The 72,089-nt window shown below is 36.2% G+C and overlaps 1 protein-coding gene across 1 annotated transcript; it reads left to right on the top strand.

The window, feature by feature from the left end:
• The first annotated feature begins 22,261 nt into the window (after window positions 1-22,261).
• On the top strand, window positions 22,262-48,767 carry LOC121417727. The gene is made up of 4 exons (XM_041611459.1): window positions 22,262-22,370; window positions 24,924-25,217; window positions 48,431-48,490; window positions 48,751-48,767. Exons 1-4 carry the CDS (start codon window positions 22,262-22,264, stop codon window positions 48,765-48,767), a joined length of 480 nt encoding a protein of 159 aa, XP_041467393.1.
• Window positions 48,768-72,089: the final 23,322 nt, after the last annotated feature.

Below are 72,089 nucleotides of genomic sequence, written 5' to 3'. Positions count from 1 at the left end.
ACAATAAAAGCTTTATTATTATTATTATTATTACTTATTATTTGTACTGCGCTTTTCCCATTAGGCCCAAATCGCTTACAATGAATTGATAAGATGTAATATATATAAAATTACAAAGTATGAACGAGATGAGTTTGTAATGACTTACATTAGTCAAAAAGAAAAGTAAACAAAAATGCAGAAAACCTTACTTTAATTTTGAATTATTAAAATTAATTCAAAATAAGAATAAGCTATATAAAATATATTGTAAAGTTAGGTTATTTTAAAATGAAACAAAATATCATGAAGCTCGTAATAAGGTGAATAAATTAAGGAAGCAAGCACGAAGAAATTATTTTGCTCATAAATTCAAAAAGACAAAAGGTGAGGAAAATGATTTTTTATAAATTCTTGCCTCGATTGAATAAATCATCACTATTTTTTACTCCTGTTAATGAATCTGAAATTTGTAAAATTGTACAATCGCTTAAAAGCACTAATAGCTGTGGTATCGATAATTTTAATCCATGTGTTTTAAAAAAGATATCTGCCTTGAATTTGAAACCTCTCGTACATATGTTTAATCTTTCTTTATGTACTGGAAAAATTCCATCGGAATTGAAAATTGCTAGAATTACACCAATACATACAAAAGGATGATATGCATACTATAGGAAATTCTAGACAAATATCTGTACTGCCATTTTCTTCTAAGATTCTTGAGAAAGTTGTTTATAATCGTCTAGAAATGTTTTTAACGAAACATGCAATATTGAATTCTTGCCAGTATGGTTTTAGAAAAAAAACGTATCTACTGAAATGGCTCTCTTTGACTTTCATAATTATTTAACATGTTCATTAAATAACGAACTGCATACTGTTGGTTTATTTCTAGATCTAAGCAAAGCATTTGATTCTATTGATCATGCAATTATATTAAAAAAACTAAAAATATATGGTATACGAGGTACGGTATTAGAATGGTTTAAAGATTATTCAAAAGATAGAACTCAAATAACTTTTTACAGTGGTGTTTTGTCAGACCCAAAGAAAGTCAAGTGTGATGTGCCTCAGGGCTCAATTTTGGCACAATCCTTGGATTGTTCAAATTATAAAAGAAGATTGATCAACATTTTAAATGGAACGAACATAATTGCATGTCTAATTTTAATGCTCCCTCAAAGCCATATTTCAAAAAAATAATTTCCTAAATGTATATCAGTTGAATGAATATTGTGTAGCATTAATTGTTTTTAAACATAAACAAAATAAAGTGCCGCATAATCTTGCCTCTATGATCAAAAGTAAAATATTGATGCACTGTTATAACACAAGAAATCCTGAAAATTATTATGTTCAAGAATGTAAAAATGCAGCATCTTCTTTTTCTTTTAAATTAAAAGGACCTTGCATTTGGAATTCTCTTCCCCGTAACATCAAACAGATCTCATATTATGATATTTGATTTCCTTTAAATCCAAGTGGAAAAACATTCTTTTCAACCATCCAACATCTTAACTTAATTCATCCCATTATATTTTCTAATTATTATATGTTTATTTTATCAGTACAAGTCTTGAATTTTATATTTTACTGTCCATAGGGACTGCCTCGACAGAACATTGCTTTGTTCTTTGCAGCTTCCCATTTTATGTTCATTTCTTATGCATGTACTGTAATTATCCTTATACAATCTTAGCCTGCTCAATCGAATCGCGCAATACATGTGAGACTTTCAATGCTTTATTTCCTTCCATTTTCGTTCTTTCTTTTTGTTTGGGCAGAAATTCAATACCAAATTTTAACTGTGTTAAAATTGTCATTGTTATTTTATTGTTATGTTGATAATATTAATTCCATTTGGCAAGCCAGCTTATTAGCGACTTAAAAAATACATAAAGAAGGACACATTTCTTTCAGTACCAGTAGGTATTGAATCATATTGCCGTTGGTGGTATAAGCGTGTCCGTGGAAAACGTTAATAACCTGGATAGGAAAAAAGAAACAGGTGCGTGAGTTTTTTTCGGAAAAGGGGGAGGTATCGTGGAATACTGCTGAACGTGCAGAAAATTCGTTTGGTTACTTTACCCACACTCAGATGTAGTCTGAATTCAGATAACGGTCTGAATTTGAATGATCGAAGGGCACCTGAGTGTCGGGATGATTGGGTACTGCATTACTCAATTATAATGTAAATATTCATTTTTAATTTGTTGTAATTCCTGTTTTCTTTTTTCTTAAGGTTGGTAGGGCATGAAAGCATCCTGTTACATGTACATATACTGCGCCCATATTGAGCCTGACACACTGCAACAAGCAACAAATCTGAGTAACCTTACACTCGCTCAGCTGAATAAAATTAACATCGCCATACTGTTTTGATGTTGGCTGTCCGACATCTGTCGTTTAAACTCGTCCCCGAATCCTCCCCTGACGTAATGCCATGTTTACATTATGCCTAAGAAAATATTTATTCAATATTTGACCCCTAGACTTATTTTCATCTCCTATCTTATCTTTGCCATTGCGCGCCTCGGTTCTAGTTCCGGTCTATGCAATTTACGTGTTTCGGAATTATGAGCCTTCAGAATAACGAGTTTTCAGAATTACGAACCTCAGTTGCTACAAGTCCTGGTGTGTGTTTCATAACTCTGTTCGTAAAAGGGCTTTCACAATTACTCGTACGATCATTTGCGATCATTTGGTCACAATATATGTTGCACAGAATCGCAACGGTTGTAAGGAGTCGCACCACCTATTGTGAAAGGGGCTTAAGATACGGATGGCTTTACGCACGACTGGTGATCCTTTCTTGTGCTAAATGATTTCCCTGTATAATCAGGGTGAGCAGATTTCACAAAATGAAATACGGGACAATCGGCTACACACTGTTACACCTGTGAAAAATTATAAAGAATTGGAAGGGAGGGTGAACGAAAGAATGAAGGAGATAAAGAAAAGACGAAAGAAAAAGATGAATTGAGAAGAAAGAAATTAAAATATTAAGGGGAAAATGAAGGAAAACAAATTAAAAAAATAATAAAAGAAAGCTAGAATAAAAGGATGAAAGAAAGAATAAAAGAGTGAACAAAATTCTGTCATTCTTTGAATTGAATACAGAAAGAAAGAAAAATAAATTAATGGAAAAAGAATACATGTGTTAAGGGTGGGAGGAAGACAAAGAATAAGGGAAAGAATTAGAAGGAAAAATAACATAAAGAATGAAAGAAAGGAGGAAAGGGAGGGAGAAAGAATGAGGTGAGGAGAGAATGAAATCATAATAGAAGAAGAGAAAGAATTAAAAGAAAAAGGAGAGGAAGGGAGGGGGAGAAAAAAGTTTAAAGAAAGAAAGAATGAAGGAGGTAAGAAAAGGGAAGAAAGAAAGAAAAAATAAACACACAGAGTAAGAAAGGGTCAGGAAATACAAATAGGAAATAAAGATAGATGGAACAAAAACGGGGAAGCAGGAAGGGTAGAAAGATAAACAAAGAAGAATAGAAAAGAAAGAAAGAGGAAGAAAGTTAAGATTTCAAGCAAACAAAAAAATCCAATCATCTAACAAAAATCACAATGATATTTTGTGTTTTTGAAATATATTTTTAAAACTAAAAAAAAGTTTTAAAAATGAATAACATTTCAAGAGGATTTTTTTTTACTTAAAAAATAAATAAAACATTGCGGCATCATACACAACAAGACTCAAAACGAAAGCTGAAACAACGAGATCTGGTTATGAAAACTCAATAACTTGTCCCTCCGATCACATTTCCCAATCAGTAATCTGAGAACCCATAATATCACTAGAACTTTAATTCGTCATGAGGACGAATTAGGTGATCTGTCTCTGATTTTATGAACACGAAGACAATCAGCATGTTTATTGAGATAAATATGATCATCATGATGAAAACTGAACTTTTCTTACGAAAAGAATATGTTGAATACTCTTGAAAAAGAGGGAAATGAGAATATGTGAAATACATGTAGGTGTAGGCGATGCACATTGTACATGTAATAGGCTTACTAAAAACGATTTTAATATCATTTCATTTCATTTCATTTATTTTCCATTTCCAACTATCATTTACATTTACAATAGTTTTGTTACATACATCTTGATATAATTATAATCAATAAAACAAAGAAATTTATTATGTATAATAATCAAGATAACAGGTCGGAAACGGAGGAGGCTGCTAAAAAGCGAAGCTTGTAGGATGCAGCCTCCTATAACACACGTATGAAGAATATAAACAAAACACAAACCCAACATAGTAGACATTTGAACTTAACTCTATCTGAATGAATAATTTAAAAGAAATAAAAAGAAAGAAATAGAAAATGAGAGAAAATAGCAAGATCAGTGGTCTCCAGATTCTTGCCCCAACACTCAAAGCGAATTTACAGAACAGGAAAACGAAAACATATTTCACAGCTCGTAGTGCTGAGTATATATGAAAAATATAATGTATGAGTGATGAAGAGTTAAAAAAACTAACGAGTATCTTGGAGAAACTTTTTCAACTTAATTCTACTTAATTGTGCGATATTTGAACTTATATACCTTGTAATGGTGATTAAGGAACATTTGCTAAATGTTGAAAAGAAAAAAAAGGTAAAAAAAATTATGTCCACTTTTGGGTTCGAACCGGGGACCCTAAGGACGCAAGTCTGATGCCTTACCCATTGAGCTACACGCTTCCCATAGACTTAACACATAAGCAAAACGAGAAGATCTTAAATCCAATTTTGCAAGTGAAATACGGGCATGATCCAGGCATTTGATCGGAAAATGGAGACCACTATGCGATAGCTTACAATGTCAGCTACACATACTCAAAGCTCAGAGAAAACCAACAAACAGAAATGGAGATATAGCTCGCGAAATAGAGGAATGCAAAATCCAGTTTTGAGAAAAAGTTATTTCCCATAGAGATTGCACACAAAATGAGCGAAAATGACATGCCTCTATAACTTGCCATATTTCAGGATGATCCATTCCTTTAAAAGTGAATTAAGCCATCAAATTAAGAAGAACATCTTCTCAACTACAAAATATTGAAAATTGAGCGAAAATTGACAAATATTTATAGAGTTAGAGTCAAATTTGCATAATTATGATGATGTCATAAGTAGCAAAATGGGAATTTTGAGTTCCGACGCCATTTTGATGACGTCATGATAACATTTCGGGTCAAATGAGACATGAAATCACATCTCCCATCCATACTCTATTTGAATATGAAAAAAATGGGGGTCAATGGACTACCTTAAGAGCTATAATGAATTTTGTACAGGCATGTTTTTGCACATATATTGTCTATGGTTAGTGCGCGCGCGCGCGCGTGCTGTAAAATTTGATGGAGGCTAATTCCTTTATTACTTGTCGTAGAAGGTTGATCAAGGTATCAAATTTTTCAGAATTATATTATCGGTGCATTGATATGAAAAAAATGGCGAACCTATGTTGTATAGTGCCATTACGCGCGGGAACGCACGCGTAACCGTGCGCGCGCAAATTTTTCAAATGCTTAAAATGACCTGATTCATACTCCTTTTTGGTCAAAAAATGATTTTGAGCATTTTAAAACTTTGACGCGCGCGTACGCGCACGTCGTGTTCTTTACATGACTTTTGATGACTTGGACAGTTGACCCTTGACCTGAAGTTAATGTGATGCAAATATGGTTAATTTTTGATAATTGATAATGAAGATATGATTGATTATGTGATTTTACAAAATGGCGTCTAGATGACGTCATGATGACCTTTTGACCTTGAACCTGTTTCGCACAGATGACATGATATGTCCCCATAACTGATGATATTTTGAAGAAAATTGAAAATGTAGATTTTTAGATTTTAGTGGAACAAGAAAAGGGTGGAAAAATAAAAATAAATAAATAATAAAGAAAAAGAAAATTCGTACGAAATTAATAGTTGATCTGTCGATTGACAGATCACCTAATTATACAAATTTCCCGCAAATTTTGTGATTATTTTCGCATGTTTGGTGGAGAGAATCTGCTCCGATCCTACATACCTAACTATAGCACTAGTGGCCTGCAACACAATGGCAGGAGGCCAGTAAGTGTTTTTCGTTTGCAATGTATTGGGGTTAGCAAGAAAATCACTGCATAACTTGCATAAGTTTATTTATCGATTTATTGTTGTCTCTGCTTCGTCATCTGTTGGTTATTTTGGTGATAATTCGTCACTTTTAAATATATTTTGTTCAAAATTCTGAAATACGGGACAAATAGGAGTTCCGGGAAGGGTTTGTCGGGACGCCGGGACAAAGAAGCAAAATATGGGACGTCTGGTTAGACATTAGAACTGGGTCCCAGCTTCTTCACTGGCATTGGAAATTTGCGTCGAGATTACAAAGTTTTATCATCATTATTATTATTATCATCGTCGTCATAATCAGTATCTGTAGTGTCACTCTTACTAATATCATTATTGCTAGTATTAATAGGATATTTTAATGTCAGTATCATTATTATTATGATAATGATGATGACTGGTATTTTCATTGTCTTGCTATGGGGACGTTTTTTTTTTTTGGGGGGGGAGGGGGGGGGGCGTTCCCGGTCTCTGCTTTACTCACCAAAATAGTATGCTTTAAGAACATGAATACAGAAAGAGATGTGAAGGGTGCAGTGTTATTTTCGGTTTTTCTTTAGAAATATGAAAATATCTACCCTGGGATTATTCACAAAGGAATTGTTATTTTGAAATTTCTGTCCCGCGGAAAACACAAATAAAATGCATTTTTAAAAATCGACAAAAAGAAAAAGCGCGCACACAATCAACCCAGTTATTCAACCATGTATTTCATTACTGGAGTTCCTTATTATCCCTCCACTTAAAGACCTTATTGTAAGAAAGAGAGAGAGAGAGAAAGAAATAAACTGACAAGTTATACACCAAATTTTGGCTTCCAATATGGTCTTTAACATGATATTATTACAAATTCTAACCCGGTTCTCCATTTTCATGCTTGATCTGGGACCAAAGAAATGCACTAAAAAAAGGAAAATACCCAGACTTTGAAAAAGATGAACAAACACGAATGACGTGCAAACCATAAATTGAATCATCCATGCGGAATTGACCGTGAAGCGATTATAGTTAGTATCATTGACATGAAAGTATGCCACAAATCTTATTGTTCATCGTCATATTGGATGATAGAATGATAAAGATTTATTACCAAACTAAACTGATATCAAAAGAAAACCCTGGATTTAATTGAGCAAAAAACGACTGGATTATGGGAAGCAGATTGATATTTCCGTTTAGTCTATCGTGTTTGTATGACATTACGAAAGAAATATATTCTTTGTGTCTAAACCGTGATTTTAAGTGTCACATAATACAGTGGGACAAGTTACGTGTACAATAACGGTCAGTGGTCAAGCATGTCAACAAAAATTCAAGATTGAGTGCAAAAATTGACTCTCAAGTATTTGGTGTGAGACAATTTGTTTCAATATCCGCCTGGGGAATGTGGTTTTGGCGTCGTTTAAACTATGGTTTAAAGGGTCAGGTAAGAAATTGGGACAAGAGAGGCCTGCAAGGAAAGTCAGTGGTCGCGTATGTCCAAATTTCCAAAATGGTTTCTCAAAATGGAATTTAAAATGACTGATGTTACTTACATATTGACATAGTTCATTTAATATCTGCATGGGACATACAATTTTAAGCATGGTCCGGAAATACACTTGGACAAGTAACAAGGACTGTCAGTGGTCCAATATGTCAAAAATCCAAGATTGCTTCCGAAAATATGACCTAAAAGTATTGTTGTTATTTGAAATATTACACAGTTCACTAGAATTAAACCAGGAGATTTTAATTTGTTGTCTGGAGTATTGTTTAAAATGTCAATAAATACAATGCCACTAGTTGAAAGGACAGTCTGGTAACCCAAAACCAAAGTGGCTTCCCAAAGTGGAATTTAGGATAACTGATGTTACTTGCAAATAAGAAAAGTTAATATAATATTCGCCTTGGAGATATGTCTTTAGTGTTTGCAACACTAAAAACATATCAGGATCAGGAATTATATGTACACTCGAACAAGTAACAAGGACAGAAAGTGGTCCATTATCGTAAAAAATCCAAGATAACTTCCGAAAATAGGGTCTAAATTGACTGCTTTTTCGATTTTTTTTTTTTTACAAAGTTCATAAATTACACATGGAAAATATGATTTTCTTGTCCGCACTAGGTTTCAATGGTGAAAGAATACTTGGGACTTGTTACAATGATATGTATTGCCCATTCTACCTAAAAATCCAAGAGAGTTTCTTTTTGGCGTCTTAAATGATTCCCATCACTTCAATACAATCATAGATCATAACAATATCCGCCTGTGAGAAATAATTTTGGTGCCTACACCAAAATAAGGGACGGTTAATTATATTGTTTTATGAGTCAGAAAGAACACACATTTTAACGCATTTTATTTTTACTTTTGGACAAAATAGAAAATTGACCACTTTTTTACGAGTTCGAAAGTATTGTATGACCCTTCAAACCACAATGTAGACATCTACGTTATACGTCACGATTGATATTTTATCAACTTTTTTCATATTTTGTTCCATTTTGTTTTAAACGCCATTTTAGAACCCCTCTTGGATTTTAAGCCAAACGGACTACCGCATATCATTGTGAATAATCAAAATATATTTTCACACATGAAACCGTACTTTAGATTGGAAACATCATATTCTCAAGTGGATATTGAACAAAATATGTCAATTTCTAATAAACGGCAATCATACTCTAGTTTCGGAAGCCATCTTAGATTTGTGGACACTCTTTGACCCTTGGCTGTCCTTGTAACTTGTCCCAATGTATTATTTACCCTTGATACCACGAGCTAGACATCAAAATCATATCTTCCAGGCAGATATGAAATGAGCAACGTTAGCTTTAAGTATCAGCAACCATTTTATAGTCCATTTTTGAAGCAATATTGGATTGTTGGACATAATCAAACCACAGACTGTCCTTGTAACTTGTATTATAAATGTTAATCTTGACCTTAAAAAACCATCGAAAAGATACTGAATTAGTCAAATAGATTTTTAGGCTACGGCAGGTATATTGGACGCCATCTTGGATTTGGAAGTACCCTTGATTGCTTATATTCACTTTATAACCTGTATCAACAGATCTCATGGAATATGCACCGAAATAGGATGTCTAGGGTAAGTTTCATCCATTTTCACTGACTGTCGGCCATCTTGGACGTCAACTTGAAAATAAACACTTTCCCGGATGCAGTATGGGTAGAATTTAGTATGTTTTTCCTGACGTCAGATAGTACCAGAAACAGTTGGAAAACAACATTTTGTTGCAATTTGTTTACCAGAAAAATAATTGACCTGAAGGCCGAACAAAAATCATACTTAACGCAGGTGTTAATTTAGGGTAAAAATGTAATCGACTTTCTAAAGAGTGTATCCACGGTATGAACAACATTTGGGGACGGTGCGATGTGTGTATTGCACTGAAATGGCACGCAGTTGCGGTGACACGACATTTGTTCCTGCGAGATTTCCACTGGTCTTGATTTATCAAACGGCACGGGGTTAGAGTTAGGGTGGTAGAATAGTTTTTGTTTGAGAATAACGTAAAGATAAGGATCGTGGTTTATAAGTGTTGGAGTATATACTTTATGTTTCGCTTTAATTGCAGACTTTCCATTGGTGCAGTAGGGTCCATGCTGATTGGAATGTTTTCCCTTGAAAGCCTTGAGTACGTCATAGTAGCTCGGGTTAGCCAGAGCAACCACGCTGCATTTATTGTAAAGCTCTCAATTTGTATTTTATTTAGAGGTATTAGGCGCTAATTGTATATAAGAGAAAGAAAAGTTATAAAATGAAGATAGAACAAAAACTACCCTGAAAATAAGAAACCGCCCTTTCACACGGTATACAAATTCAATGATGATTTCAGGGAAAAATAAGGCTGACATATTATTGACACGTGTGACCAAATCATGAACGCTTATCACAATTTCAAATTCAAATTCTATTCCGGAGGTCAATTCCAGTTAAGTTTCATACAAATTATGGTAGGAGTCTTACGTGCGAAATGCTTGACCTCCAAAACATCTTTTCTGTTTTTTCTTCTTTTTTTTTTTGGGGGGGGGGAGGGGATGGAACTTACATTAAATATTGCGATTGTCATGCACTCGTCGTATCGACGCAGTGCTTTCATCGACGGATATACCCCCAAGCATTAAAAAAGCTTGAAGAAAAATACGGTATAATAAAACAAGATATTTCCGATATTTTGCTAAGACCACCAAAATTCAATCTGAAAAATAGACTCAATTTCAATATAAAACATTACACAATATATTATACAAAAAAGTATTTGTATTTATTTAAAATGAAAACAGATGATTTATATTAATTTTGCAGTAAAGAAGACAAAAACATATGATCATATAGTTTTTTCATGTGATAGGATAAAAGCTGATACACTTAACAGAAAGAAAACTAGCTGAATAGAGAGGTCTATTAACAAACCATTTCAGATAATGGGACAAGTTTACTTTCTTCGGATGCTGGGGCAAAGTAGGTTCAAGCATACAGTTATTTAACTCCCCAAATGCGAGGGAGGTCCCTATTATCGCACTAGTCTTGGAGTAGGTTGGGCTGTCACTTTGAATGGGATTTGTGTTTCCGGAGTGCAATGTGGTTCCTTCTGGAGGGAAAATGTAAAAAAATAAAAAATAAAACAAAATCCCCCCAAAATGTACATTTTTGTATAATTATGAATGATTATTTGACTTTCTGAACAGTGTTTTGTTGATATACTATTACTTGGATAATTTTGAAATGAATGATTTTATTTAATACTTTTACAAAAACAAATGAGAAGTAACTATGGACACAACCACCTTTGCTTGGTAATTCGAATTCAAATCACACTTTTCGAGTGAGCGTGTGAAAGGTCAGCTGCCCGTTGCACAAACTCTAAAAATCACGCGCAACTTGATTTTCGACCAATCAAAAGCGCGCATTTGGGACTTGCGATTGATTTTATGGCTTGCGTTTAAACGCAACTCTTTCTGCAACGGCCCCCTGATGATTCTAAAGACGAATTACAATCTTCAATGCAATGATGATTCAGGATTTACATGTGAAAAGGCTCAAAGACGTTCTCCAGCACCGCCCTGCAGAAATAGATACACTGTTTATGGCTTTGTTCAGGAGAGTGTCATTGCAGTAGTTTCAATAATTGTAGTAAATGTGATAGTTAATTTTATAATTTGAGGAAAAACGTTGAAGGGAAAGATGATGGTAGTGATCTATGTGACGACAAAGACAACTACGACAAAGTGTGAGGATGACGATATTAATGATAAAGATAGTAATGTCGATAATGATGACAATGTTCATGTTTTGTGTAATGATGAGAATGACAGCGATCATTTTGATGATGGTAGTGGTAGTTCCTACTGAGTTACTTTTTAAAACAATATTTGATAAGAGATGAAATATTAACACAAACATTTTATGTACACTTTTGAATTATTGTATGTATGGTGTTTTAGATGTAGAGAGCGGAGAATATAATTGGTCTTAACCGTGGAGGTGCCGTGGCCGAGTGGTCTAAGGCGCCTGGCTACACATTGAAAGTCCGGGGCTCGATCCCAGGCCGCGGTACCTATGCCCTTGAGCAAGGCATTTACTCTGCAATGTTCTTTTATCCTGCTTTCAAATAAATAGAAATGCTATATGCATTATTGGTTGCTATGTGTACACTTGTTAAAAAATGTATCGTTTAGTTTTATATGGTTAAATCACCTTGAGAATAGTACTGTAACTTTTGGAGCAAAACGGGTAGGGTGAGAGTGAGCTAATATATTTTCATTGGGATGTTATCTATGGCGAACATTTAATAATTGAATGGTAATTTTTGCATCTCTTTGTAATACAAACTTGTGTCTAGATGTCTGTAAGGTATATCCCCTTGGAAACATTCCGGAGGGGAGGTGATGGTAGGTAGGTTTGTGTGCGTGTGTGTTTAAAGGTGGTCGTGTTTAGTGTTGGGATAAGACCGCGTCATATCTTTTTGGAGAATACCGAGCCCCAGTTCTACTGTTGAAACCTAAATATGTATTAATGCGCATCAATCCGTAGCATTATAATAGCTATCAATTCATACTTACAAAAAGGGGGGCGTTAATCTACTACCGAGGCAGAAACATGTCTATATTTGGCACAATAAATGGTTCTTTCATTTTGATTGGTTGATAAAATGTTTTGCCCAGAGTTACGTGTAAGAAATGCCTTGTGTATATTTAAGTGTTTCGAAGTCGATTCAATCAGTTTAAGCCCTGCAGGATCATTCGAACACACTGTTGGACCTGATGATGTTGTGTTATCAAGAAATGATAGAAACAGTTTGAAATTGAATTGAACTGCGAGGAGGATAGCGTGATTTTACATGGATATCAATTGTATTTCTCCCAAATGCTTCGGGTAAATGTTTTCGAGGATATGTTTTAACAACCAACTATTTGCACTATCCGCCAAGTTCAAATGCGTCTTCTAAATATTAGGTTTTTACGGAAATAACAGAGGAAGCTAATTTTCACCCTAAATTCTGGAGCTTCACTGCAAGTTTAATCCAAAACAGGAGGTAAGAAAGGGGTTGTAAAGTAATTGTACTAATGCTGATAAAGGGTTGATATTCAGTGTAAACCCCGGTTTACACCCGGGTTTACAATGAAAACGTCAACTTAATTGTCTAATAAAACTTTGACGAAACCCATTTGGTTATAAATTTGGTGTAGTTGATATCTTGGTAATTTGTCTATTGAGTTTATCCCAGTTTGTCTACCGAACTATTGGTCTGTTTCCAGTTAGTCATGTACCCCTTTATGGATAAACTATCGAGGGGTGGACCGAGCATTCACCAATGAGGGAATATTTCCATTCACATTGCCCCGATCAGCCTCGAAAAGCTCTTTTTTGTGAGTAGACCTTACTTAAGACTATTTGTTTTCAAGTATCTGGATTTTTGCCTTTATTCTTACGAATAACACAATACATCTTTGAGGCCTGAATAATGTCATAATGCGAGTTGGAGTTCATTGTTTGTGTATTTCATGTATTTAGTCCTGGAAGGTTGACATTTTGATTTTTTGGAGTGATAACACACATCTAGGCCATTAATGCTCATGGAAAGCGCGATATGCCATTGTATATGCTGACCTTTAAATCTTAAAGACTCTTAATAGAAACTCATCATGATTACACGTTTCTAAACTAAATCGACCTTTTGCGAGCAAGAAGCCCGAGTTTTATTTAATTGTCAATTTAATATTTGCACCTTAAGGCGCAATTTGTAGAAAAAAATATGTAACAATATTTTGTCATCGAAACATGCAAAGGTAACTAAACAATACGAGCGCGAAGCGCGAGCTAAACTTCTATAAGTTACACTTACCTGAAAAGAGTGGGAATTTATTGGATTGTTTTCGGGAAATAATGAACAAGATACATATCCCACAGACCTTTTTTATATCCTTCCTGAAAAGGTAAATTTCAAGGATTGTTTGCAAACAAAACAATCGTGAACTGGATTTGTATTTCACTTACAAAATGGAGCAGGAAACGTCTGCTAAGAAGCTTTGACGATTGAAGCAGAATAAAAGTTAACGTAATTTAGAACTGTTGTAAGATTGATGTATCTCACAAATCACTAGGTAAATCCGCAGCAAGTGCTGAAAAGCCACGGTATTTGAAGCTGAAATACATTTTTATTGCTGTGTGTCGGAATTCATGAAGAGAATACATCATAAATTAAAATGCAAGCGGACATATGTTATTTGATTTTTTTATTTACGTGAAAATGACAAAATTGTAAGCCTTATCTGATCGACTTGAACAGAATGTGGATCTCACCAATCAGTCAATTCAACTTTCCTTAATCTTAGTCACTTTTCTTTCTCTTTTTTCTCTTGTAATATATTTTCTTCTCAATTTCCACCTGTATTTCTCCTTTCCCTCATTAGGTGGTCTGTCAGTGATAGATCACCTTAATTTCGTCAGAACTTTCTTATTTATTTTTATAACAAATTTTTGTCGTCAAGTTTTATCCAAATAGGCTCAATCAATTTGACTGAATTTCATGTTTTTATGAAATCATCTTAGAGATGCCATAATAAGCTGTCCAATGTCATCTGGTCGTAATGAGGTCATCTAGGCGCCATTTTTCATCCTATCTACATAACTGATAATAAATAATAATAATAATAAGACTTATATTGCGCCAAATCCACTCTGTAGAGTGCTCAATGCGCTTTTTAGGAAATTATAAAAGAAATTAAAAAGAATTAAACAGAAATGTTTTGAGGTAGTTTTTGAAAGTTTCAGAAGTCAAGCACTGTTTGATGTGATGAGGGAGGCTTTTCCATAGCTTCGAGGATGAGTAAACAAATGATCTTTCACCCCAGGTTTTGGAAACTTTGGGAGTAACAAGAGAATTGGAAAGAGAGGAACGTAAGGATCTTGAAGGGGTATAACTTTTGATCAGTGAAATAAGGTACTGGGGAGATGAGTCATGAAGACATGTTGCGTGTAATCTCTATCTTGATGACTTTTTGTTAAAACCAGACTCTACATTCCTTTATTTCATTAGCCATATCTGTATTATTTTTCGCTGATATTCTGTGAGCTTCTCGTACGATTTAGCTGAGATTCTAAGCTTTGGCTAAAATTCTTTCATTTTCCGATCAGAGGCCAGAATCATGCCGGTTTTATACTTCCAAAATTGGATCTGAGATTCTTGTTTATTACATACTGTAAAGTCTAAGAGAAATACTGTAGTTCAATCGGTAAGGCGACCGACTTGACTTGCCCATCAAGCGACCACGGGGGCACGGGTTCGAACTCAGGGTGAACACGAGTATTTTTTCTCTTTTCACCATTTTTCACATGATCTTTTAATGATCATTCAAGGAAATAAAAAAAGAAAAAGAATAAAAGTTAAAATATTGAACAATTAAAGAGATTGAAACCATTCTTATGTGATGATTATCATAAAGATATCTATGCAAAACGATAACAGTCAACCTATTTACTTCTCATTACGAATTAAAATCTAGTTTTCTTTTCCAATTCGGAAAAAAGTGGTACGGTAAATACACCCGTCGTGTCTCCGATAGACCTGATAGCCATCGTAAACATATGATAAAAAATGTCATTGATGATGATGGTAATGGTGATAATAAAAGTATTGCTGATGATGACGATAATGATGATAATGGCAATGATGAAGATACATGATAATGATGACGATGTTCATGGTAGTGGTAATAATATTAATGACGCCAATAATGATGATCACGTTAATGTCGTTGTAGGTGATGATAATTGTAGGTGTGGAGCGTTGTGGTCAAGGGAATTAGTCTTCGGACTTTGAAACAGAGGGTCGTGGGTTTGAATCCCAGCCATGGCGTAATTTCATTCAGCGAGAAACTGATCCACAATGTGCTGCACTCAACCCCGGTGAGGTAAATGGGTACCGGTAGGAAGTAATTCCTTAAAAGGCTGGGTGCGCTATGAACGCCTAGCTTAGGGACGAGAGCAAAAATATCACAGCATTCCCCCTGCAGGCTTCCCCTAAAGCACGCTCCAATTAAGAAGCCCATGCCCCCTGCAGGCGGTCATCACTTGCTCTTAAAAATAATCCGCCATGCCCCCTGCGTGCTGCCGCGTCTAATCTCTATAAATTAATCCACCATTCCCCCTGCAACCTGACACCAGATGTTCTAAATAATAATCCGCCATGCCCCCTGCGTGCTGCCGTGCAAAATCTTTCCAATTTAATCCACCATTCCACCTGCAGCCTACCACCAGTTGCTCTTGAAAATAATCCACCATGCCCCCTGCGTGCTGCCGTGATAAATTTTAATCATTTGGGTGCGACGGGCTACGACGGGCTTCTACAGAAGCCGAGATTTGTTTGGTTTGATTCGATGGATTTTTTTATTTTTTTTTTAAATCTTTATGTACTAAAACCTGTGACACGTACTATTTCCTTTATAAACTTATTTCAATAACAAAAATCCCGAAAATAGGAAATCATTTCGACTTTACCCGATTTTTTCGTTGGAGTCAGACGGGGAAAATAAGTTTTATGACGAGCACGTACGCGCGCGCACTAGGCCAGGGGCCCGTTGCAGAAAGAGTTACGTTTAAACGCAAGCCATGAAAAATCAATCACAAGTCCCAAATGCGTGCTGTTGATTAGTTGAAAATCGAGTTGCCCATGCTTTTTACAGTCGCGATGGATTGCAACTTTTTCTGAATAGGCACCTGATCACGTAATTTGATCCATATCGTTGTTCTGAGAGTATAGGCTAACATCTTTTCTGCAAGATCGTCACGTAATAAGCTATGCGTTTATTCACCACTTTCGTCTTATTATTTGTTTCATCAAGGAGATATATCACTAGAATGATATCTATTTGTAATTGTATTTTCAGAAAAACAAAAATCTTTTAGTGACGAGAGTAATGTCTTAGTACTTTGAGCTGATCTCGGTGCACTTTTGACCCCATCATCCCTCTTCTCATTATTTTGAAGAAAAAAAAGAGAGAAAAGATAGCAGTTTAGCACACCATTCATATGCTCTTTTCAAAAGGGAAACGTCCATGTAGTGCATTATATCGGCATTACCCGAACAAAAGAATGTCTGGGCGGCCACTCAAACAAATTCCTTCCGAAAAGAGCAGGATACAGATGGTCAACGCCCCGAACAAAAGGAAGATTAGTGTTTATCAGCAGGACGATCTGTTGAATGCTTTTTGAACTTAGCAATACAAAAAGCTTTTATGAATACTCTTTTTTATTTCGACCAACAACCAGTATCTAAAAAAAAACCTTGTTTCATTTACCGACAACACAGGTGCTTATGACAGTGAGTCATATTGCGTAAAAGCGCTTCCCCTGGGTGATAACAAGTATAAGGATGAAAGAAGAATCATTTAGGGCAATTCTAGAATGAGAGACAGAGATAAAAAGGGGAATAGACAAGTGCGCTTTTGCTAAAATTCCATGAATATCTACTTAAATGAATAACAACATGACTTTATTTGTTTGGTTATATCACTTTAAAAAAACAAACACGTTTTGTTTGTCACAACTCTGTCCTCAGACCCTTGTCGGACTGATGACTTTTTATTATTACTCTTGTTTAACTCAGCCCCCCCCCCCCGATGGAAATGTTCTGACCTACACTCTAATGTTGCTTGTTTGTCTCCTCTCTCCGATGTTCTGCTTGTAAAGCGGTAGAAAAACTAAGAATAACAATCATCCTGGCCAGTTTTTCCCGTTACGACCCCCTCCAAAAAATCGCATTTGGGCGCTTACCATGGTTAGTGTCCAAACGAAAATATTTTGGAAAAGAATTGTGTTATACAGGGACAGCCATGGTTTTTTTTTGTGCAGGGGTTAAGCTGTGGGACGGGGGTGAATCTTAAAAAAAATCACAATATTTCTAATTCATGTCATTTTACAGAATAAATTCACAACATGTTAGGTTTTAGAAGCCTGTCATCTCATTCTCCTTTTCTTTCCCAGATGAAAACTTGTGCATTGAAAAGTTGACAAAAACATAATCACTTCAAATAAAACCAATAATGAACTAAACGTTTCCTCTACCAAATGGAGGAAATAAAATAATATAGGAGAAATTACGTTAAGGCATCCCCTGAAGAAAACATGTTTGTCTGCCATGTCCCGACAGAACCCTCTCAATCCTACAATCTTTTACTCATTTGTGACCTACCACCCCCCCCAAAAAAAAATATGTTGATACCGATCTAAATTTTATTGATGTTCCTACCTTTTCGCCAATTTCGTTCCTTTTTTAACCGACGAATAGCGTGGTAGAAAAGAATCATATGAAGAGCTCACTCGCAAAAGGGGTTAGGTCCATTTTTCATCACATTTGATTTTTGGGCCTCAATGTATAGAATTTTGGTAGTTCTATATTAAGATGATACCAAAGAAAAGTTGAAATTCCTATTCAAAAGTGATCCAAAATGGCAAAGAAAAATCACTTTTTTCAAAAGGAGCTAGGTCCATTGTTCATAAATTTTATTGTTCTCTGTCTCAAAACCTCTAAATTTTTAGTCGCTCTGATGAAAACAAAGAAAATTTGAAACTTACATGCAAACATGAATAAAAGTGGCAAGGAAAAATTAAAAAAAAAAACTTTTTTAATCAAAATCGATTGCATTCATTTCAGTTTAGTTGCAAATGGGGTTAGGTCCACGATAATGATTTTAAAAGAATATATAGAAAAAATGAAAACTGGTAGATTTCTTTTATACCCAATTTTATGTCCGCATGATAGGGTAGTAGATCATGACAATTTAGTTTCTCATAAGAATATTGCAGTAAGTGAGAATAAAAAACATGTTTTTTCTCGGAATGGTCAAAAGTGGACCTAACCCCTTTTGCAACTAAACTCGTTATATAGAAAAAAAATCACCCAATGCATTTTTTTTCCATTACTGCAAACAAACATTTGGGGCGCTTACCCTGGTAATCATCAAAACCAAAATATCTGATTTTTTAAATAAACAAAAAACAGGGACCGCTGAGCCTTTTTTTATAATAGAGGGGTTGAGTTTGATGTGAGATCGAGGGAGTAGACCGGCCAACAAAAATCACAAATTTATACAGACTTCGGCTTTTTCTTGTACGTGTTTGCTGAAGGGGGTGAGGACTGAAACTTCCTACCAACTCCGCCGTCTCTGTACTTTTAGATTGAACGATTAAAACGATAGAGACAAAAATGCATTCTAACTATTTTGATTGTTGTTTTAATGATTTATTTATCATTTTAATTTGTCGAATGAAAATGCCGCTCACAAGAGTTCATATGGTGCCAAGCATACGGGAATGGTATAGCCTGAGTGGTAATTTATTCCAGAAGCAATTAGAGCTTGGAGTAGAAGAGAATATTATTACGTGTCTGTAGTATATTCATAATATTATTTATTTGATTATCATACAGTGTAGAAATAGAGAAATATATACTCTTTTCATTAATTCAGTGTTTTCTGACACTCTCGATCTTGAAAATGACATCCCTTTTGCGCATGGTATCCAGTCGTCAATTAAAGTCCCCCACCCCCCCCCCCCGAACAATGAGCTGACTTGTACACAACATTCACATATAACAAAACAAAATAAAGCGAAAATACCTTAGCACTTATGAGCAATTATATACAACATCACATGGTTGCCAGATGCGAGAATATAATGGGGGAAAAATTGAGTCACGTCATCCCTCTCTCTCTCTTTTAAGGAGGCCCGAAATACCATGCGTCTTCTTGTGGAAGAAATGCGTCCGGGATTGGGGATTAGCTTTGAATGCATTTTACTTTGACACCATGCCGACTGCGCACTGAACGGGGTAATTACCTATTAGTGGGCGTCCAAGCTGGCTGCGTCCGGCATAGGGGATTATCTTGAAAATGCGCCATGATCTGACCCCATGCCGCCTGCGTGCTGAATGGGGTTGTAGAGAGGCCCATGCTGGCTGCATCCGGCATGGGGGATTAAATTGAATTTCGCATGGCTTTGACCCCATGCTGCCTGCGTGCTGAACGGGGCAATTAATTAGAAACAACCGTTCATGCTGGCTGCATCCGGCATGGGGGATTAATTCTGATTACCCCATGCCTCTAGCGTTCACCCCATGCCCCCTGCAGGCTTCACGCTATAATATTTTTGCTCTGTTCCCTTAGCCGGGTAATATAGGAGCGCCTTGAGCACCTTACAAGGTGGATATGTGGGCAATATAAATACCGTATATTATTATTGTAATTATTATTAACGAAACATTATGATATCGTTCATTGTGATGAAGGTGGCCATATTCTTTTTTCCTGGGGGAGGGGGGGGGGGTAAACAAAACTGTATGAGAATTGAAATACAAGAGAAAATGTGTTTGGTCTAATAAGCATACATATGAATAGTTTACTGTAAAATGTTGTTCCCCACCATATGGGCTAAAATCACCTTTGGATTAAATTTTCAAGCGAAACGGGTAAGAGGAAAATGGATAAACATATTTTCATGGGTGTGTAATTCTATGGTGAACAGTTATAAAAGTAAGGCATTGATTGGTTATTAATACATCTCTTTGTATAGCTTTTCCAGGTCAAATGTCCGCAGATTGGAACCGATCGTCCTCATAGGTATTTCAAATGCCCGTGTACATGAATAAATGTCCGCATAAGAATATGGATGTCCGATTAGGGATTTTAATTGTCAAGTCCCCCTCAGAAAAATGTTGATTTGAATCAAAGAAAAATCAGACAAGCACAATGCTGAAAACTTCATCAAAATCGGATGTAAAATAAGAAAGTTATGACATTTCAAAGTTTCGCTTATTTTTAACAAAATAGTTAATAAATATTTTGTTAAAAATAAGCGAAACACGAGCCAGTTGCATCCAAATGAGAGAGTCGATGGTGTCACTCACTATTTCTTTTGTCTTTTATTCTTTGAATTATACAATATTTCAATTTTACGAATTTGACGATTAGGACCTCCTTGCCTGAAGCACAAAATGTTAAAATAATGGGATTCCACATGTTCAGGGTGGAATGAAACTTCATTTCACATGGCAATGACGAGAAAATAGAAATATTTTATATTTCGTAAAATAAAACAAAAAGAAATTGTGAGTGATGTCATTAGTTCCTCATTTGCATACCGACCAAGATGTGCATATAGCTGTTTTGTGAAATGAAGCGAAACTTTAAAATGCCATAACCTCCTTATTTTCCATCCGATTTTGATGATATTTTCAGTGTTATGCTTTTTTCTCTTTTTATTAGAATCATTTTATTTGTTGGGGTGGACTTGTCCTTTAAAGGTTTATGTAGGTTAAAAGTGTCTATATAGCAAAAACTCAAATATCCGATTAGGGAGTTAAAATGTCCACGTAGGTTAAAAGTATCCATATAGCTATATAAAATATCAGATTAGGGAAGCCAAAAGTTGCATAGGAAAAATAAATGTAAAGACATTGAACTATCCCACTTGGAAAAAAAGTCGTATAGGGATCTCAATTGTCCACGGCTTAAAATAATGATTACTCGAACATGATAATTTCATTTTTTCATCTGTCGCTTTTTATTTTTTTTCAATCAGCATTCCCTTTCCCTTCCTGCTGGATCTACCCATTTGTCAGCCAAGGGATTCCCCCTACCCCTCATTTCACAAATTTGCTGACCTCCTTGATATTTATCCTTATTTTATTTTATTGATTTATCATTTGTTTTCTTTATTTTTTTCATTCATTTATTTTTCATATTTTTTCGTGGGGGTGGGGGTCTTTGCCGTGTATGTTGTATTCGTTAAATTTATTCTTTTTTTTCCTAACTTATACTTCCCATCCATACATGGAAGGCAAGTTGCACGGGATTCATTCTGATCAGTTGCTCTCCAGATCAAGCAGGGGGGGGGGGGCAGGGGCAGCAGTCTGCCCCCAACGAGCCACAACCCATGCAAAAGACGTATCCCTGCCCCTGACGAGCTTGAAAGACCTTCCCCCCTGACGAGCTTGATTCCTTTTTTTTTTGCTTATCATTTTTTTTGGTACGAAATCGTTTATTTGTGATTGCAGACCCTTTTTTGTTTGTTTTCTTGTCAAATTATTGGGCGGGCGGTTTCGCCCCCTCCCCCCCCCCCCCTGTGGAAAATCCTTGGTACGCCACTTGCGTCACCCTGTTCTATAAGTTTAAAGGATTTTTGCAGTTGATGGTCGACCGTCGAATCACGTATTCAATAGTTTATACTGTAAGTATAAATAAAAGATAATACATATCTGGCAAAGGCATGTAGTTGAGGTTGTTGGTGAAGGGAATCCTATGACCATCCGGTAGAAGAAGTATGGTGAAGAAGGTAGTTGTGAGAGGAAAACAGCAAGACATGGTGTAAAAATGTTAAATTGGTGTAGAGTATTTGGAATACCATGGAAATTATTTGATACAAATGTATGAAGTCCTTTGAGAGTCGACCGATCACCGACCTTTCATACGTTAAAATGACCTAAAGGTCACCTTCATTCTTTGAAACCCTTATGTACATTCCATTTTCAATAAACCTTAATTTGATACCAAACATGATATTTGTATTATTTACACTAGATAAGTTATAATTAAGATATTGGCCAATGTAAAAAAAGATGGTGTGGCTAATAACGTCAGAAAATGACGTTGCCCAAGGTTGCCAAAGTAGCCAAGCTTCGTCAGATTCTTAATCTGCACATCCTCAACTTCACTGCATGCTACAATCCTGATGTAAAAATTGATGGAAACGGTATATTCTTAAATGAATGGTGGGAAAAAAGCATTAGATTGATCAACGATTTCATAGATGAGAATTGATTTTTGGGGGAAAAAGAGGAGTGTGAAAAAAAATATTTTCAATTAGAATTCAGATTCTTCATTATCATGCCTTATGTCTGATCATTAAATAAACAAATATAAAGCTCAGGTAAATACGTATAATATGAAATCGAATGAACCATTTTGCCCTGCATATATCTCACATTTACTGAAGGACAAAAAAAAGGATGTAGACATGTATATTATATCATGTTAAAAGAAATTGATGATAACTTGATTAAATTGTGTAATAGATGGCATGTCAATGGTATTTCGATGAACACCGGAGGTATGAACATAGTTTTAACAAAATTTTAACAAAATTTTCAACAAAATAGTTATATGAACGAGCCAGTTACATCCAAATGAGAGAGTCGATGATGTCACTCACTCACTATTTCTTTTGTTTTTTTATTCTTTGAATTATACAATATTTCAATTTTTACGAATTTGACGATTAGGACCCCCTTGCCTGAAGCACAAAATGTTAAAATAATGGAATTCCACGTGTTCAGGGAGGAATGAAACGTCATTTTACATGACAATGATGAGAAAATAAAAATATTTCATATTTCATATAATAAAATACATAAGAAATAGTGAGTGAGTGATGTCATCAACTCTCTCATTTGGATGTAACTGGCTCGTTCATATAACTATTTTGTTGAAAATAAGGGAAACTTTAAAATGCCATAACTTTCTTATTTTACATCCGATTTTGATGAAATTTTCAGTGTATGCTTTTTTATTTTTTCTCTTTTTATTCAAATCAAGTTTTTGTTGGGGTGGACTTGTCCTTTAATGTGTACTCGATTCGTTTGAATAACAACTTTCTGATCCATGTCATAGTACACCATGTAGGCTTAAGGCTTCTCATGACACTTCCACTCCAGCGGCCAGAGTTCCGGGGCCAGAAGGGCATGCTGCGATGAGCATTCGTACGTACGTACGTGAAAACACGGGATCTTGTCATCTCACAGCTTGCGAATGGCACGTATGTTGTCGCACGCGTTTATCTCGACATGTCGCTGTATAACATTACATGTGGTATTACAATAATATTGCAAACGAACCGCAGATCTTATGTTAACGAACTCGAGGTTGCAAAAAGTGTATATCATCAGCCAGACTGCAGGGCCTTGTGCTATCATGAGGAAATAAGCAAGATTTATTCTAACCCTCTCGTGACTGAATTAATGAAAAATCTGAAAAATCTCATCAAATCAGAGACTTTCTTTGTCAAAGAATTTCACCACTTCATCTTCAGGTAAAGTCAATATAGTATTGCATCATAGGAAAGAGTAATTTCAACCCTTTTAAGATGGTCATTACTTGTTAAAAAATAAATGAATTTTATGTCTGAAAAGATATCTCAAAAAGGATGATCCCCTTTGTTTTCTCTTGCAAATCCTTTTTTATTTGAGCCCAAATGATAAATATATCTTCGTTAAGCTCATTCTCTGTACTTCCTCACAAAGTCAATCTAGATATTGAGGGTTAGGATCTAGTTTTTCACATCGAGATACAAGACTAGATTTCTGAAATTTCTGAGTAGCATTAAATCCAGAGTTCTGACTTGCTGGATAATGTTTTAGAAACAGCATGCTCAGGCAATTGGAAAATATGACCTTGGAGAGGCCCAATCATGAAAACCGTTGGAATTGGGGTAAGTGCACTGCAAGAACATCGGTCATGATTTAACACCAGCCCAAAATATTATTCAGAGAAGTGTTACACTACACCAGTTTTGTTTCGGTCTAACACCATGAGAATTAAAACAGCATCCAAACTTGTGTTTATCTTCTCTGGTTTGGACATATATAGAATCTGGGCTGGTGTTAAATCAACACAGGACTTTTTGCAGTGTATGTGGTTTCTTGGACCAATCAGAGCCAAGTATTCTTATTTTCCAGCTACTGAATCATGTACTTGGCTTATGAAAAGGTTGACATTCATCAATTAAAAACAAGTGTTCTGATGCAAACTTTATCATATTAAAACTTAGATCTTCAGCGTTTTCGTGATCTAAAAATCATTTGGGCTAAACAAAGTGTAAAAATGATAAATATTGACAGGCAAAAATAATTATTTTGTATAATTTCTTCGATCAAAGATTTCACAAACATCACATTAAAAAAATTAATCCAAACACATGTCCTAAAAGAATAATTCTTGATGTATGAAAGGATACTAAACTCGTGAAATTCTATGCGCATTTAGGGCAGCAATTACCGAATCAAAATAGATAATTTGGTGCGGATCCAGCTCATTCAATATGCAAATATTTCTGGTCACGAATATCACTGGAATAATTAAAAGTACTTTTTGAGGACCTGGCAACTGACTGTTCTCATCATCGATATACTTGATTTTTAAGACATATCATGGCATGTCAATTCTTCATCATTAACAACAAAATATTTTTATTTTTTTAGATACTTTTCTTATTATAATTCATGTTTATTATCATTTGTCGCATTTTTAGGTCTATCCTCAATTATAATGGAGGCATTACCAGATTTACAGCAGGTGGAGATTGTACGTCTTGCCAAAGACGTACTTCCTGGTCATTACATAGAGCTTTGTGTAGCTTTAGGGTACTCCATAAACCATGGTGATGCAGTTCTTGCCAGCCACCAATCCAAATACAAGGAAGCTACAACGCAGGTTTTAAACGATTGGAATACGAAACAAATCGAGCGAAACCAAATACGATCAAACCTGGCACGGAAGCTAAAAGAGGCGGAGCTTGGGGAATTAGGGACGAAATTGTCCACAGGTAATAACTTTCTATTATTTCGTTATTTTTATGACCGGCGTTACGATATTTAACAAATACTTAAGAAGACCAAAGAAAATTTAATATACTATTTGTTGGCCTTTATATTTACACGTAAACAGATCATACACTAAACAAAATAATAAGTTTTCTTACATATCTTGAAGAGTCAGTTCTGATTAATCTTCAAATTATGATAAGCCAAACAATGCGAAGTAGCTGGTAAGGAGTTCCTTAACTTAAAATCCACAATGGAGGCAATGATGAAATTATGTTGAAATGCGATGGATGTGTAGAGTCACTGTAACGGGATAAAAAATGTCCATGAAGACGAAATTAATGATGATAAAAGTCAATTCAGCAATCCATGGGTTGACTAATTTGCTTTAGAACAGGCTGACGATCTCGATGAGAAATGAGAATTCCTCTTTCAAGATAAGTGCAAGCCGTTCATTGATGGTGTGCAAATCATTCCACAGATCTTAATGATGTATTCAAGGTGGATATAAGCTATGATCCGACATTAAGTCTAGCCTCAAATTCTTAGTGCTGATCAGATATGACCCTTTAGGAAACTACCAGATTTTACAAATATAGATTTCCACTATACTGGAAGCTACTTTATTGTCTATAAAAATGACATTCTGCTCCTTTCTAGAATAGTCCAATTCCACACATTCTAGAAGAACGTCATTGCAAATCATATTGTCCTTTCCTCTGCTGGGAGTTCCTATTATCTGCAATGAATCATTGTACATTACAATAATACCAGTCATTGCTCAGCAGTATTCCTAACCTTACTAAACTTAGATGTTCTGTAATATTCTTTAATTCTTCAAATTATCCTTAGAAAGAAAATAACCAAAGGAATGAATAAACATGTAATTTCTCTTTCTTATTCACGCATGAGTGAGCAAAAACAATTTGAAAAAAGGATACCAAAAACTCATTTGGCGGGGGGTATCTGGGTTTCAAAAAGAAAACCACATTTCCGAAAAGTTCAATATCTGCTCTTTAATTTGGTACCAAAATTACAGAAAATGGTCAAGAAATAAAAAAAGTTCTGGTCATTTGAAATAAGGCTTGTATTTCCATAATTTCATGAGATAAACGTGTTTTCACCGGTTTCCTACAAAAGCTTTCGCATCGTGAACAAAAGATTTAATGCATGGCTGATCGTCAACAAAACAGAGTGTCGAGAGAGTTTGAAAGCCAGCCTGGAGAACCTCTTCATTTTATGAAATTATTGAAATTCAAGCCTTATTTCAAATGACCAGAACTTTGTTATTTCGTGACCATTTTCTGTAATTTAGGTATCAAATTAAAGAGGAGATATTGAACTTTTCAAAAATGTGGTTTTCTTTTTGAAACCCAGATACCCCCGCCAAATGATTTTTTTGATATCCTTTCTTCAAATTGCATTTGCTCACTCATGCGTGAATGAAAATTAATCTAAGTAATATCAGATGAAAAGGAGATTCTAAGCTTTAAATTGGTGGGTCATTTGTCTATTCTATTTATGATTAAGTAATGATAAATGATCGCTAAATCTCGGTTTCGTTTTTTCTGAGACGCACTGTATAATTTGTTAAATTTTATGATGCATTGAATATTTTTATTTTCTTATAATAGTTTTTGCGGGTATTATTTTTTTGTTCCTGATGGTGTTTGTTTTTTTATTTGGTATAATGGAAATATGAACATTTAACAGTGTAGTTTGATAATGGATGAACGATTGATAGCATTGACTACAATGTACAATCGATCATGAAGATCAAGCGTATTTTTAATCGCTAAAATAGTTAAAATAATGCCTGATGTAATTTTTTGGAAGTCCCGTGCATTGTGCACAACAGGTATGGTGCATGGGTTAGCAGTATTATTACTTATTGTAGTCATTCGATAGCAGTCTTAAAGACTGGAAGCAACTGAAAAAAAATTGTGTTTTATGTACATAAAAAAACGCATCTTTAAAACTTTACTAATACCTCAGTCACATTTTACATGGGTCGTGCAGTACGGCGATTCGAAAACTGTCGTTTTAACATTTTTTCTACCAGCTACATACAGGTGGTTTGAATAACAAGTAGAGCGCCTCTGACAGTCTCGCTTGCATTACACAATTCTATGTAAAAGCAGTGCTGACTTTCAAAACGAATATGGAGTAATTCTTAAAAAAAAAAAAATGATGATAAAGCGTTCGTTGACCGAAAATGACACTTGACCTTGATCGTGTGACCGAAGACTAATGTAGTGATTCTTGATTACCCGTATGTCCAAACTTCATAACTAGACATAAACCTGCAAATTCTGGTGGAAATTCAACGGATAACCCCACCAGGGACAAAGTTTATTGACCTTGGTCATTTAACCTGAAACTGAATTGAATTTATTTGATTTTTTGTTATTCTTCATGAATACATATGCAACTGAAAAATAATAAGCATACAAAGGAGCATACAAACTCCTGAAGACGGACAGTCAACCTGTCCGAAACGTCGAGTCTCTCTACTACTCATCATCTCTACTCGCCGACTCAAGCCAGAATCTCCTCATCAGCTCTACTACTCAAGCTGTTCTCACTCAACATTCCTTCTGGTTTACAGTCCTTTTCAGGACTATTTTCAAGAAAGAATACTCTACTCTCAAATCTTCACTTTCTCGCCTATCCACTTCTTCTCTTCTTCTATCCACTGTTTCTATAACACTCCACATGGTGTACCGTAAACCACATCAGCAATTGTACATGCCACCATGCAAACCTTCAAACAACACCTACAAACAATCAGTTATCGAAAATAACAAAATGACAAAAAGATAGTAATTCAATATCAAAGAACAACAGAGAAATCAAGCTATGTTGAAAAGGGGTCAACAAAAAGAGCAATGATAATAATAATATTAACTCTTAAACATAGAATATTAAGTTACGAAGTACAATTCGAAGAAAAATACATATAAAGGAACGTTTAAAGCTAATAACAGAAAGTAGATTCTTAAGATGGTTAAAAGAGTACTCCAAAGAGCAGGACTTATATAAAATAAAGTATTCTTTGAAAAAAATATGGCAAGGTTCAATTTATAAATGTCTAATAGGTCCTACAGGTTCAGCTGTGAAAAGAAGGGCAAGGGGTGGGCGTTACATGGTGAATTAGATAAATTCATACTTTTTTGCAAAACGAAATAATTTAGTAATAAAATAATCGTGACTATTTGACCAAGCAATTTTACAATGATTTATATGAGAGTTAATCAAAGCATAATGTAAAATAATAAAATGTAAACTGGAAAGTGTCTCAAACGGTAGATAACACCTACAACCTTGGTAACATCTGAACACGATTGCTCCGGTGACAAATGCTCCCCAAAATGCGACATTTGCTCCGCGACATTTGCTCCTCCGACATTTGCTCCGCCGACATTTGCTCCGCCGACATTTGCTCCGCCGATATTTGTTCTGCCGACTCTGGCTCCACATTTAGCGACAAATTTTCCGGCGACAATTGCTCCGTTGACAAATGCTCCATCGACAGTTTCTCGGCATGTTGCTTTAAAAAAAATAAATGTAAGACCTAAATAAAATACCTGCATTGAAAATATATAGAATAATAATGATCATACACCTTTGGAGAAGAAGCTTTGCTATTTTTACAAAAAGAACAATGGGTGGTATTTTCGGCGGAGCAAATGTCGGTGGAGCAAATGTTGGGGGAGCAAATGTCGGCGGAGCAATATTCGACTGAGCAAATATTGGCAGAGCAATTGTCGCCGAAGCATGTGTCGTTCGGGTAAGATTTGTCGCCGGAGCATTTATCGCTGAATGTTGAGAAAATGTCGGCGGAGCAAATGACGGCAGAGTAACTGTCAGCGGAGCAAATGTAGCATTTCGGGGAGCATTTTCACCGGAGCAATCGTCGCCGGAGCATGTGTCATGGATTCAATTTATCAATTCATAGATATGAACACCTAAAAGTTTACACATGAAGTGCATTTTAACCCTTAAAATAAATCACAAAGTTATCTTCATAGACGATTTTACATTTTTCGAACCTAGAAATGTTCTTCCCGATGAAGTTTCTTTCTTGATTCGTGTTCACATGGGGTCCTAGAACAAATTCAGCTTGGTTGGCCAAACGGCAACTTTGGGCAACTTTGCTAATGTGCATAAATCCAAAATGGCCGCCATATAACATCTTAAAAGCTTAACTTTTTAATCCCTTGCCACAAAATGCAGAGGAATACCTGTCTTTAGGGGTTTTGGGGTGCCTAGAATCCATTCTTATTATCATTTTTACCATATAAGTTCATCGTCAGGCTAGATCCAATATGGCCGCCAGACGCCATCTTGAAAAAAAAAATTTGAACCCCTTGCCCCAGGATGATCAGTAATACCTCTTTTAGGGGTATTGGGGTGTGAAGAATCAAGTTCTGTTATCTTTTATTTGCAATATAAGGTCATCTTCAGGATAAATCCAAGATGGCCGCCAGGTCGACGCCATCTTGAGAAATTAACTTTTGTACCCTTTGCCTCAGAATGATGATCAATACAATACCTCTTTATAGGGGTTTGGGGTTGCAGAATCCATTTGTGATAATAATTTTAGTATGTAGATGCGTCTTCAAGTCTAATTCAAGATTGCCACCAGATATCATCATGGAAACTTGAGCCTTTGAATCACTAATCCCAGAGTACTATATAACAGCCATATATAACAATTCATTTCTGTAAGTTTTTTCGCTTTGTCAACAAATGGTATGCTGAATCAAGGTAAATGGCATATAATGTATAATACGATGACTGATAGGCCCAAGCTGGAAATATAACTTCTGAAGCAACTTTTTAGCATGCTGATAGGACCTCTTTGGAAGGATTTAAGCAGTTGTAAACACTTTCTCTTCACTTATTATTTATTGGTGTCTCACAATTTGTCGAACATCTGTCGCAAAGTTGTATATTTGTACCGCCTTTAAACATAACATTTCTAATTTGACAAATTAGGGAAGCTAATTTGATAATTCTTATTCCAACTCGCCCTTAAGGTATTCAGGGACATGCTCCTCGCGGCCTTCATCATCCTGATCTAAACTTTTCCTCGACATCCTCCATCTCGACACTTTCGTCATTTCCAGCTTTGACATTGTGACTGACGGTGTATGTATTGCAGCATTCCACTTTACCAGAACTGTTATAGAATGTCGAAAAGGACAACTGCTCTTTGTGGCATCCACATAACTATCTCAGTGCTGCATTTCTTAACCTGTGACGAACACTGACAGCGAATGACATTGATCAGTTCAGGCGGAGTAGGGTCACATTGAAAAATGACAGAACGGGATTTCATCTCAGATCTCCCATCCAAAGTGAGCTATATCCGCCGGCTCATCTAGGGGCTGATACAGATTTACAGCTATCAAATGAGATCAAAGCACATGCATTAACCCCGGCAGCAACAGGTTATGAGATGTTGGAAGCAGGGCCATTACTTTCGGATTCTTTCTTTTCTTGATGAAGATGGCGCAGCGAGCTGACACCTTCTTTCCAAGTACATTAACCAAACATGGACAACCCCCGGCAATTAGTAGCTTGTTAAGTGCATTTATCTTGCCTTTGCCGTATGCATGATTTCGTGTCGCATCCATGAACTGAGGGCATGAACATGCAAACAGTTTGGTCCCATGTCAATACAGGTTGCATTGACATCCAGTATCGCATACATTCGTAATTCCGAAGGTTTGTTAGTCCGAAAACGAAATGAGGTTCGTGATTCCGAAGGTTCGTTAATCCGAAAACGAAATGAGGTTCGTAATTCCGAAGGTTCGTTAGTCCGAAAACTAATGATTAACGAACCTTATTTCGTTTTCGGACTAACAAACCTTCGGAACAACGAACCTTATTTCGTTTTCGGATTGACGAACCTTCGGAACATCGAACCTTATTTAGTTTTCGGATTATTTAATCTTCGGAATAACTAACCTTCGGAATTACGAACTTTCGGAATTACGAACTTTCGGAATTACAAAGTGTAACCTCCAGTACTATACCACTTCATCGCTTCATTTGTACCTGGCACTATAGCTCCGCCTGGTAAACCCAATAGACCAAGCAGACAAAAACGTCTGTGTCGTCGCTATAAGCTCACGAACCACATTCTGCCCACAGCTTGCTGTGATATGTACCTCATCAGGAGCAAACACACCACCATCTAGCGCCTCCAATGTTGTATGCTGCTACCCTAGACCATGGACCTATAGGTCCATGCCTAGACTCAAGGTACTAAATTACACGCTTGCCATCCTCCGTTTGTTGTTCTTGCTCTTCATGATGACATATCTCGTAGTCAGATTACTGGTGATGGAGAACTTATAGTCTATAGTAACTTCAGCACCCCTTTGCATTCTCTCATACGGTCCTTGGCAGGGATGCCTTTGTACAAGTCGAAAAGAACACTCTTCTTTTTCCAAATGTATAGTGACTCAAACGTCCTTGGAATTAGGTGTGACCAGATCTAAGGGAGGGGCAACATGGGGAAATAATAAAAGAGTCGAGATGGAGAATGTCAAGGGAGAGCGTTTTTTTAGCCTAGTTTAGATTAGTATAGTAAAGGTAACGAGAAAGATGATGTCCTTGAATACCTTGATGACTAGTGAAAATCGAGAAAACCTCTCGAGCTTGCTTGCACTTATTCGAGAAAAATTCAGCACACCACTAAAACATTTCAAAGTGAGCAATTACATATTTACAATCAGGGATAAGTGGTCATAAGCTCAAGTTTTCAAGATGACAGCTGGCGGTCATCTTGAATTAGACCTCGACATACTGAAAAAAATCTTATAAAAATGGTAAAAGTTATAACATAAATTCGTTCTACACACCCCAACACCTCTAAAACGAGGTATTACTCATCATTCTGGGGCAAAGGATCCAAAAGTTAATTTCTCAAAATGGCGTCCACCTGGTGGCCATCTTGGATTCAATCAAAAGATTACCTTACAAGAGTCAGTATGATCAAAAAGGTTTAAGAACAATTAAAATAGAATAAAATAACATAGGTCTGATAACACTTCATCTTAACTTAGAATATCGAAATCAGCTGTTTAAATAAATAGTGAACTCGTGCAAGGGTAAATATGGTCATTCATTAGGCATAAAATTGTTCCTTAGTTCATTTGTCCATGAAATAAGTGAGTTTACAACCACCCCAGAGCGCAAACTTGCCGGCAATTCATCCCAGTAACGGGGAAAAGAATTGATGGCTGATAGGTGAAGTCGATTTTTTCGCGCTCGGAGGTGGTTGAACTTCACGACCTCCAAATGCCGACTGTTAATCACAACGGAACATCTAACTGCATCACAACGTACAATACCATACTGTACAAAGCCTTGACAACATAAATTAGTAATGAAAATTGCGTTTGCGTTTATTACTACTTACTTCTTGAAACGGAAAAGATTCATCATAAATACTAATACATTCAGAAAAAAAGCAACCGTAACTCACGTTTGGGTCATTTGATTTCTAATTTCATCTGACATTCTGAAATCCTTTGCTGAATTCCATTGTATTCTTATCCTAATGTTTTTTTTTTCATTTAATCTTCAAAAGACAAACAGCAAATACAGCAAAATGATCTTTTAAAACTGCTAAAATTACATATTTTAATTTTTTTAATGACATCATTTGTAAGAATTACATATTATAACAAATAAATATAATGATAGGTCAGTCGGGCAGGGTAATGAATTAATGGGTACATAAAAAGACATACCAGCAAATTCAAAAAGTGATTAGCAAGATGTGGCATGTAATAAAATGATAAATAACATCTCCTTTTATGCATTTATTTTACGAGTATATGCAATGAAAAACTGAATTAGGTAATACAAATATGCTTGTACAGACTGGTCAGGTGGCCTATTAAATAAATCTATCATTTTATTCTTCCAACTAATGTTCTCTATTTCAATAAATACAATCTCAAGTACTCTTCTTATATCTTAATCAGTTTTATGCTTGTAAAACAGGTCTTCTCCTACAAAAGCACCAACTCCCACCCCTTTCCATTTTTGATCTGATATTATATGTAACTTAAGCAGCTAAGTGAAATCCTTGAATATTGCACACGCAAAAAAAGTTTTCTTTCAAACTCAAACTATACAAAAAAGTAGAGAAATCATCAATTATTATACATCATGGAGAAGGTAGATGAATTCATGGAATATTAAGAAGAAAGTACTATTGAGGTCATTTGGCGAGTAAAAGACTGGTCTATTCCAAAACTCCCATCTCTAATCATATGTGATTAAATCTGAAAAACTATACTCAAATTAACATTACATGATTGATTGCATAGACAATATACTCAACAATCCGCTAAAAGTCCAGTATTAAAAGAAATTTTTGACTGGAGGCCGCAGCTAAAAATAAATTGATAGTGATTATCCAACGCTTCAAGACTGACAGTCATGTGATTACTCTCTTTCAAACAGTGAATGTAAGTAATGCTATATTACGTCCCTCAATGCAGCATGAAACACCAACTTTCTCTTTTTTCCTCGAAGCTACATTCAGTAGGTCCATATTGTGCTTTTGGTGATCCTCTACTTTCACCTTTCCTGAACCTTTGAGTTTATTTTTATCAGGGCATACTTAGATTCATACGAGGTGAATTTCACGATGATAGCACGAGGACGAGAATCTCTTTCGGCGTAGCATCCGAGTATGATTGACGATCAGCCTGCTGATCCCTAGCATCACATCACGCAGTATGTTCACTGAAGCTTGATTACTCTCACACTCTAAAAAATGAAGTGCTGATTTAAGCACTTCATTGGCTTATAGAGTGACTGCACTTTGAGTGCTGATTAAATCATTCATATTTCAACTAGAAAATCGGAACTCAATATGCAGTCACTATACAAGCCAATTAGGTGCTAAATTAACACTTCATTTTTGTCTCACCTGCAAATCAGAGTGAGACTGAAATGACAGCATGACTTAAAAAATTAAATAGACCTAGTTCATGAAACTTGGCCAAAAGGTTAATCAATTAAATTCCTTGCTTGAGTTACAGGTCATATGATCTAGGTCAACGGTCATTTGGGGTCAACGAACTTACACCATGTTGTGGAATCAACATCAAAATCTTAACATACGTTTAAGCTTTTAAAATGTCAGCATAACTTTGAAAATATATACCTAGTTCATGAAACTTGGGAATAAGTATTACTAAACATCTTGCTTGGGTTTCAAGTCACAAGACTACGGTCAAAGGTCATTTAGGGTCAATGAGCTTTGGCCAAGTTGGGGGTATCTGTTGAATTACAATCATAACTTTAACATTTTATGGATTGCATTCATGAAACTTAGACATACAAGTAATCTTACAAGTTTATCTCGAAACATCCTAAGGTCGAAGGTCATTTAAGGTCAATGCACTTTGGACAAGTTGGGGGTATCTGTTGAATTATGATCATAACCTTGAAAGTACATTGGTCTAGTTCATCAATTTTGTACATAGGAGTAGAATCACTGAACATCATGTGCGAATGCCAGGTCACATGACCAGGGTCAAAGGTCAATGGACTTTGGCCATGTTTGTGGGCATCTGTTGAATCAACATCATAACTTTGAAAGTTTATAGATCTGATTCATGAAACTTAGGCATAGGAGTAATCAAGCATTGCTTAAAATACTGTGCGAATTTCAGGTCAAATGAGCAAGGTCAAAGGTCTTTGGCCATTTTGGGGGTATTTGTTGAATAATCATTATAACTTTGAAAGTGTAAGGATCTAGTCCATAAAACTTGGACATAAAGAGTAATCACGTATCACTGATTATCTCATGCGAGTTTCAGGTCACATGATCAAAGTCAAAAGTCATTTAATGTCGATGAACTTTGGCAATTTTTGAGGTAATTATTCGATTGCAGTCATTACGTTCAAAGTTTATAGATATAATTTATAAAATGTGGATAAAGTGGCAACCAAGTATCACTGACAAGTCTTAGGTCCCATATTCAAGAACGAATGTCATTTATTAGTAATGAACGTAGTATTGTACCATATGAATGGTGTTTTTGTGAATAAGCATTTTATAGTAGAATTCAAAGTCAGCTCTGCTACTATATGAAATCGCTCGATGCCAGTGAGACTGCCAGAGGCGCTAAACTTGTCGAGATTATGTGTGTCCAAGTTTCATGATCTAGATCCATATACTTTCAGAGTTATGACATTTTAGCTCTTAACCTTAGTATAGATTTTGTTTTGATTCCCCTAGCATCATCTAAATTTAATGAACCTAAATGACCTTTGAACCTTGGTCATGTGACCTGAAACTAATGAATTATGTTCAGTGACACTTGATTAATCTTAGGTTCAAGTTTCATGAACCCGATCCATAAACCGTACAAAAAATGCAATATAAACATTTACATTATATAGCGTCCTTTATAATGACCCTATCACAACACTTCACAAATGAGAATAAAAATAAAGAAAAAAATACATACATAAATCAATAACAAATAACTTAACTAATACAAAGAATGTTTTAACGACCGCTGAAATGCATCTAGGTTCCAAAGGCGTGGCGCTGCAGCAGCAAACAATCGGTCAACTGAGGAGGTAGCAGTCTTGGTCTTGCCAACAGAGTGGTATCGTTGCCCGATCGTAGTCCACGCCTTTCACTCGGGTACGAAGAAATTAGGTCATTGAAATAGGACGGATGACGGTTATGGAGGCATTTGGAGGAAATAATGAGGATTTGTATGTGACACGCTTATGGACAGGAAAATCAGGGTACTAATGGATGATTTGTCTTTCCGTTCCGATCATCAAAGAGCAAAAACAGAAATCAGCCCCGTGGTTCAGTCTTGGAAAACACAAGAACGAAATCACAACGATAAAAAAGTGTTATGCTGTCGTTTTTGTAAATCAAAAACAGAAAATTGAAATCAGAAATACTTTTGGGATTTTTCTGATTTCTCAATCTAGATTAGTGTTTTTATATATCAAAAACAAAATCACAACACGCTTTCCGCTCCGTGATTCTGTTTGGAAAATCGCAGACAGCGAAAACGAAATCGGAAACTCGCTTTCCACTTCCTGCTCTGCTCTTTTGTCTTTCGCACAGCAAACAGCCATATCGAAATACGGTTTCCGCTCATCTCTTATAGTCCAGTCAATATAGGGATTGACCCACCACTAATTGCAACACTTGATATTCAACTGCAATGCTTTCCAGGAAGGTCCCCTAAACAACATACTACAAGTCCCAACAAATCCAAGCAGTGGAAATTTATGAAATTTGTATATTATGCAAATTAGCCATAAAAAGTCTGAAAAATAAGGAAAATAGTCCAAAATTTGCAAATTAAGTGTCCAAAACAATTTAATTTGAGCGAAAAATCATGATAAATAACTTAAATCAATGTTTTCAATCAAAAATGCAATCAAATCTACCTCATTTGCAAAATATCCAAATAAGCATCCTTATATGGAAAAAATGTCTTGACATTGTGATAATTCTCTCATTGACTGCTTGAAAATTTCAATAATGTTGAAGTTACTATGCTGCAACCGCGTAGCCAGGATTTCATTTTGGAAGGGGCGGTAAATGCACGCGAAGCGTGCCAACACTTACAGAGTGCGCGAAGCGCGCTCCCTAGGGGGTGGGTACAGGGGGGGGGGAGTTTCCTCCTCCCGTGCAAAGTTCGAAGCTTTCGAGGTTTCATGCATTACAATGAAAAGGAGCCGTCTCTCATGTCTCTAGTATATCAGCTCCAATTCAGTTGACTATATTGTGATTTTGAACTTTGTTTTAAAATTTATTGTGAACGCACAAAAAGGGAATAAAATGGAAGAAAATCAAAAAAATAATAACCCCGCGCGAAGCGTGGTAGCTAGAGCGTTTTGTTATTTTTTTTTTTGGCCATGAAAAGGATCCCGAGAAAAGGGTGTTCTCAAAAACATAATTATTGAATACTTCCCTTGGAAAGGTCAGATTTTATTACAAACAATTTAGCGACAGTGCATATCTTTAACTCGCAAAACAGAGGAGAAAAAGTGTATATGCCGGGCGGAAGATATTCCTCCCCGTGAAGAGCAATATAATTCTGAAATTTCAAGGGGCGGACGTTTCATCGAATACAGATATCTCCAATACCCCCCATCGGCTGTAATTCACTTGATTTTCTAGGATTATTGAACTTCATTACAAGAAAAATAGTGCGCAAAAAGTTGAAATTTCTGTGATTCATTGAAATTGAATAAAGAAAAAGGATGCCTTATTTCTTTGACTTATCCTGAAGCGCTTCATTTTGAATTATAAAGAAACTTACGTGTCATTTAAAATTTCAAACGGAGGGCGCAAAACAGGACAGGAGATGAACGTGCAGGGAAATGACATGAAGTTTAATAGAATTTGATAAAAGATATTGTACTTTATTATTTAATACGAAAATAATTTTATACATTCCTCTTTTTAAATTAGGAACCTGTTTGCCCTAAAATTATGGTTGTTAAGTAATGAGCTGAAAAGCGGAGAAGTTTACTTTATGAAGGTGATGGCAGAAATTGATAAAAAGACTACCCGCTCAGAGTCGACCCGAACAAGGGCGCTGTTTCATCAATATTCTTGTCTGACAAGTTGTCAGATCTGACATCTTTCCTTGATTATGATTGGCTGACAGTCACTGTTACTATACATGTAGTAACTGTCGGATAAAATGGGACTTGTCGGATAAAACGTCTGACAATCCTTTCATGAAATGCTCCCCAGAAGTTGCGCGATCAATAAAAAAGATTACTTCATATACTTCGGCCTAACCTTACTCTAATTCCATGCCGCAATGCATACATTTGAACTTTAACTGTCAAGAAACACGTATAGCTGAGATGGAAAAGCAGGGTTTAGAAAAAGGGTGAGGGAAACAATTAAGATCTTGAATACTGTCATTTAACCGCGCGCAGCGCAGAAGCAAAATTCATATATAAATTTAGAGCAAGAGTGAGAGAGTTTCACTTTTGAGAAAAAAATAAAGAAAGAAAAGAAGAAAAAAAACACAAAGCTACCTTTCTTCCCTTTCCTCCCTTCCCTTTTTCCCTTTCTTCTCTCTTTTTTCACTTTTTTTCTTTTTGGCTACGCCTATCACTAAGGACGTTGAATACATTCATATTAAGCTTAGTGTCTGAAGTGTCATTTGCATATTATGCAAATAAGTATCTAACATGTAATTAATATTTAAGAAAACACACTGGTGATACATTCCTAAAAAATTGCAAGTAGATTATCTATTGAAATTGGAATATGGCAATGGCTTACATGAAGTAAACACCATGTTAAAAGTCATTAAATAGACAAGTATAGGAAAATCACAAAATTTGTATTTTATGCAAATTACCCATAATAATTTGCAAATGAGGAAAATAATAAAAAAATTCGAAATCAAGTGCGGAAAACAATATAAATTGAACGGAAGCTCATGGTAATCTTTACTAATTTATTAATTCTTCAAATAAAAAATTGAAAATAAATCTAAATCATGTGCATATATAATTATGAGCATCCTTGTATGAAAAAAACCCCAGACATTTTGATTTTTCTCACAAAAACAGTTAAACCCCCATTCAACAAAAAGCAAGACCTCTAAAGACTGCTGTAAGACCATAAAACTTGCTTGATCTTTCAAGGGTCTTTCAACGAACTTTCAAAGATCTTCGATGTCTTTAACGATTCCTGATAGATCTTTCAAAAGTCTTTATGTCCCTCGTGAGTCCAAAACTTTTTGAAACGGTTCAAAACGGTATTTCAGTGGTCTTACAGGAAAATTGTTTTTTGATGATTTTTTCAGTTGTCTTTCAATGAACTTTTAAAGTTCTTATTAGTCTTTTTATGATCTTTCGGCAGTCTCTCAAGATTTTTTCGGAGATTACTGTAAGACTCATGAGAGATCATTGAAAGATCATCAAATGATAATTGAAAGACCAGGCAAAGTCTATGGAAAGAATTTAGAAAGATCACTTGATGCATAAACCATTGAAAGATCACTTGATGCATAAACCGTTGAAAAACCATTGAAAGATCTCTATAGGACAGGTGTTTTTTAGAGTTCTTTAAGGGGTCTTTTTGAGCCAATTCACATCAGAGATGACAAATTTCAATGATCTTGGAGACTGCTGTATAAGACCTTGCCAATTTTTGGTCTTTGAAAGGTCCTTCAAAGGTCTCCCCTCTCTGGATCTAGATCAATATATGATCACTAAAGTACATTAATTATCAGCTTAATATCTGAATTGAATGTACATGTTATGCAAATAGGCATCCGGCATGTTATAAATATTCAAGGAAACTTATTATTTGTGTTATTTTCGTGTTTCGTGTTATTTTCCTCTAAAATTCCACGTAGATTATGTAACCTTGATGACCTTGTTTGGATGATATTGACTTTTTTCATGAGCAGTTACTACCGGAGCAGATATCCCACTCATATTGTGCAATGATAAGTCAGTTCTACATTGGTCCCACTGTTTGAATGCTTCATATTTCTATCCAAGTCTTGCTCTTTCCTTGACTTGGAAGAGTCCTTCCATTTCTTGCTGGTATAGTCCAGGCTATCATGCTCCTTGATTTTCAAGTGATCAGCACAAGATGTCACACACAGTACAAATAAAAGCTCGTTAGCTTCGAATATTTGGTCCTTGTAACAAACCACTTGTCTTGGTGGTGAATATGAGTACTTGCTTGAATCACGAGATCTCTGGGCATGGTTTATAAGAGTACCAATAAGAATTTGCCCATACGAGCGACATGAAAGCCATTCATAAAGTCATGAAAAAGGCTTAAAGTGTATATAGACATCTTTTCCAGATACAGGAATCATGATTAGTCTTTCTTGCTGAATCAAGTTGCTGCTTCAGAATGAAGCATCCATTTTCTGTTCTTTCCTCTTTGATGAATCTCCTAAGGATGGCAACTATCTCCAAACATTGTAGCTATTCTAAGCAAATCGTATGCAAATAATATCAATTTCCTGATATTTATGGCAAATGGAAATTCCTCAGTGAGACAATGAACAACCAAGTAGACGTTAACAGATGAAGGACTAAGCCAGATTATTGTCTTTCCAACAAGAGGACACAACATAACGGAACACCCTTAACATCACCATCAAATACCAACATTGATTAAACAGTGTGTACCCATTTGTGTTACTCATTGGTATACTGTGAGGGTATACAGAGGAGTAAACCTTTCAGAAATTATGGTACGACTAAGGATGTTAGTCTGGAGGAATGCTGACATTTAGAGTGCCATGCAGATGTACTTTGGACAATCACACAACTCTCTGTAATGAAATCCGACAAGTCGAGCATAGGAGACTGAATGTCAATCAAGAGGACTTTGACGAGAACGGAACCATTACCCATGTCTTCTTCCGACACAAGATGCCTCAATTAGACACTGGACATAAGTTGTGTCGTAAGAACAGTTTTATAGGAAGGCTTGCACATGTTGAGCTCCTAAAGCATTAGTAAGGTGAAGCTCAGAATTGCTACACTAGGACCACAGAATGGTTTGTAGATAAGCCTATAATACACAGTTTGTTGACCAGATTGGCAATGATCCCGGCAATGATCCAGGCTGTAGCAACTAAAATATTGGAAGCCCTTAATATCATGCGCTATGACTAGACTGGAAGACAAGCGGGTGTAGAATCAATCTTGTTAGAAAAATATGTACAGTGCCGGCCGCAGGAAACGTCACGCCCGAGCACGCAAACACCCTAGGGGGCTTTCGGGTCTAACCGAGGGTATTCAAGGGGAGCAGACTAGGGCATTTAGACGGACCCGCGGTTTCCTGCGTGCTATGTAAAATTGGCCGTGCCCGCACTTACCCTAGGAAATCCTAGGGTACGTACATTGCATTATGTTTACATGTGCATGTACTTCGATTATCTTGTGATAGACCATTATGTTTTTAAACTAGCGTGATCGGGATCTATTGTAGGTTGAATTTTTGATTTAAGATGTTTTTTGTTTTCTTTCATCCTTTCTTTCATTCTTTAATTTCTGTTTTCCCTTTTAGTGTAGTGTTATCTTGTCCCTTTCTTTATTTTCCGATTTAGAGTTTGGCTCATTCCTTTCTACCTTCATTTTCTTTGCCTTTAATCATCTTAACTCATTTCTCTAATCATGCTAATGCATTTGTATATCGGGGAAATTGTTCTTTCTTACATCATAAAAAGTAGACGCGCAAAAAGCGAACACTAGCAAAACAGGTTGTGCTCATCGATTTTTTTATTTGGTTCTTTTGTTATTGTCAATAGTCTGTGAGAGTTTTGATCCCCGTCCACACCGACCCCTCTCCTTTGATCACATCCGCTTACCAATTTATGACAGGATATTCTTTTAAATTCGGTTCAAATCGGGTCTCTAAAACCCCCACCCTGTAAAAAATGTTGCAGATTTAACAAGTTTGTCTTTTTGCTAAAACATCTTATTACATTATCTGCTCTTGATTGCGGTGTTAGTAACATCGGTAGATACTCGGATTGGGAAGATAATAATAATTAACATAATCAAAGTAAAGATTACTTGTCCAACGCATTTATTACGCGCATTTTATACAAAATTATAGATGGGTTTAAAACGAATATTAATATCTTTGATACACTTATATGATGATCGTCGAAGTAAAGATTAACCTATTATTTTTACGAACTGTTGGATCACAACCAAATCACAAAACCAAACCACAGCTTGGTACAATACATAATTCAGTGTTATATGGAAGATAAAAATAATAATACATGAGATTTGTAAAGCGCACTTTCCATTTTGATTAGATGCTCAATGCGCTTCAGAGCAGAACAACAAAACTATTTGCATATATGTAACTATTAAAAACTTTCCTAACGCATTTAGCTTAAATGCTTAAACCCAAGCAAAAGTATGTTTTCGAAAGCTACTATGACGTATTTTATGGAATGGGTACTTAACGAGTTAATCATCACTTGCCGACAAAGCAAGAATGGAGCTATACAAACCATTCTTTTCTTTTATTAAGAATTTTAGCGGGTGCTCACGCAAACGCTAACTATCAAACCTAACTATTCTTTTCGGGGAACAAAGGAGTTAGTCGAGCCAAGTTGAAGAATAAAAGCCTGTTCCGGTTCTAGTCGAAAATCCCTTTCCCCTCTTTTTATCCCTCCCCCCCCCCCATTTATTCACTCTTTTCCTTCTTGCTCCCCTTCACCTTTTTTCTCTTTCCCTCCCTCTGCTGTCCCTGTATATTTTTTCCCTTTCCTTTTTTCCCTTTCCTTTATCCCTTCTCTTCCCTTTTCCCCTCTTCCTTTTCTGTGCCCCCTTTCACTCCTTGATTTTTTTTCTCCCCTTTATTTTCTCTTGCTTTCCCTTTCCCTTCTTTTGTAATACCCTCTCCGTTATATTGTGAAACAACAGTTTCTTGTATTCTATAGAAATGTACAAGTAGCTTAATTTAACATAGCATTATATGTTGGGAAGAGAGAAAGAATAGTTTGAGAGAGGGATTGAGAAAGAACTAAACGATAAATGAAAATATATTTGATGATGAGAGGTGCATATAAAAATGATGTCCACAGATAAACATCGGAAAAAAGATGAGAGCTAGTGGTTGAGATAAAGGTAAATCAGGGAGGGGATAAAAATGATAAAAATTAGAGAAGGGTTCCAGTATTTTGATAAGAATAGTCGTATCCTTTTCTTTCATTTTCCTTGTTTCTTTTCTTAGTCCCTTTCCCTCTCTCTTTCTCCCCTTCAGTAACTTTTATCCCCGCTATTTCATCTTTCTCAATTTTCCCTTCCTTTTTAATTTCTCACCCCTTATTCCTTCTCTTTATCCTTCGTTCTTTTGTTTGCCTTCCCTCTTTTCTTTCTATCTCACCTTCGCTTTTTTTCATCACCTCTGTTTTCTCTCTAGGTTCTTCTTCTTGTTTTAATTTCCCCTTTCCTTATCCCTTCTCCATTTTACCTTTTCCTTATTTCTTTTCTCCCCCCCCCCCCCCCCGTTCCCTCTTTCTCCTCTTAGCTCCCCCCCCCCCTATTCTCTTTCTCTCCTGTCCCCTTCTCTCAGTCCGGGCTTTTAGTTTTCTATTTCTCTTATCTCTTTTCTTCTCGTCTTCAATCCATCCCTTCCTTTTCGCCTTTTCTTTCATTTTTGCTTTCTTCTTCTCCCTTTTATCTGCATCTCGTAGATCCGCGCCTGAAAGGCATATCCGGGTATATAAAAAAGGATGGCCATGCAGGGAAAGAATAGAGTAACTAGGACGACCTCCGAAATGTAGGGTCAACATCGACAAATACCGGCTCCTTTGTCAGAAACTCATTATATCAGTTAATGAAATAACGGACACCACGGGGAGAATATTCATAGGAAATGACCATTTACGCTGGTGCCAGTGTGTAACCCAACACAATAAGTCATTCGGTGAAAAGCCTAAAATCCCAGTTATCAGCCCAAAACTTTGTAATGTAATTTTCATAACAGATTTTATCCACGATAAATGATCGAAAACTTATGCTTGGTATGAGAAAAAAATCACATGCAGTCTTGAGCGAATGTCTCAAATCAGACTTCTTCTTTCGACCAAGAATGCACTGCCGAACATCCTAGAGAAAACACCTTAGCGGGCGCTAACTGCGGGCACTCATGTCATAGGAGAGCGGACGCGGGCGTCTTCCCGCGTCCGCTCCCCTCAAATGCCCGCTACGGGCTACCGCGTTTGCCCGAGGGGGCATTGTGACGTTTCCCGCGGCCGGCACTGTATATCATATATTTTGAGAACAAATTGATTTAGAATTTAGTTATGAAAATGTTTTCCTTCTTTTTTGTTAAGAGTTGTCAATGTATGAATGCGTTGATCACAATATATGTACATTCAAACCAAGCTTTGTAATTATGGTGTAATTTGATTTGATATCGCTCTTTAATTTATGATGATAAATGTAGTATTTTACTATATTCCATTGTGTTTGATGAGAGAAGAAAACAAAATATTATTTAAAAAATACAGCGCAGTGCATGCATGTTGACCGACTGGTTGGATATTCAGTATTCAAACTGTAAAGATGGACAGTTTGACATTCACGTTCGATATAAAAATTCGTTTGAAGTTGGACCAATATTCGATATTCAATATATAAAAAAGAATAAGGGTTTTGAAGGCTAGCTAGGGGGTTTAACAGGTAAAGCGCGTGTCGGGCAACCATAAAAACACTGGCATGCCCAAGTGCGAGAAGATTTTTGGAGGACCAACTTTAGTAAATAAAATAGCATATTTTTTTTCGAGGGGCCCAACTAGGATATCCCGAGGGCCTAGACGAGGCAATCAGGTATCATAACTTGTAGAACTCGACTCGATAAACACTCGCTTGATCCGGCGCATGGGCTCAAATTAACAAAATTTAAGAAATAAAGGACTATTTAAAGGTTAACTTGAAATTTTTTTTTCAAGGGGCCTAAGGAATATCTCGACGGCCAAGCCGGGGCAACCAGGTATTCTAACTTGTAGAAATTGGCGCGGGCAATCAGATTCGTACTAGCTTGACCCGATGCATGAACATTTTTATAGGGGGCTCAAAATAACAAAATTAAAGGAATAAAAGGTTAGTTTAAGCATTAAAAAAAGTAATTTTCAAGGTGTCCCAAGGAATATCCCGACGGCCTAGCCGGGGTAACATTGCATCCTAACTTATAGAGCTTGATTCGGGCAACCAGATAATCACTAACTTGAGCCATTGCATGCACATTTAGGGGCTAAAAAATATCAAAATAAATGAACATTTTTTTAAAAGGATTTTTTTTTTTCATTGGAACCCAGGGATATCCCGACGGCTTAGCCGGGGTAACCAGGTATTCTAACTTGTAAAACTAGACTCGGGCAACCAGATAAAAATTACCATGGCCCTCCACATGCACATTTAGGGGGCTCAAATTAACAAAATTAAAGAAATAAAGGCATGCACTGTATAACGATCTAAACGTAGAGGGCGCTCTTTAATATACTTGAAAGAAAGGACAAGTCGGCTCAGAGACGAGCGAAAACCATATTCGATATGGCTGTTGGCTGTGCGAAAACCAAAATCACAGAGCAGTAAGTGGAACGCGAGTTTTCGGTTTTGTTTTCGCTCTGTGCGTTTTTCCGAACAGAATCACCGAGCAGAAAGCATATTCTTATTTTTTTTATGATATATAAAAAACACAAATATAGAATGAGAAATAAGAAAAAGCCCCAAAGTATTTCTAATTTAAATTTTCTGTTTTTGATCTAAAAGAACGAAATCACAACAAGTTTTTCTCGTTGTGATTTCGTTCTTGTGTTTTCAAAGACCGAACCGCGGTGCTCATTTCCGTTTATGCTCTGCAATGATTGGAAAGGAAAAACGAATTATCCATTAGTACCCTAATTTGGCTGCCCGGTTCTGGGCTTGTTCAAGCCGTTAAATGTTTGCCGAAGGTGTACCAACTAACATAGAGTTTGCATAGTCAATTCTTGATGTAATCACAGCTCTCACAGCATGCTGACAGGCAGCCTGAATTAAGAAATGCTTTATACGAACTATATTTGAGAGATGAAAATACAGCTAGCTTGAAAGGGATAAAACATGGCGATTCATCTTCAGTAGGTGTGATAATGTACACCTTCATGTTGTTCGATAATGCCTCACATGTGTTATGTATGCAAACTAAAAGGCTGCGGACTGCCTACTGAACCCTGTGTAACACCAACATTAAGGGGAACTGATTCTTAGAGCTTGTTCGCGATCTTCAGCTGGAAACTACGATCATGGTTCAGGTAAGAATTGAACCAGGATTTCACGCTCCCATAGATGCCGAATTCACTCGAGACACGATTCAGTAAAACGTCATGGTCGACGGAGGCAAATGCAGCAGAGAGGTCTAGAAAGAAAACAAATGTAACAAGTTTGTTGCCTATCGCTCGAAGTATGATATGATGAACCATTAAGAAAGCAGTCTCTGTACTATGGTCACGTTGGTAGGCTAACCGATTCTTTATATCCAGATAATTTGTATCCAGATAGTCCATGATTTGGGACAAAGCAGTCGTCTTGGTAATTTTAGAAACAAATTTTACATTATAGATAGGTCAATATTTTTTTTTACTTTCAAAGTCATGATGAGAATCAACAAAATACCAACAATATAGCAAAAGCTCATTGACCTTAAATAGCACCTGAAACCTTAAAAACAGGAAGTTCAGTAAAACTTGATCACCTTTTTGTTCAAGTTTATGAACTAGGTTCGTATACTTTCCAAGTTATGATGACATTTCAAAAACGTAACCTTGATTCCCCAACACGATATAAGATCAGAGACTCTAAATAGACTGTGGGATGGTCGCTAAAATTGTGACTTTCCGTGGGGCGGCAAATGCAACCACGGTCCTTGGACATGATAATATGTAAAATAATATGAGTGAATACATGCAACATGTTGCCATCGCTAAATTCTGCTCCTGACCTCAAAATTAAAATAATAATATGCGAAATCGTACCATTGATTCGACTGGAAATTCCGCCATTCACCCTATGTGTTAAGGACTCCCGCGAACGCGCGCAAGCGTGTACAATGCATGACACCTCGTTCGCGTTTATGTTTTATTCGTTGTAGAATATACGATGGCGGATAAGATGTCGTCGTCTTGGTCTTGTTTTGACAGCGAAAATGACGATTTACCACTAGCAAATGTATGCTACATGCACGTCTTACCCAAGGAAAGATGGCCAGTAAATTTCTTCAAGTAAAGAGCTAGAACAAATTTAAGCCTTTGCTGGATTCGTTGGTGTACTACCTGGGACTTCAGAATAAAAATAGCTATTCGTGCAGCAGAGCTGTTTGCGATTGACTTGCATGCAGCCCGACCAGCATTTCAGTAAGATTCGAATGGATCAAAATAAATATAGATGTACGGCGTTACTTTCAAAAGAGGGGGTACACCTCGAGTTGTTTTTTTTTTTAATGAATCACTTTTTCATGACAATCTGTTCTTCTTTCTTTCCTTTTCCAGTTTTCACTTTTTATGTCTTTTCTTAGTTCCCTTCTCCCTTTCCTCTTTTATTCCCTTTCTTTCTCCCCTTTTCTTCTTTTCCTTTTTTTTAATTTCCCGGTGAACTCCCCAAGGGGGCAGCTTGCCCCCCGGCCCCTGTAAAGCCACTGTTCCCTGGGCCGGGCTGCATGAAAGTCAATCGCAAACTTCTCTGCTGCACGAATAACTAGTTTTATTCTGAAGTCCCAGGTAGTCTACACCAACGAATCCAGTAAAGGCTTAAATTTGTTCTAGCTCTTTACTTGAAGAAATTTACTGGCCCTCTTTCCTTGGGTAAGACGTGCATGTAGCATACATTTGCTATTGGTAAATCGTCATTTTCGCTATCAAAACACGACGAAGACGACGACATCTTATCCGCCATCGTATATTCTACAACGAATAAAAACTAAACGCGAACGAGGTTACATGCATTGTACACGTTTGCGCGCGTTCGCGGGAGTCCTTAACACATGGGGTGAATGGCGGAATTTCCAGTCGAATCAATGGTACGATTTCGCATATTATTATTTTAATTTTGAGGTCAGGAGCAGAATTTAGCGATGGCAACATGTTGCATGTATTCACTCATAATATTTTACATATTATCATGTCCAAGGACCGTGGTTGCATTTGCCGCCCCACGGAAATGAAAAACTAGAGACATTTTCCTTGTCCATCCCACAGTCTAAAATGACCTTTAGTACTGATTGATGGCTATTAATATGTCCAGCTTTCATGAACTAGGCTTATCTATTTTAAAAGGTTGTGATGATATTTCATAAACTAAACCATTGGTGAAGATGTGATGTTGACTCCGCCTTCATCGCCGGCGCCGTGTCAAAAGCGACGCCTATAATAGTCTCGCTCTGCTATGCAGACGAAACAAAATGAATTAAGCGGCTGTTTTCGACTCGCTGTATTGCCACCGCGGGGGAATTTTGACTGAGGTATGAGATATCTACGGTTTCATTTTAAAACTAGATGTATGCCAATCTGAAATGTACTTTTTCATCTGGCAAGTTACAATTGAAATAAATAAATGTATAAATCCTTCAAAACGTGTCATTTATACCCTTTGGTGGCATGAAATTTTGAAATATGTTTATTGTTGGATTTCCTATTAGGTGAATACTTACAATCTGAAGATGGCATGAGCAACCAAGGGGCAGTACCCGGTGATTCAGGTAAGTTAGAAAGACTGACTGTTTCATTTCTAAGCCTTCCCTTTCGATATTCATGGACGTTCTTTTTTATGTTTAAATAATATAATGAAACTACTATCAAGTAGGTATTCATCACCATGAATATATCCCAATTCTATTTCCCCTCTACCATTTTTCTTATCCCACCTATGACTTCTCACATGATAGTGCCGGATATTTCTTCTGCAATTTTTATCTTATTTTATATCGTTTGACACTATTTGATACGCTTCCTAATTTAGAGTTTATACAGCAATAATAAACGAAATTGGTACAATAGTCTGGTCAGTTAGCGGAATTATGTGGACACGGTGGACAAAAGCATGATTTTTTTTCTCCAGACCTTTGTTTATGTATAAGAATTAAGAATGGGGTATGCTCCAAAAAATCTGGCTGCAGGAACAGTGAAAAAATGGGTGAAAATGTCAGAATTTAGGAGTTCGGATTTGTCTGGTATATAGACTAGCGCTAGTGCAAAACTCAATAGCAGTGCATTATTTTGCATTGGATTAGTTCTTGAATTCAGACCCTTTTTGAACAGATCTTCTGTTTGTCCTCGCATCTCAATGCACCAAATATCTGAATGAAGATGCTAACCAAGCCGAAGGGTGACGGTGGAGGGGGTTGAATGTTGGTGTGTGTGTACATATTTTGGTCTTGGGATAAAGGTGTGCAATACACATTTTTTGCATGTGTTGGAAATTGTGTTGCCATGGTAACAGTGTATTATTGCAAAAATAAGGTAAAAATCTTGCAGTTAGAACCACTTCCTCTGTTTTTAATCGATTCTCATGAAATTTGGCACATTCATTGGTCTTGAGGTGAAGATGTCTAAGACACACTTTTGTGTGTCTTTCAGAAATCTTGTTGCCATGGTAACAACATATTATATGGTGAAAATTGGGAAAAAATCTTACAATTCAAACTGCTTCATCAGTTTTCAATCAATTCTAATGAAATTTGGCACACACATTGGTATTGAAGTAAAGATGTACTAGGCACTTTTTGTGTGTGTTTCAGAAACTGTGTTGTCATGGTAACAAATTAGCATATGGCAAAATTTAGGTAAAAAACTTGCAATTTGGACTACTTCATCAGTTTTGAACCAATTCTCGTGAAATTTGGCTCACACATTTGCCTCGGGGTAAAGATGTGCAAGAACCTTTTTTTGCATTTGTCAGAGAGTGCATTACCAGGGTAGCCACATATGATAGCCAGAAATGTAGGAAAACTTATTGTGGATCAAACTCCTTCCCATGTTTTTAGTCAGTGCTCATAAAAATTGGAAGAAATATTCATCTTAGGGTAAAGATTCATATTAAATTCTAAATGTCTTCTCTGCATTAAAATGTGGGGGTATTAATCACCTTCATTAATATTCTGACATCAAAGAAGGTTAAAGGCAGTGGCCATTAGAAACATAAAAATGATAAACACTCTTAAAAAAACGCATCCCCTTAAGGGCATATAGGCTGGAGGTACACTGGGTGAATATGAAACCTTCCGCTGAAGCAGAGGAGTTCCAACACTGGCAAGCAAAACAAAATGTGTACCCCTTCTACTTTCAACAGCTGATTTTCCAAACCTTAGTTCCACCTCCCCAAGATGTGCACCCCTCCCCATACCACTTTTAGTTCTACTTCCCCATGCTCAAACCAGTCTACACCTTTGTCCCTCAGGGGTCAATGCATTTTTAAAGCTAGACATTACTCTTTTTTGGGGGGGTGGGGTCTTTAGAAAATGACCTCATTAAAATTACAGTTAAAGGATTATGACTAGGAACTTAACACTCCCCCCCCCCCGAAAAAATAGGGGGCTGATAATACTTTTTAGCAGAAAATCCCCCCCCCCCCTTCAAAGGTAAGAAGAGTCCTTTGCAGTTCAGACCATTCATTTGAAGCTTAATGCATTCTGATTTGATGAAAAAAAATGTTTACAGTACCCAATTAACCATTGTTTATTTATATTCTCCTACTCAGTCTTTTATTCATATTCATTGGAAAGTTTGAGCTTCACCATGCCATCTCCTTCTGTTTCCTGTCTCTCTCTAAGTATATTTTTTCTGACATATTTTAAAGTGTACCTTTAATCATGCAACTAATTATTATAGAAATATAAATATATACAAAAATATCTGCACTTGTTTTAGAAATTCACTTGCAAATCCATGATTTTAGCCTTATATTTTATTTCATTTTTTCATTATATTTCTGTGACAGCCCCTGCTTCATGCTTCAAATAAAACATTGATTAATTGGACACCGGAAACTTTTTTTTTTCAAAGCAGAATGTTTGAGGCTTTAAATTAATATGCTGAAGTGTAAAGGATTTCTCTTTTTTTTGGGGGGGGGTTAAGTTCCTAGTCGTTATAATTTCATTTTAATCTTTATGTGGCAATTTTCTAAAGCCCCCCCCCCAATAAAAAATGTAAGGGGTGTTATTTTAAGAGTGTTTAAGTTCCTCATGGTCATGGCCTTTAACCTTCTATATTTTTATGTTGTCAGTTTTTAAGGACCTTCTCCGCCCCCCCCCCAAAAAAAAAGCCTATAAATATTATTGAAGGTGATTAATACCCTGCGCTATTATATGACCATATAAAGGGGAATCAAACCCAAATAAACACATGTTTTTCGAGGAAATGAAAAATGAGACAAGTTTATAGGTCAAAGTTTGAACAATATCGGACAAACCATAACAAAGTTGTGAACATAAACATTGGTAATCAATATGCCCATGAAGACTTCAAATTGACCGCATATGTGATGTCACAGTGATTTAAGAAGGCAGGGACCACTCTTCCATGTTGTGGAATAATTAATTAGCTAAAATTTCTTTTTTCAAAAGTTTTACTTCAAATTATATCTTTCTTTCATGAGGACACAAAACATACTACCAGGTTTATATTACGGCCCCAATGGAATAGGGATTTAGGAGAAAACCAAAAATCCTAATAACTACTAGTCTTATGGGAAAGTTGTCCTTGCGGCCCCACCCCTTGTCATAATTTACTTATCCAGTTGCCAATTTGAATTCTACATACTAGTAGCCTTAGGGATCTTAATTTTAAAGAAGTGTCAGATCTTGGGACTGAAATTCCCAGTCTGGTAATAGATTTGGTTCTGCTTGAAACGAAAGTAGTTACCACTTGCAATAATCACACAATCATTCAATATCTATATGTAACATAAAATTTAATTCAGAGCGACCAGCTCTATAAATGTACATATAGTTAAATAAATTGAATAATCATAATTAAATCATGAATCACATGCATATCAACATAACATCAAACTGTATTCAGCAGTTAACATCAGCATGAATTAACCTATACTGAATATGTTGCAATATGTATCTAATGAGAGTGATTTATTTATATTTAATCAAGGCCTAATAATTCGGCATCCAAACGTGACAATATTCTTGGTTATTAATTCCACCAATTAAGTTTCATCAAAAGAGGGTTTATACTTGGATGAATACCTACACTGGACCGTAGTATATCTAATCTGGTTATAATTTATATAGTTCAGAATAAGGACCCCTTCGACATCGTCAATGACTATCGTTGGTCCGATGAATATAGTCGTCTAAGAGCGAGCTGCGGTGGCTTCGACGACGCGAAGTAAAGCGAGCGAACTCTCGACGAAAAGCCAGTCCAGATTCGCGGACGAAATGATGGGGGCTGAGAGCCACAAGATTGCTACGATGAATCACAAGTCACGAACTCTGAGTTCAAGGATGAAGTACGAGCCCAGCTCGTCCCTAAAGAGAGTAAATAAATAACCATCTCCTAATAGACAAGGTCCAGTAATAACACTATAACTCTTCACAAGTCAGATATACTAGCTTGAATTCACTGAGCTACTTACGGAAAATAATGTAAAAACAAACTACGGTATCTTTTATCCCTAAATAGCAAAAGGAAATCTCTCTTCTCATAGAAGTATACTTCTCAGTTCAATGAATATTTACATCAACTATATCATATACAACATCAATAAACTGATCCTGGCTATTACTCTTGTTCAGTTCACAAGCCATATATCACATAACTATCAGTTTAAAATATATGGGAATCGTCATTGTCATTGAGCGTATAAACCAACAATTCTTCCATAATAAAATGTCTCATTTAATAACATTTAATTACTTCATCTTTATATCATTACTTCATGTTTAGTTGGTTTCTCCTTGGTTTAATTTCACAAAGTTTTCATTTATGAAATATGATTTACTATACAATACAAAGCATTTAATATTCTTTGCACTTTAGTGATCAATACTCCAACATTAATCATAAGCAAAATAATTACTGAATTTCTGTTTTCTTTGAAAACACTAAGTTTTGCTTTTAATTACAATAATTAATTATACCAATAAAATAGTGAACTTACAGTTCTTTGGAACAGTCGTGCCTGGTGAGATGAGGGCAGATGTGGTGGCTTTACCTGGCCTGTGCTGCCTGGATCCAGCCTGCCAACGATGGGGATTAAGACTCCGCTGTGCCTGCACTACACAGCCTGCAACATACACCCAAAGTAATGGCCTACGAGAACCACACCCTCACACTCCGAGTTAAGACCAAATGTGGAAGGGTCTTCCTCTCCCGAGAATCAAACGATTTCTGATTTGCTTTTACTCAAACACCACTCCATCATGACTCTCACAAAGACAAAGTCATTAACATTCTTAATATTCCTCTGCTTTACTCTTCCACGCTGAACATATCCAATTAAAACTACTTAACTATCCAAGCTTTAATTTCACCTATTCAAAACTCCCATCTCAAACATTCTCAACAATCTTTTCCTCTCATACATAAAAACAAACATCTATAGATTTTTAGAGCCTCATTGAACTTAACAAAATATATCAAGTTAAATGACCCAATGCTCATGACCTAAGCTTGTCAAGAAGTCAAAGTAAAATTATAATCCTTACACCCCAGCGGGTTTGATCACTTACTTAAAGATGCAGTTGATTGACTCTGGGACTGTGACAAGAGTCAACCACCCAAATTCCTTTTATTATATACAAGCTGAATGGTTACTAGGGGTTAACACTAAATAGACTTACAGTCGCATTGTGACAAGCAGCCATAACTTTATTTTGCTTGTCCGATTTCTTTAAAACTTTCACCATTCTTATTTTTCTCCTTTTCCATGCACAAAACATTATGACCAAGTCTTGATTCCCTTTTAATACTGAATATGAATCTTTACCCAAAATGAATATTTGTGTCAACTTTTATGAGCACAGGCTCAAAACTGAGAAGTAGACTGATCCACAATGAGTTTTCCCCATATTTCTGGCTAAATGTGGTTACCAAGGCAATGCACTCTCTGACAAAAGGTTCTTGCACATCTTTACCTCAAGGCCAATGTGTGAGTCATAATTATTTCATGAGAATTGGTTCAAAACAACAACAAAAAACTAATGAAGTAGTTCAAATTGCAAGGTTTTTACCTAAATTTTGCCATATAATATGTTGTTCCCATGGCAACACAATTTTGGAAACACACACAAAAAGTGCCTTGTACATCTTTACTTCAATACCAATGTGTGTGCCAAATTTCATGAAAATTGATTGAAAACTGATGAAACAGTTTGAATTGTAAGGTTTTTCCCCAATTTTCACCAGATAATATGTTGTTACCATGGCAACAAGATTTCTGAAAGACACACAAAAGTATGTCTTAGACATCTTCACCTCAAGACCAATGTGTGTGCCAAATTTCATGAGAATCGGTTAAAAACAGAGGAAGTGGTTCTAACTGCAAGATTTTTCCCTTATTTTTGCAATAATACACTGTTACCATGGCAACACAATTTCCAACACATGCAGAAAATGTGTCTTGCACACCTTTACCCCAAGACCAAAATATGTACACACACACCAACATTCAACCCCCTCCACCGTCACCCTTCGGCTTGGTTAGCATCTTCATTCAGATATTTGGTGCATTGAGATGCGAGGACAAACAGAAGATCTGTTCAAAAAGGGTCTGAATTCAAGAACTAATCCAATGCAAAATAATGCACTGCTCCTGAGTTTTGCACTAGCGCTAGTCTATATATCAGACAAATCTGAACTCCTAAATTCTGACATTTTCACCCATTTTTTCACTGTTCCTGCAGCCAGATTTTTTGGAGCATACCCCATTCTTAAATCTTATACATAAAAAAAGGTCTGGAGAAATAATCATGCTTTTGTCCACCGTGTCCACAAGTAGGGCATTTTTTATGCTAACAAACCAGACTACAATGAAAGCAGCAGTCTGTATTTAGTTCTCCTAATATATATATATATATATATATATATATATATATATATATATATCACTTTAAGCTAGGTGAATATTCGCAATGCAGCTTATAGATAAAGTGCCCTCTCGCGAGAAGAGAGGGACGGGAAAAATTCTATCCAGTTTAACCGTTTCACTCCCAGGCGACCAATAGCTTCATGCAGTATCCCCGATTGACCATCACCCAGGAGTGGAATAGGCTTAAACTACCTTTTAATAAATAACCAAAATCGCCAGACAATGGAAGCTTGTGAAAACCTAGCACTCACCCTTCCAATACCACACAGCCCTAACTCAAGCCCACTCCAGTAGTTAAGACAAAGTTCGAGAGGTATTGACTTAATCGATTAATTTTAACTCTTAGGAGTAGAGAACAAGGGAGGCTATGATCGAGGCCAGATATGATTACCCTGACCGGGCTATTTCCAGCCCTTGTGTTTAGATTGGGGAGAAATAGCTGAATTTTAAGTACAGCTCCCTATGGGTAAAACTATCTTCCGCGGTTTACAATGCTTAATGAGCAGAAGTAATGCTTATGTAACTCTCGCAGAGTCTATGCTTGAGTGGTATAGAAGGGCTCGCTCAAAGGGTATAAATAGGGGGGATTTCTCGGGTAAAACAGGCAGTTCCAGAGCAGACTCGAGCAGGCAACTTCCGTACCACCAAGCATAAATTTCGGTCGTGAGACTGGGAGGCCAGGCATCAACATCAATGTAGGTTACCATCTACATCCACCTTGGGTTGGGAGGGGAGCAGACGGCCGGTATTCAACGCCTATGGGTGAGAGGTGGTGCACAGTTACTTTTGGGTAGCCTAGTAAATGCTCGGGCTAGCTTGCTCACACGAGCAGCATCCATGTACTCACTGCGCATCCCCAATTGCTCTATGGGGTTGACATACTAGGCCACATCACGTTAGGTTAGTGGAGGAATTAATATGGCTTGCTACACCCTTGGTATATGGATTACATAATAATACCATGGGTCGAGGAACTACTGCAGGGTTGCCTAGTATGTGTATTACATGAACAGCGTCCTAGCCTCCCCTACGTATGTTATGGTCATCTCATTACCATGGTTCTTTGCATAGCCATACCAAAACAAGGGGGAACATAGGGCTTGCTACATCCTTGGTATGGGATTACATAATAATACCATGGGTCGAGGAACTACTGCAGGACTGCCTAGTATGTGTATTACACGAACAGCGTCCTAGCCTCCCCTACGTACATGTATGCTATGGTCATCTCATTGGCGTGGCTGTTTGCATAGCCATACCAAAACAAGGGGGATTCAATGTGAGTATGGGGATTACAGTGTACCCTAAAGCACTGGGGACCATGGGTTTTCATAGTGGCCAATTAATAGGAGAAGAGTTTAATAGGGTTAGGCAAATTGTTACATAAACTAGTTGGGATTTCCCCATCCACTGTTTACACTGGGACTTATTCATTTGGGTAGGAAAAACTCGGGCATGTGGGCAGTTAGGCTGACAGGCGCGGTTGGGACACAAGGGAGAGCTTACTTAAATTGCATGGTACATTAATGATGTACTCATATACCTGTTCTTACCCCTTCCTCGCAATGTTTGCAAAGCCAACCCAACAGTGCCCTGAGAAGGGTTTATACAGATATATTAGGAACCGTTATATTCTGTCATAGGTCAAGGGTTATATAGTCCAAAACATTGATGCCTGTGCCGATCCCAGTTCTCATAGGCTTGTTCTTCAATTAATCATGTTCACTCTTTATATGGCCATGTATAATGCATTGGTATTGGCCTTCACTGTATATACACTACATCACTATGAATGGTTGGAAGTAGTATGAATAAAATGGGAGCTTTAGAGCCCCGATATAGTTGCACTGAAAGATTATGCTCTCCGTGTCGTCAACAGTTTAGCACCTATGTCATATACAACACGTGGATCTCAGCTCCACTGTTGCTTTGTTGACCGCTCGCTACCAAGAGAGGGATTGATCGCGGAAGAGGCGCCCCGTTCCCCATTTTCCCAGTACTAACCATAAACCCCCATGAAGTATGATATAAAAGAGACAGAACGGACTGTAAAGCTTACGTGAACCAAACACAACCCCACCCCCTTCTATTTTTGCCACACTGGGGGCAGCGGTGGAATTGAACACCCCTGCGAAGCATATCTTCCCAACCACTCTATTTCGCCACATTATATACAATTGGAATAATTTAAAAAATTAACCCCTAGTTGTTCCTTGTAATGTCACCAATCACCGGAAAAATGAAAAATCAGACTTAGCCAATTTGTGAAGTAGATGACATATGCTGCCTGACTATACAGAGGTGGCATTCATTAAACACAATTGATAATCTCTTAAAAAGGGTGAATTAGTAGATAATATTTTGCTCTCAATTTATTGATGAAACCGACTCGAAGAATCGTAATAAACGTGGGCTTATGATGATGATAATAATATAAGTAGCAATGATAATAATAACGATGGTAATAACATTTAAAATCAATGTTATTATCATCATTATAATGATAACAGTTTGGGTCAAAGAGCAGGGTTTAAGCTGAAAAAAAAATTCGACCTAGTATTTCCCCAGCATCAGCTTGAAATACGACTGCGTTTTCAGCACGCATGCATACATCAAATAATCAGCTAAATCTCTCGTTTTTATCGCTCTGTTTTTAACAAGTTATAGACGCCACGATATTATCATTTTCCATCCGATCTTTATGACTTGATATTTGTATGATAAGTCTTAATCATTTTTTAATCCCAACGTGGAGGACCCGACTGATTCTGAAACAATGTAGTTTTGCCAATGCTTTTGAAGACGATTATTGAGGATAATTCAGTCATTGTAAGTCAATGGGACTTCCACTTAATCTTGTTTCAAAATCTACACTAACGATAGCAATGCTGCAATTATATCAAATATAGTTATAATTATATCAAACATGTATCAATTATATCAAATATATATCTATTATAATCAATTATATGAAATGTATATATCACATATATATAAATTATATCAAATATATATCAAATATTGTTGTAAATCAATCCTATTATTTCAAATTAACTATTAGATTATATCTGTTTGTGAAATACATTACAGCGATGGCAACACAGGGAGGTGTTACCGATGATCTTCTTTCCAAGCTGGCTGAAGACATCGAGACAGGTGAACAGATGGAGGCCTTAGGACGATCACTGGGATTCAAGCCTGCAGCTATCAATAGATACACAGAAACTAACAGACTAGACCATGTAGACGGACGGGTCACGTGCAAGGGAACGCGTGACATGCTGTTTGACTGGAGACAGACGGTGGAGCCTGCCAACCAGCATTCCAGGCTGAAACAAGTTCTCATTGACACTCATCTAGTCATGCTTGCTGAAACCTTAAATCTTAAAGAGACAATAACCACTCAGGGTAGGTGTAAAATTCTCACATTCTATATCGTAAAGGTAACCTAAGAATACACATGTGTGTTTTTTTTTTGGTTGCATTTGATGGATGATTGTTTGCATACACTCTTTTTCTCTCTCTCTCTGCAATCTATCTTCCTCTCCGAGAAGTATCACATTGCTTGGATATTGCTTAGTGTTTCTTTTGAAAAGTAACGAAAATTACATTTGGGGGGAAAGTTGCCTCATGAAGTAGTTTTGTTAAAATTTACAGAAGCTCCTAATATTTTTCTATATCGAATAATACTCAAATGCAAAACGTTATGCTTCACTGAATTACACACAACAAATACATGCGTTAAGATATGCCTGTAGAACATGCATTACATATTTTCAAGTTCCCTACATAGAGTGATAATTTTTGATTAAATCAATGCTCAATTCGTTTGCATTTTATTTATAAGTTTTGTCATACATTTGATTTAGAATAATCGAAATGAATGGAATTAAACAAAATGACGTAAATGTTACAGTCTGAAATAAGTACTTCCAACACACACAGCCAGTAGATTTACAATGATGTTTTTTTATCAAGTGTTATAGTAGTATCATCCGTCTTTATTGCCTTTTGCTTGTTGAAGATTAATGATATGTTATAACTGTCGGAATCTTGTGGGATGTATGTACAATTGAAAACGAATGTCGAGATAAATTAGAAGTAAATTTTTAATGAAAATTTTTTTAATCGGTATGACTTTGAAATGGGATATTTATATGAAATAAGTATTGGATTTGCTAATAGACGGTTCTTTAGTATTGAACATCAACCAAGAAACAATGATTAGACATTTTCTTCTCGACTGGTAGTGATGCATTGCTTCCATGTGTCCAGCTAATTAATCTTGTCATTTAAGATTCGTACTAAAGAAATAATTTTTCATTTAAATACACAACATAAATCAAGTTTGAAAAAGTATATATAGATATATACTCGGAATCGACTAAAAATAAAGAAAATAATTACACATGTAGTACAAGAACAAAATTTATATGATTTGGAGAATTCTTTTCCACTTTATACTACATTTTGCTGAAAGCCATTTCTTACAGCCTCAATCAAAACCAAGGGCATCATCGAGCAAAAAAAAAACAATTATCGGTGTTATCTGATAGAGAAGACTTTGCAGCATTCTCCAGCACATATGTGTATAGAGACACATTAGCAGCTCTTCCAAATTGTAACAAGTTTTCATGATATGCGCTCTATGCTATGCACTTCAAGACGACGCATTTGTACAAAACGGAGTGTAAATATGTTATCTGTGAAAAGGCTCGATACAATATTTTTTCCCCACAATGAATCATTCCTGTTTGTATGAAATATATCGATTTGTCTTGAACAATTCAAATTCAAATTTGTTCATAAATGAAAACACATTACAGAATTCATTGAAATATTACATATGGTGAGCTACATATAAGAATCAAAATGACAAAACACAAGGTATATACATCATGAGCGTGTAAAAGGGAAGCTAAAAGGAATTTCAGGGCCAAACCCGATTTTTTGTTTACCTAAGTATTTGGTCACCACATATTACGTTAACAACCTCAAATACCCAAGCATCTTTTTTTTTGTTAAGTTAAGAGAACTATGATGAAGTCAAAGTACACATTTGTAAATTTCACTGCACTACATTCATTCCGGTTTAATATTAAAACTATATCTTTTCGTTTTTTCAAATCAGATTTTTTTTTTACAATTTCAACAATCAATGCAACGCATATTCACATATACTAGATATATATTTCTTTCAAATGATTTTAAACAATAATAAGTTTAATTCAATCGGTTTGGAAATTCAATATTAAATAGAAAAAAAATCAATATGGGATGGGAGAAAATATATATTTTTCGGACAATGTTAAAACGTTGATCAAATCATTGACTGAATTATCGGATATCCAATGACCTTGAAGACATTTTTTTTTAACAAGTGCACACCTACATGTAGTTACCAGTAATGCATATAGCATTTCCATTTATTTGAAAGCAGGATAAAAGAGCATTGTAGATTAAATGCCTTGCTCACGGGCATAGGTGCCGCTGCCGGGATCGAACCCCGGACTTTCCATGTATAGACATGCGCCTTAGACCACTCGGCCACGGCACCTCCGTGACAAATGACTTAGAATGACGAATATCGATGGATACCAGATATCTACGAAGACTGTTGAAGAATGGCGTCACCGGAGATTAGGTGCTTTTGACCTGACGCATGACGTCGAGAAGAACTCAGGAGAAGTTCAAAATTGAAGACCCAGGAAATATAACCAAGACTCAGGGCTGACAAATAAGTTAGCCCTATAATAGAATGGCTGTCCATGGGTACCAGCTCTCTGACCAATGGACCAACCATTTTGGTAGGAAAACTCCAAAATTAAAATTTCCTTACTCCTCAGAACACAACCTCTCAGAGAGTAACAAAATGAAGAGAGTAACAAAATGTTCCTACTCTTTTTGCACAGCGAATAGGTGCACTGTACAATCAATAGGCCTCGGGCAGGTCTAGGAATGTCAAGTGTTTATTCAACGTATTACTTGAACCTAGAACCTACAAGGGAGCCGCAAGAGCTGAATACATTTTAGCCCTTTTCTTGTTAAAGTAATCAAATACAAAACATTTTATTATAAAACTATATCAGCAATACTGCCATCACAAGGCCAAAATGAGTAATTTATCATTTCTTTTTACATTATTTGTTTCTTCTTTCAAACTCAATTTTCAGAATTATACCAATTATCTTATTCATTGTAAACACATTTCCATTTGAATTAAACCAATTTGAGAATTTGGCTTTAGTGCAGAAATGAAAATGAATTGTTTCTGACAATGAGGATATTCCTTTTTATAATTGCTGCCCCCCCCCAAAAAAAAAAAACAGCAACATACAATTACAAGTTATGAATACCCGTAATAACAAAGTTAATACTTCGTATGTATTTAAGACAACACAATCACTAAAAACACAATTCCTAGATGTTTTTATGTCAAGCAATGTACTTCTTCGATATGACTTTTTTAAATCTGTATTTTTAAAATAGCATTAATATCAAAGGTAATTTTGCCAAAGTGTTACTTTTATCAAATTTACAACAATGCATACCATCATTTCATTGCATTGACGCCATCAATGGCGACAATGCATTATTGTTGTTCCGTATTCCTATTACGCAATCTTTACATTGACGCCATCAATGGCGACAATGCATTGTTGTTGTTCCGTATTCCTATTACGCAATCTTTACATTGACGCCATCTATGGCGACAATGCATTGTTGTTGTTCCGTATTCCTATTCTGCAATCTTCTTCTTCGTCTTCTGCCAAAACCCCAATTCACCTAACGCATAGTGTTTGATAACTCTGCCCAGGCCACCTTCCTCATCCAAATTCATCCAAATTTAGCAGGCATAGTCCCCAGCACCCCTAGTTATGCACCTCCTATTTTCCAAAATCACTTATGCACGACCGTGCATGCGCTCTTTTGTCCATTTCAAGTCAATTTGCATTCCATTCTATTTTTTTCATATTTCCGTTGTCCTGCATGCTACAGACTTCTAACAAATTGCTACAGATTCAAAGAGTCGCTCCATTATCTGCGACGCATAACCTGACCTTCAAAATGCCATCTTCATGCCCAAAATTCAAATCCGAAATAGCATTTCTTCAAAAACTTCATATTTATTGAAATGTAAGGTAAAACAACTGGAAAATTGCCTTAACTTTCTTATTTTTATTCATTTTGAGCTCATATTTTCAGGAATTGATAATGGTACCATATCATACATACTAGTCAGTTTTCACGCATCACTGATTTTCCGCTATTAAAATACCGCCCTCTAGACTTAAAAAAAAACGCTTACCTTTGAATGCTACTCATTGCAACATGCATGGCCTATCCCGTGCCATTTTCAATTTAGGGTCTTCAAGATATGCTCTTTCATGCCATTCAGAAAAAAAATATATAACTTACCACTGACGAAATATCTGAAAAATGCTCCTCAAAATCAGTAAAATACGCAAAAATGCACCATAATGCCAACACAAAGTCAACTTGATCTTATTTCCTTATTATTGAAGCGTATTCTTTCTAACTTAGCATAATTGAGTATTGATATATGATTCATCCGTTCGTCAATCTTTTGTAACATAAACTGAAAAAGAGCTGACGTTAGCTTAAAATTATTGTGCAAGATTTTCATTTTTAATGTCTTTCTTTATATGGCTTTTACTTCCGGTCTATTGCTTGCGCACAAATAAAAGTGGTATCAATGTCACTGGATTGGAATGCTCTTTCCAGTGATACCAAATACGTAGGTTATAACAGAAAATTTCAAGATAAGCCAATCTGAACACATGGTATACTACTCACAATGCACACATTATCAACAACAGAATTGTACACAATGTCTAAGGCATCGGTTTCACGCAAAAATATCGTTCTGATATGTTTACACTGAGTTACGTAATGAATTGTCAGGGAAATGTGTATGCTTATTCCTATCACGTTCTCTGTCTCGTCATCTCTCTCTCCCTCTCTCCTCTCTGTTGAGCGGCCATATGGTCTAAAATGGTCGAAATCTGTTTGACTCGAGAATGTAACTTCCTATGGAAGGCAAAATCTGCCAAAATCCAATTTGATTAAATTTGATTTTAATTCTAATACGATCGCAGTTTTAGCTTTGATTGTTAGGTTACAGCCCGATAGACTGCGGATCCGATAGACCGCGAGTCCGACGGTCCGCGGTTCCGTTAGACCGCGGCACAGTGGGCCAGAATGAGTTGAAAGTGCGCCAAAATTATATTCCGAGTTAGATTTTTACTTTAACATTTTGAAGATGGCTAATTTTGGGCGCAGAATCGACTAAACATAATTTGCATCCGATGTGACGTAACCTTGATACCAAATTTTGATTCGCTAGTTAAAGCCCATCTGTTAAGACAAATTACGCAAAAATGTGTAGTATATAAATTTGGTCTTATGTGCTGCTCTAAGATTGACCAGAGTGAATGTTGGTTAATGCTTCTCACATGCCTATAAAGTGTGTATGAGATGCCGAAAATAATTTTATACCATCAGAACGATCATTAATTAGATATATGAAAAAAAAATCTGTAAAATCTGAAAAAAAATTAACCGTGCTTTATCAAGCTGTGTTGACTTTGTGTAAAACGCAGAGTACATAACGCCACGAATGTGTCATCTTGAGGAGGGTTTTTGACTGAAATTATTCTACAAGGAAGTTTGATATCTGGAAGAGTTGTGGGTATAGCCCTTACTTGCGTTAGCAACCTTTATTTTGTTTACATTGTGGCCGGAATTCATGTCATTTTCATGGAATGGAAGGTTAATCATCCTCGCCGTGCAAAACGGCAATTTATACCCATACGGTGCGCTACGACGACTGCGCGGTATAAAAACGAAATTTTTTTAACAGGTTCTTGGGGTGATGTGTCAAGTAAAATCGGCTCTAACATGAAAACGGGCAAAACGGGCAGCTAAATCTGATATCGACTTAAAGCTTAGATATCGGAAAAATGATGTTTATAAAATTTAGACGGAAATTTACGGAAATCCAAACGTTTCTATTGTAAATGCAAAAACATGGATTTTCAGCCTATTTGGAGGGATAACCATCCTATAAAACCTCCTGAAAGATGTCTTTTATCTACTTTGAACCCTTTCACACAAAAAGGAATACATCAGGATAATGTGGGAGCCATTTCAGTTTCCCACATGAAAAACCTCCCGTGAAATGGCCTGTTTTTCAACTAGGTTGTCATATATGCGACATTTCGCAAAATGTCACATTTTTACGATTTGAGGTAGGAAATTAACAACCTTTATGCAAATTCCGGAATGAAATATTTTGCTGAAGTATTCTTCAAAGTGTTGTCTTTCAGCTGGGCATGACAAAATTAAAAATCTGAAATTGCCCAGAATGATTTTCGGCGTACTTTTGTTTCGCCCCGGCCCATTATTTAATCCGCGGGTCCGGCGGGTCCGGTGTGTAAAATTATGATCAGGATACAGTGAGATCCAATGTCATCAAGAGGTCAAAAGGTCAATGTTACGAGTCCATGGGGTTTTATAACGATGACCCAAACGAAAACCGCCCCCTGACTTCAAAGAAAATATTATCCCCACATTTTATCGTCGGGGATTGTTTTGTTACCCCCCCCCCCGGAAATTTACCCTCTAAACGCCAATTACCCCTAGTATGGAGCCTTTTAAATGCCATTGACTTGACGACATAGCGAGATACTTTATCTTGCTATGTCGACTAAATAAGCTTATTTTGTCCACATGGCGAGATACGTTATCCTGCCAAGTCCACATATAAAAAGTTATAAGTCACCATGACAACATATTTCATCTTGCCAAGTCGACTTGTAACAAGTTATATGTCAACATGGCGATATATCGGGATTCTCGCCGGGACTTGCACATTTCATATCTCGCCATGTCGACATATCGACTTGACAAGATAGAATATTTCGCCATGTCGAAATAAAAACTTATTAACTATATATGACATGATAAAGTATCACGCCATGTCGTCATGTCGATGACATTTTAAACATGTTAAAGGCTTCGTACTAAGCGTTATTATCCGGGGTAATTGTCTGGAGAGTAAATTTCCGGGGTTAACAGTTCCCGGCGGTAAAAATATGGGGATCATATTTTCCTATATGTAGTTGTCAGGGGATGTTTGCCCTAATTGGGTTATTGTTATAGTACCGACGCGCAGATCAAGGATTTCATTAGAAAAGGGGCCCAAATTTCAGCTGATTCTTGGCGCTCACGTGTACTTTTCGAAAAATGGCGCCCAGAGTCCCTCCAGCCAGGCTTACTTAATTGCCTTAAATGGATTTTGAATTATCTTATAATCACATTAAAAAAATGCAATTAAAGACCACTCTTTTAATGTGTATTTGAAAAAAATCCATGAATATATAATGAATATAAATGGGAGCTCAAAGCGCGAGCGATTTTTTTTTTTTTTGGGGGGGGGGGTTCAATTTGGTTTAACTTCTTACCAGAGTAGGCCCTACTAGAATATTGTGTGAACGGGAGCTGTAGTTTCTTTATAGTTGTTTTAGAATAGCCTTCAATAATATTAATGATAACTTCTTGGGAATAATGTAATCTAGAAGCAATCGACTCATTCTCCTCATTGGTGACATATTTATTCAGCATGGGTGCACGAGATTTGTGTGTGTGTGTGTGTGTGGGGGGGGTTCCTGTTGAACTTTTGTACAGGGCACCAAGATAAAAAAGTGAATAAAATGGAGGGGGGGGGTAGAAGTAAAAGAATATCTGAAATTCTATTTTTAAAAACACATTGAGATATTTCGCAAGGCCTAAATAAATAATGAGAACGCGAAGCGCGATCTTATTTTTTTATTCATGTATTTTATCCTGAAAGCCTAATTCCAGGGGCGGACCCATTTTCCGCCAATAAGGAGGGGGGGGGGCACATTTTTTCACCCAAATTTTTTCCGATCGGCCGCTCAATGTTGATTTTTTTTTTGTTTCTTTGAAGGGGTAGTTCGAGAGGCGTCATGAGCCAATTTTGAGGGGGCTCGATATGGCGTATCGCATAAAATTAATACGAAGTTTCCAGTGAGCGAAGCGAACAAGCAAATGTGCTGATATTTTTATTAAAAAGATAGAACGTTGTGATAGATTTTGACATAATATTTGGAAATAATATCATATTTCATCCTAATCCTTTTTGGGGGAGAGGGGGGGGGGTGTTGCACCCACAAATGTAATAACACTTTACCCACAAATGTAATAACACTTTACCCACAAATGTAATAATTTCACCCACAAATGTAATAATGCATTTTACCCACAAATCTAATAAATTTGAAGGGATTTTTGGCGAATCCGTTCTAAACTAAAATCTTATAGTAATGCGTTCATATAGCACAAAGTGCAAAGTCTTTGTTGGAGATAAGTCCAAAGTCTTTTTCCAGACCAGGTTGTTCCAACAAGTGGAATGCCTCTGGCCGTCTCACCTGCATCGCGCCGTTCAATATAGCAGCAGTGCTGACTTTGGAAACTACTCTAACTCGCACAAGATGTTCAGTGATACATGGTTACTCTTATGTCGTTCCACTTTTTATGAACTAGACCAATAAACTTACAGAGATATGATGGTTATTCAACAAAAAAACCCAACATGGCCAAAATTCATTGACCTTACATGACCTTTGACCTTGATCATGTGACCTGAAACTCGCACAGGATGTTCAGTGATACTTGATTACTCTTATGTACAAGTTTCATGAATCAGATCCATAAACTTTCAAAGTTATGATGGTAATTCAACAGATACACCCAATTCGGCCAAAGTTCATTGACCTTTGACCTTGGTCATGTGACCTGAAACTTGCACAAAATGTTCAGTGATGCTTGATTACTATTATGTCCAAGTTTCATGAACCAGATCCATAAACTTTCAAAGTTATGATGGGAATTCAACAGATACCCCCAATTCGGCCAAAGTTCATTGACCCTAAATGACCTTTGACCTTGGTCATGTGACGTGAAACTCATGCAGGATGTTCAGTGATGCTTGATTACTATTATGTCTAAGTTTCATGAACCAGATCCATAAACTTTCAACATTATGATGGAAATTCAACAGATACCCCAAATTTGGCCCAAATTCACTGACCCTAATTGACCTTTGACCTTGGTCATGTGACGTGTAACTCATGCAGGATATTCAGTGATACTGGATTAACCTTATGTTCAGGTTTTATGAACTAGGTCCATATATTTTCCTAGTTATGATGACATTTCAAAAACTTAACCTCAGGTTAAGATTTTGATGTTGATCCCTCCGACATGGTCTAAGTTCATTGACCCTAAATGACCTTTGACCTTAGTCATGTGACATGAAACTCTAATAGGATATTTAGTAATATTTGATTACCTTTATGGCCAAGTTTCATGAACTAGGTTCATATACTTTCTAAGTTATGATGTCATTTCAAAAACTTAACCTCAGGTTAAGATTTGGTGTTGACGCCGCCGCCGCCACCGGAAAAGCGGCGCGTATAGTCTTACTCTGCTATGAAGGTGAGACAAAAACTATTATTTAAGTCCAAAGTCTTTTTCCAGACCCGGTTATTTAAAAAAAGTCCAAACTAAGATACGATAATAATATTCCAGTGGAATTAAAATGAGAACCTAGCGTAGTCTTTTCTCCAGACCCAGTTAATTAAGACCGGTAGAATTAATGTCTTTGTTGTTGTTTCAACTTAAATGGCTTATATTGTGAATACATGCGATAAGAGTAAATCGAGAATCAAGCGTAGTCTTTTCTCCAGACCTGGTTACTTAAAACTAATAACTAAAACCCTAATGTCTTCATATAGCACAAAAGTGCAGTCTTTTTTCAGAGCCGGTTAATTGAAAAAAATACAATATAAGTCTAAACTAAGATACGATAACGGTATTCCAGTGGAATAAAGAGGAGAATCGAGCTTAGTCTTTTCTCTAGACCCAGTTAATTAAGACTGGTGGAATTACTGTCTTTGTTGTTGTTTCAACTTACACGTCGTATATTGTGGATATATGCGCTAAGAGTAAATTGAGAATCAAGCGTAGTATTTTTTCCAGACCCGGTTACCTAAAACTAAAAACTAAACCCTATAGTAACACGTTCATATAGCACAAAAGTGCAAATTTTTTTCCAGACCCGGTTAATTCAAATAATGAAATATAAGTCCAAAGTCTTTTTTTCCAGACCCAGTTGTTAAACAAATTATACGATATGTCCAAAGTCTTTTTTCAGACCCGGGTATTTCAAAAATTATAATATAAGTCCAAACTAAGGTACGATAATGATATTCCAGTGGAATAAAAAAGAGAATTGAACTTAGTTTTTCCAGACCCAGTTAATGAAGACAGGTGGAATTAATGTATGTAGTTGTTTCAACTTATTTGGTGTATTATTGTGAATATATGCGCTAAGAGTGAATTGAGAATCAAGCGTAATCTTGACCTGGTTACTTAAAACTAAAAACTAAATCATATAGTAAGCGTTCATGTAGCACAAAAATGCAAAGTCTTTTCTCTCTACCCGGTTACTTAAAACTAAAAACTAAACCCTATATTAACGCAATCATATAGCGTAAAGACATTTCTCCGCGTCATTTAAAACATTCATCAAATCTTTTTAAAAAGACCACACAATCCATTGATGTTGAATAACGTGAAAAGAAAGTGTAGACATTCATCCAGACCAGATTATTTCAAAATAAGAAATGATTTGAAAAAAGAAGATCCTCCACTCTTGGTAATGTTGAATTCCTCCAAACCTAGTTATTCAAAATTATGAATTACATGTACATTTTCAAAACAGTATAAAGACCCCATAATCTTATTAATGCTGGATAACATGTACATATACATGTAGCGTAGTCTTTCAGCCCGACCCAGTTTTATTTTTCAAAATTACGCTAATAGTAATAATAAAGAAATCAAAATCTAAGACCAAACAATCCTTCAACCTAAGGAATTCTTTAAAAAGAAGTTTAGAGCGTTGTCTTTAGCCCAGACCTAATCATTAAAACAAATACGCCAAAAATATTCTAACATAAGACCCTACCATATTCTTATTCTTGTGGAATAACGCGAGTTTTAAAACGTACTCTTTTCTCCAGACCTGGCTATTTAAAAAATGAATTTACAAAACTTCAAATCTAAGACCAATATTCCAAAGTTACACCCAGTAAAGAAATGTCTTTACCCACACCCAGTTTTTTTAATAATACTAAGACCCCAACAAAACATTGCAATAATGCATGGGTAAAGCAAACGTCCTTCCTCGAGACTTGGTTATTATTTGAAAAAAATGAAATAGTTTTTACAAATATTCTCAAACGAAGACCCAATAATCTGATTACTGTGGAATATCACGAAGACCTATTGTCGAAGATCGACTTTCCTCCAGACACAATTATTTCAAGAATGAAAAATCAATAAAACCCACCCCCCAACAACGAAACTTAGAACCAACAATCCTCCAAATTAGGACCATGCATGTAGAAAAGCACATGTTTAGAGCGTTGTCTTTATTCCAGACCCAGTCATTTAAAAATGATTTAAGCAATCTTAAAAACATAAGACATATTCTTGTGGAATAAGACGAGTATTATGCTTAGTCTTTCTTCAAGACCCGGTTATTTAAAAGATAAACAGATATTGAAAAAAATAACAGCTAAGACCAATCTTCAAAATTAAAAAAAGTATAAATGCTTGGGCTTCTAGTAATGTCTTTACCCCATACCAAGTTCTCTTAAAAATACAAATTAAGCGAAACTTTAATCTTAAAACTTAGACCCCAACATCTACCAAACCTATAAAACCCTTGTGATAACGCATACTTAATTTGACCAGACCAGCTTATTAAAAAAAACCATAACAACAAAACAACAAAACAAACATTTTAAATTAAAACCATCTTCCAGCCTAAGATCCTGTAATATATAATGTATTTAAGCATTCGTTTTTTCTTCCAGGCAAAGAAATTTATAATTAATAAAAACCATTAAAACTTAGAGCCCGGGATCATTTCATGAAAGGAGTTGTCTGACGTTTAATCCGACAAGTCCCATTTTATCCGACACTAACCATGGAAGCACTGCATCTTAGCCAATCAACATCAAGGTCGGACATAACTGTTGATAAAATACTCCCACAATCATCTTATTCATGTTGAACAGGCACGAGAATAAGATTAAGTCTTAGTTATGAAGATTTCATTTATCTTATATTTGAGAATGACAAGGTCTGGAATAAAGAAAACTCTCTAAACTTTTATTTATTGAAGGTTATTAGTTTGAAGGATAGTTGGGTTTTAGATTCTGTTGTTCTTTTAAAAGATAATTTTTGTTATTTAGAAATAATTGGGTCTGGAGAAAGACTACACCATATTTCCATGCTATTCTATGTTCATAAGATTACAGGGTCTTTCTTTTGTTGTTGATTGTTGCTGTGTTGTTTATGATTTTTATAACTGGGTCTGGAGTAAAGACCACGCTCTATTTCCATGTTACTCAACATAGATAGAATCGTGGGTCTTTGTTTGCTTTTCTTTTTTTTTATTATTACTAATTCATTATTATTATTCATCATGTGTTATTTGAAAGATCTGGGTCTGGATAAAAGACTATGCTATATTTCCATGTTTTTTTAACATTAATAAGAGGGTTGGGTTGCTGTTTGCCTGATTCCACCGGTTTTTAATAACTGGGTGTGGAGAAAAGTCTATGCTCGATTCTCATTTTTATTCCAATAGAATATCATTATCGTATGTTAGTTTGGACCTATATTATAATTTTGGAAATAAACGGGTCTGGAAAAAAGACTTTGGACTTATATAATATTTTTGTTTGATTAATTGGGTCAGGAAAAAAGACTTTGGACTTATATAGTAGTTTTTTAAACAACCTGGTCTGGAAAGTCTTTGGACTAATATTATACTTTTTGAATTAACTGGGTCTGGAAAAAAGACTTTGGACTTATATAATAATTTTTTAATAAAATGGGTCTGGAAAAAAAGACTTTGGATTTACATAATAATTTTTTAATTAACTGGGTCTGGAAAAAAGACTTTGGACTGATATTATAATTTTTGAATTAACTGGTCTGAAAAAAGACTTTGGACTGATATTACAATTTTTTAATCAACGGGGTCTGGAAAAAAAGACTGGACTTATACAATAATTTCTTTATAAGCAACTGGGTCTGGAAAAAAGACTTTGAACTGTTATAATAATTTCTGAATTTACTTGGTCTGGAAAAAAAGAATTTGGACTCACATAACAATAAAAAAACTGGGTCTGGAAAAAAGACTTTGGACTTTTATACTAGTTTTTGAAACAACCGGGTCTGGAAAAAAGACTTTGGACTTCTATGATAATTTTTTTATTTATCGGGTCTGGAAAGAAAAAATTTCCAAAGCCGCATTTTACTCCTCCTAGAGCTCGAGAGGCCGTCTGGGAGCCCACTTTCATTGATTAGTGGATACCAGGAGCGACCCGCGCAAAAGGGGACAAAGTGGGCAGGTACGTTACGTATAGACCTATGTAACGTTATAAGCTTTCAAAACGATGTTTAAAAATGCTGAAAAAGGGATATATATCAAATACTTGTAGGGTTTTAAACGCCAAATACTTATTAAGAGATGCATTTTCATAATCTGGAAAAGAATTGCTTCCCTTGTTTAGGGTACTTTTCGAAACCCCATGGTCGTGCCTGGTATCCACTCATCAATGAAAGTGGTTCCCCAAAATTTGAATCTAATCCCCCATTTCTGGGGAAAGTAAAACCTAATGCCCATTACGTCATGTGCGAAAGGCATGTCGTTTGTGTAGAAGGAGAAAACAAAAGAAACAAAAAGGTTTGCATATGCTGTGTACATATCAACGCATGCGAAATGTTCGGCTGGAGAGGTTGATCTCACCCATGATCTCAATTGCCAGTGATCAACCAATAATCCACATTAAATGCACTATCGATTCCATGGACTGTAATGATCTATATCTAAGCCTTCATTCAGTAAGTTTTCCTCACTCTACAGTGCGTCCCCCAAAAAACTATACACTTTTGAAATGGCTGCCAAATAAAACATGTAGCACATGAAGGGTATGAAAATTAGGGTGGGCTGGAATTAGCCTTCCGTTGTCTTTCAGGTTTTTTTGTTTGGTACTTGCAAAGTTGAGGGTTATTTGGTGAATTAAAGATCAGATGTTATCAGTTTGTTGTTTGTGATAATTTTATGCATC

The sequence above is a fragment of the Lytechinus variegatus genome, chromosome 6 (assembly GCF_018143015.1).
Source record: "Lytechinus variegatus isolate NC3 chromosome 6, Lvar_3.0, whole genome shotgun sequence".
In the NCBI taxonomy this organism is placed as follows: domain Eukaryota; kingdom Metazoa; phylum Echinodermata; class Echinoidea; order Temnopleuroida; family Toxopneustidae; genus Lytechinus; species Lytechinus variegatus.
The sequence above is the reverse complement of the archived record's forward strand: the minus strand, read 5'-3'. Positions and strand labels throughout refer to the sequence as shown.

Excerpts from the sequence above, each read along its gene's own strand:
- LOC121417727 (XM_041611459.1), top strand. The coding sequence starts at position 22,262 with ATGACGTTGCCCAAGGTTGCCAAAGTAGCCAAGCTTCGTCAGATTCTT. Across the intron at positions 22,371-24,923 it reads TGTAAAAATTGATGGAAACG|GTCTATCCTCAATTATAATG; the intron begins GTATATTCTTAA and ends TCGCATTTTTAG. Across the intron at positions 25,218-48,430 it reads AGGGACGAAATTGTCCACAG|GTGAATACTTACAATCTGAA; the intron begins GTAATAACTTTC and ends ATTTCCTATTAG.